Source organism: Enoplosus armatus, chromosome 6, assembly GCF_043641665.1.
Source record: "Enoplosus armatus isolate fEnoArm2 chromosome 6, fEnoArm2.hap1, whole genome shotgun sequence".
In the NCBI taxonomy this organism is placed as follows: Eukaryota; Metazoa; Chordata; class Actinopteri; order Centrarchiformes; family Enoplosidae; genus Enoplosus; species Enoplosus armatus.
This window is the reverse complement of record NC_092185.1, coordinates 9414524-9475932: the sequence shown is the minus strand read 5'-3', so window position 1 is coordinate 9475932 and position 61409 is coordinate 9414524. Positions and strand designations below refer to the sequence as shown.

Here is a 61409-nt window from a genome sequence, read left to right as displayed (position 1 = left end):
GAAACAGTTGCTCACAGTACAGCAGGTTGAACAGCCTGTTTACTGCCTGCCTCTCAGTCTGTTGATTGTTGATTTGAATATTTGACTATTTATTTTCATTTGTGAGGCTATTTGTCTGTTTTAAGACTTGCATGCGTTACATTTGCTCTAATTTGCATTCTCTTATAGGTCCAAGTATTTGAAAAAAAAAAAGCTTAATGCCATAATCTAGCCTAATTCTGCAATACAACTGTCCTTCTTATCTGTTCAAAACAGCCCCAAAATACTGCTGATGGATTCCACAACATGACTGAGGCATATGAAATGTTGGCTATCTGTTCGTCTTATCTCATCCCTGATCTTCAGCGTGGATCTGGCACTGGCTGCCTTGTCATACCAAACTCCATTTCTTTCACGCAGCCCCATATTTGTTTACAGTGGAACATGGTTTAGCCTGAGCTCGTCAAAAGTAAGCATTTGTGTTTGCAAAGTATAAACTATAGCTTTCTGTCTATACATAGAAGCCAATGCAACAGACCCACTGGTGTTCACTCTCTCTCTCCTTGTCTGTGCCTATCAGTGGAGACTATATGACAACAGATGTGTTTGAGAATGGACTGAGTCTTGTTCAATATTTGCTGATGTCTTAAGGAGATCAGGCCCACATGAAAGAACCCCAACTTGGCTCACAGTTGAAAGACAGGGCTGGGGATCTGAACGGGGCAAGCCCCTATGGCAGGTGGCCTGTCACCCTTCTTCTCACACAACTCAAACAGCCCAAAACCCTGCTTGGTTACTCTACACATGCACACTGGACCTGTTCCAGCCTGCAGCACAGCTGGTCTGATGGACAGGAAGCCAAGAACATGCACTTGGGGAGAAATATACTGAGTGATGCACACGCGAGCCTTCACACTGAAAACAACCATGAAAGATTGAGGTTGTCAGCAACACAGCTGACCTGAAACCCCTGTTTGTCTCGCAGTGTTTTGTTTTGCAATTCAATTTGATTTAGTTAAATGTTTCATTTATACTTAAGAGTAGCAATACCGTGTTACTGTACTTTTGTACAGTAACACTGCTTCAACTACTTTTTCTAACTTTTAACTTTTCTGTTGGGGAGTTTCCAGTATAGCAATGCATCATATTTTATGAGCATGTACGCTAATATTTTGGACGTAAAATCCCACTGGATAGAAACTAACTACTGCTACTACTACTACTACTACTACTACTACTAAATGGAGAGAAAAGTAACGTTAAAATTATTAAAACGCAGTGGAGTTTAAGAGTCTTCCCAAACGGAAATACTACGTGCAAGTCACGTCACACGGTTGACAACATTATGCTTAACATTAGCTAACGATATTTCATACTTTGGATTTTAAGGCACATTTAATCACACTTATATTATACTACCAATTGTGAAATGTTTGTTTTTAAAGTGATGAAAACCTCCCTATTCACATTACAAACACACTTGAGCCCCCATGGATATTTAATCACATATTTAAAAAGACCGACTAAAAGGTTCAACACAGTGGTTAGCTAGGCTCGAGCTAGGTTAACGTAAGCTTCCTGTTGTTTTAGCTTATGTTCCTATTTTAGCAGTTGTTGTGAACTGTTAGCTTCAGTGGTTAACCAACTTACCTTTACCTCAGCTAACGAGATGTATAAACAGGCCTGCACCCTACAGTGCTGTGTAATGTAGGGTATTACAGTGCCTCCTGCTGGTCATACTGTGGAAATACATGAGGTCGTTTCTAAAAGAAATATCACTAGATGTCACCTGTGAAGCACTTTGGTCTCAGCTGTATGTTGCATGCAATTGATCTTTATAAGCCTTCATATTATATGCAGTCCAAAAAACAAGCTTAAACCACAAATACTGATGAAACAGTCTTCAGGTTATTACCACAATCAGCTGCAGGTTAACTTTAAAGAACACTTCTAGCTTTACAAATGCTGCTGTCACCAGTGGTGAAAAGTATAGAACATTTACTCAAACACTGTAGTTAAGTACACTTTTGAAGTACTTTATCTAGATATTTCCATTTTATAATACTTTATATTTTCAGTACACCACATTTTAGAGGGAAATATTGTGTTATCAGCGACTAATTGATTTGCAGATTCTGATTTTTCACTCAAAACATCTGATCAGTTCATAATAATATGATGCTTTGTTATAGATTAAACTAACCAACTATATATGAATAAAATGCCAAAGTACAGTAATCCAAAAATATAAACGATTTAATAATATTACTTATATACATTTTTATAATACTTGTTTACTTTTACTCAAGTAAGATTTTGAATGCAGGACTTTTGCTTGTAATGAAATGTTTAACTACTTTAGTATTTCTCCCACCACTGGCTGCCACACTGCATGGAGCCATTAATCCAGCATGTATGAAATCCTTATAGTAAATTGAGCAGCACTTGTTTTTTGAATTAATATTCTGAATCCGGTGATTTAATTGAAAGATTATGTCTGACAATTTTCTTACATAAAGTCAGTGAGGTAAAGATTTCAACAGCATCTGTTCAGTTTGTTTCACTGTGTGGTAGACAATGGCAGTGGCCACTGTGTATACTAGCCGATGCATGCAGTCAATAAAATGCAATTTCATGGCAAACTTCAAAGATGAATAGACATTGAGTTCAGATTGAGCATACACTGAGGTGTTTAATAAAGTTGACAGTTTCTACTGTTTGGGACTTCACAGGAGAACAAATTCTATGTAAGAGTTGTTTACTTCATTTTATACAGAATAAGAGAGATAACCTAAATTACACATTAAAAGCCAATATTTGTACTTTTGTGAAGAATACAAATTTTGTACAACAATATCTAGCATAGTATCTTAATTGTTTAATAAAAAGTTCACTTGAATATTTATTGTATGATGAAAATAAAATAACACATTCAAGGGAAATAAAATGTAGATTAACTTAAAATCTCTTTCGATTTTGAAACAAATAATTTCATTATTGGCAACAAAGTCCAGCTTGTGCCGCCAAACGGTCTGAGCATTCAAACCGAAAACAGCTTCTTTAGTTAAGTGAACTATCAACTACAAACACTTACCAAACACGTAGTTCTGTTTATAAAAGCCATGAAGCAAAGCAGTGTACTGTTACACAGCAAAGTGAAGAAAGTCCTCTACAAAGGTTCATTGATTACCCTTCCTTTCACATTCATTAGTTGTGCACAATTTGGACATAGACCAAAAGAGCAAAGTGTATCACAGTGCATTCACCGTGCATCGTCTTGTGTGAGTCTTTTCTGAGAAGAGGCAGGTCTGGTCAAGTTTGAGTGACATCTGCATTGTCTTTTTAACCAAGAGAAAATAAAATAAAATAAAAAATGGTTGAATTTTTCTTTGGGATAAGGCATTTCCTAACTGTGCATATACTGTAGATAGAGAAACTACAAAATTCCCTGATACGTTATCAAGTGCTAAAGTATGTGCTCAACTACGAGGCGGCGCTGCCACAACAGGCAGACAATTTGTGTTGTAGTCATTTATTATTGCTATTTTCACCAGCCGTGTTAAACTGGATTACATTATGGATTACTATATGCTATGTAAAGTATGTCTACCAATGTATATGAACATGAAGAGATTGCCCCGGGGTATCCAAATCAATCATTCAATAATGTACTATATGTAGTCCAGCAACCTCCAGCTGTGGCACTTCAGGATAAGAGGCTAACAGTCGACCCTCAGATGCTCTTCTTCCGAATGCTTTGTGGAGTAAATATGTATGTAATGACATCGTAATCTGTATATGTCCTGTGAATTTGGGGCTAAAACTGCATAGATCTTCACGGGTGTGTCTCTGAGAACTACAAATGGAGCTTGATGACGTGGGGGGAGAGAACTGAAACCTCAGGAACACACACAAGATATGTCACAGCGAATGCAGAGCGATGCCCTCTCTCGTACAGCAAACCTCTCATACAAATGTGTGCAATCCAGCAGTGAGATTGAAGTAAATGACATTGCGTTGTTGTTGTTATTATGAATTAGCTGTTGAATTATTTGCTTCTGTGATGATGGAGAAGAAAACAAGTCACAGCCCCCCTGTTCTACCCCCCTTCTGTCTGTGCACGGTGTGTGATGACACAAGCAGTGTGTCGCAACACCTTCCGCGTTCATGACTTCAACGCCTTCATATTCTCACTTTTCTGGCTCCTAAGGTTCCTAGGCCTAGAGTACTCTTACTAGTAACAGGGCATTGATATAAGATACAATTTCTGGGGCCAATTATGAAACACATGAGTATTTTTTGTACATAATTATGACTGACATGTCCAGTAGACGGCGATATTTACAACCACATATGGGCACAGGCATGATCAGTTTTGTGTGAAGGTCAGCAGCTCCTTCTACCACGTTTCTGTCTTCTGCTTAAATCCTATGAACCAATAACAGGATAGTGAAGAGATGGCATGTCTTTCAGTTGAGCTACATGCAATAACAATAGATTATTCTTCGATGTGGGGCTGGGACCTTGGGTTTGAATGTTGGCAGTGTATTCAGCAGCTGCTGGTATACAACTAACACGAGCGAACACAATAGGAGGGAAGAAACCCTATTTCCCATAGCCATGTGATCATCCTTCACAAATATGAAAATAGTGGAACTTCACCCTCACAGCATTGTTATTACAATGTCTTTAGGACAAACAGTCACCACTAATAAAGAGAGAGAAAAAAACAAATTGACCATCTGGAACTAAAATACACATGGGAAGTTCTGTTGATCATTCAATTTAGAAGAGATTACAGTAAAATTAACAAAAAACGCAAATATTGACCAGTGAATGATCTACTTTTTAAGGGTCTACTCTTGTAAACTTGGCTGTAATCCACAAAAATATACTTTTCTTGAAAACGGTGATCGCACAGTACATTCAGTATGTACTCACACCCCGGTGGTATATATTAAAGTCGTTATTTACACAACAAAAGAAGATGTTTGGCTCAAATTTTCAATTATACAAACAGAACAGCAAATGTTCATGGCTTTAGAATATCGATTCAAGATCTGGTTTACATGACTTTACGCTGTTTGCAATAAAGCACAATAAAAAATAAAACTATGACAAAAGAAATGGTGCATTTGAGTGAGGTGTTAGGAAACTGTAGCAACTGTACAAAACAACACAAAAGAACAGCTTTGGCTTATATTACTGATGAACTGTTACACAAATGTGAACATGTTGATTTTCTCACCAGTTCAACTGGACAGGTTCGCATTATCTTAATTGCACATTTATATATCCTACTCTTTTAAATTATAAAATGAATAGTATGTCATTATTGCAATAAATTCTGTTGCTATTTTGTTTTTACCTCCAACCGTATTGTTTCATTTGTTCACTAAAGTAGTCTCAACAGTTGCGATTATTTACCGTGTGTTCGAAATTCCTCTATAGTATTAATTAACTCCATGTTGTCTGTGTCTCCTGATCGACTGGATTAATAAATTAGAAGAGGCCACTTGAGATAAAGGTCTTGTCTGGTTACAGCATGATTTTGAAAGATAGTTCTTGCAGTGAACATCATATGTGAGTGTCCTCAGCCTGAAAGCAACACAACTTTCTCTGATTGTTTGCGACTTGCAAGCACAGCAATACAGCAACTACATGTAAGTGTCTGACTAGACCAGTGACTACAATAACCTACCGCCTATTGTTAAACAATTTCTTTGAACATCTTTCCTCTGCAAACGTCGTCTGAATTGCACCAAGTACCTGATACCACCTGCTTGTGCATATAATTCAGTCCAGCTAACTGAGATTTTTTTTAATCTTACTGTATCAGCTTGAGAATTTACTTTAGATATGTCCTGACACGTCTTATAACATTTGCCACCCAGTCTTACAAATTGAAATGGAGTTGAATAATAGTATCGTAACGACAGCTCTAAGGACCCTTGCTCTTTCTTTTGTCTCCATGTCTAACCCCTCCCTCTCTCTGACTGGCTGGTGACTGGAGGCTTGATCGGGGCTCTTTATGTCACCCATGTGTCCATGCGCAAGCGCTTGACCGAGGGGCTCTCCCTGTCCTCAGAGCCGGCAGGGGGTCTGCCCAGCCCCAGCGGGGAGTGGAAGTCTGGCCGGTGGTCCTCGCGATCGCTGCCGTCATAAGAGCTACAGGAGGAGCTGAGGCTGTCGGCAGGTGAACGTCCCAGAACTTCCTGTCGACTGGACCCTTGATGCGGCTGCTGAGGGGGGAAGCCAGAGGGGGTGACGCGCTCCCTTGGCGGTGAAATAGGCTCGGACTTGATGTTTATGCTCTGGCTGGTGTTGATGGAGAGGTTGGAGCCCTGAGGTAGGTGACCTCCACCACTGCAGAGGAGATAAGCATGGCATTTTGTGTTCAGTCTAAAAATGAGACAACAAATGTGAGGTGCAACAACGCGAAACGCCAGGAAAAATGTAGATGTGTGATTCAGCATGATATCACAGAGCATAGTGGGTGTTGCTTTTATGTGAGGGCGTCTGGAGAGTGTGCCTTTGTTTGGGAAGTGCGTTACTCACACCAAAGAATTAAGAGCTGCCTGGCCCAGTTGATGCTGTTGCCATGCCGACATGGAGCCCAGTGAGAGCCCAGGAGAGCTGAAGCCCTGGAGGGAAGAGATCTCTGCACTGCTCAGGGAGAACTCTGTAAAAACAAAAGCAGCCACACACAGTGAGAACCCACTCGCATTTCAGCTACAACGCCGTGTGCCACTGAGAAAAGAGCAGGAGCCAACAGCGTGTAGTGCAAACAGTCACAGCTGAGGCGGTTGTTTTCAGTCTGAGGGGAGAGCAAGACCAGACTCACCAGCAGGGTTGTAGGAGGTGGGCATGCCTGAGTAGACCAGGCCCTGTGGGGGTAAGCTGGGGGTGGTGACAGACACTACTGGAGTGGCCAGCGGCTGGGTGGACTGGGAGCTGCTTATCCTCTGGGTGTTCTGCAAAAATGGAAAAAACAACATAGAAAATGCATGAGCCCAAAATACAGCACTCTAAAACTTAACAATGTGCACTTTTTCTTATCTTAAGACGTTTCATTTAGAGCTTACAAGTTTTAAGTTGGTGTTTACTACACATGTTGTGGTAATCAGGAATTTGAATGTAATAATAAACGCTGCCACTAGGTGGTGGTGTAGCTTCATGGCAGTCAATATTCTATCTTTCTGATTCATTGCTGACTATATGTTTTCACAAATATGTCAAAAAAGAGGATAAAAAAATAGGAAGAAATATCCAATAAGTGATTGTTTGATACATTTGGGACATTTATCCTGATATAGTTCACTAAATATATGTGTATGTATACAACAAACTGCAGACATGCTTGTGAATTTATCCCACATTAAAAATAATTAGGTGGATTTCAGTAATCACAACAAATAATTCATTTCATCCATCAGTTTTAAGTGGACAACTGACAGATGTAGTCAGTGCAGAAGTCACAACAACTGACATGCAACTGCAGGCACAACAAATTATTAATCAGACTTACTGCAATCTGCTTAATGAGTTTTACTTTGTTAGACATGAAAAAGAACAATGTTACAGGGATAGTGCAGGTGAGGAACAGCCCCCTTCAACAGCATCTATTGCCCACACATTCGGAGAGCGGGAAATCAAAGTGAGTCAAGTGATCCATTTCATAATCAAATAAACAACTCTTAACTGAGAGGGTGCAAAGGGATAATATAAATGACACATTTCAGTTACCAGAGTGACGCACAGTAAAGCCCCAGTGATTTTTAGTGCAGTGACTGGCATGCAGTCCACACAAAACACACCTACACAGCATGGTGTGGTCATGCAACAAACTACGCTGTGAGCTACAAATGCACACGCCCAAACTACACTAATCAAATGCAGACATAGGTTAGAAACAATACTACAACAAGTCCTCGGAGTATAATGCAACAAACATATGTGCAGCTGCCAGCGGTTACGTTTGAAGCAGCGTTGCATCATGATCCAGTTGATGGCTTCCTTGCATTGTTCCAACACTCTCCAGCCAGATGACTTCACCAAACCCAAGTGTCTCACAGAATGATATCATTTAAAATGATGTAATCTTCTCTTCTTTAGAAAAAAATGTCGATTTATATTTTTATTCAACACTTTTTGTAATTCTAAAACTTTTCAGATTGTGACTTCAACATGATAGTTAAAAGATTTCACTCCCCCCCCCCTCTCTGTCTCTCTGTCTCTCTGTCTCTCTCTCTCACACACTCCTGGCTGTATATGACTAACATTGACGTGTTGGGAATGGAGGAGCCAATTTAACAGGCTGAGGCAATTTTCACAGGCCAAACCCAAAAAAACATGCAGTGACAAAACATTTTTTTTTATGTATTATTGCTGGCAGTTCTGAGAGCCAATCTCCGGTTTGAGCACTGCATTTTAGTCTATCATGTGTGATTACCGGAAGCATGTTCACATTTCAACCATTTGCCCAGGCATTTGTCAAAACTCACCAAATCCATTTCCTCCTCCTCCGACTGCCCTCAACAGAAGAAGAGAAGACAGGCAGAATTACAGAAAAGAAGAGGAGCGACTGGAAATCGCTCTGGAAAACAGTGCCAGCTATCTAGATTTCACAGCAAGGAATATAAAGTGTAGATGACTTCTGCAGTCATTGTAAAATCACACTAATTTTATGTCTATAGTCTGTTTTAACCAAAGCATAGGCACCCGATTAACTCTTTACTTAACATTCAAGTATGTGGCCACAATCTTCCAACAATGTGCGGATGTGACTTTCTGAAGTTTGTTGGGCTATAAAGCTGTTCTCTTGTAAATGATGAAGAAGAAGTAGTCAAATCCTGAACAAAAGTCAGTGAAGTTAAGAACAGAGAGTACAGTAAGGACGCAGAATTGTTCTGGAAATTGACTCATCTGATTTTGACACTGCAATCATCTCGTAATCATCAGAAATTACATATGAAGTTTCTTCACGGGAACCGACAATGACCGCATAGTACTGTGTATTTCAAATCCTCCCTGTACTGAAACCAGAAGCCCGTCGTCCATCTTTTCTATGCTGTGGGACATACTGCGACCAGGCCAGGGCTGTCTTAATATCCACACTCAATCAATAGCGGCAGGAAGACACGACAAGGGCGACAAGATATTATCTGGCTCACACCCTGGGCCCCTGATTAAGTCTTCATCTACACTCTGTCACACTGAGATGTGATTAATTTAATACCATTATGGCCTAATGACAGGCTGTCTGCAGACCTGCCACAGCCAGCGCCCTCCACAGCCTTTACCATTCTGAGAAGCTTCGTTGGCTCAGACACCGCTGCCTAACCTGTTTCAGACCTCTTACAACACAACCTGTCCTGCTCTACCGATTCCACATACCGACATGGCAACACACAGTTGTTTCAACACTGCTGCTGGCTAGTGGAGCCTCAGAATAGGAGGAGCACCCACAGTAACAGTAAGGTTTATTTACCAAACACAATCATTTTCCTGGAGTGGCTCCTGTTGCTGACAACACCAGCAACACACACAGTTGGAAATAGTATATTTGCCGGCCGGTGTCTGAAATCCCCCACTTACAGTTTTTTTAGATGTTGATCTATGACCAAGAGAGGGTAGTTCAGCCTCAGGCATTCACTGTGGTCAAAGAGCGCTGCACCTTCATTATTATATTAGAGAAAGCCTCTCATTTGAATGTGAATAATTGAGGTAGAGTTATGACACCTGGGCTGCCGATTCTTGGCTCGGTCCACATTTTAATGGAGGTGATCTAAGAAGAACGCAGCACAAGAGGAACGCTGCTCAGATGTGGCCTGCACACTGTGAGTCCCACTTGGCAGATAAACACAGTAGTGAGGTGACAACCTCACTTGCACAACGTGCTACATTGATATGATAACATCAAAAATGTTTGTGGCAAAATCCTGCAAAATCCTCTGCTATTAAAGTCTAGATGAAGACACCAAACAAAGCTCTGGTCTGCCCTGCAGCAGAGATACTTAAAGCTCCTTTAGCTGGAGATACTTGTGTGCAGTGGTGTGCTCGGTACTCACCAGTGGGGGCATCATCCCTTTGCTAGACGGAGGGATAACAACCCTTAGGTCTGGCTTGCGGCTTCCCATTCCCATGTTCCCTCCAGGGGGTGGTGGAGACTTGGTGGGCATGACTTTACCCAGGCCATTGCCGCTGGGTGTGCTGAGGACGCCCGGGGAGCCCCTGGGGTTAACAAAACCGTTCCCTGCAGAGGTACGCAGCGACAGAAACACATCATCAAACCATGGACTGTGACTGACAACACTCCCAGTCATCAAGCAAACCTCTCGCACAGCAATGTTTTCCTGCCGCAGCACGCAGCGTTAAGTGTTTCCAACCCTCTGGGAAGTTTTAATAGACTTGGATAATTATCCTGCACATTTACAAAAATAAAACGTTCATTTCAAAATTGATGAGCCTTTTATTTTTATTGTGAATGATTACATCAAAGTCAATTCTTTGCATCTTGGGATGAGGAGCAGTTCACTGACAAATGTACTGTGACTGCTTAACAGGAATAGCTGAAGCCATTACAGTTGAATAAAAAACAATAGAAGAGCTCGAGATAATGTTTTTTTACACTGTGCACACAAACCATAGTAAAGGGCTACACTCTCCCTTCAATTCGCACCTTGATGTGCATGGTCATTAGTCATTTCCTTTTTCAGTATGAGTCCCCACCAACGTATTTCAGGAGCTCCAACCCTCCTCACTCCCACTCGCTGGACAACTATCCCACACAAAGGGTGAATATTATCAGCGGGTGTGGACAGATTACTTGAATCCAATAAGAAATTCTCTTTCTACGTTTCAGTGTCACGTATACAGACATATAAGTGTTACAGACTTAAAGGAACAGTCTGTAACACCTATATGTCTGTGTAGATTCATAGTACAGTTTTCATATACTCGACCTTGTTGTATAACATACTGTGATATGGTATGTATCCTAAAAAATACACGATTTATCTCAGAAATAGCTGCACCAAGAAAAGGTGCTTCTATGTGTTAACATAATTAACAAAATAATTAATAAAATAAACCTATAAAATAATTAATTCTTAGAGCACTGTTAACTGTCCTCACCTTGTATTCTACTAACTGCTGCATTTAAAAAAAAAAAAATACAGGTTTCAGAAAAACATTAATTCTTCCTGGTTTTGTCTACCTTTTTTTTTCCAACTGTAAGATACAGAATGACTCATCTGAACAAGGTCTGCAGTGGGATTCTGCAGATTCCACACAAATCCGCTCTATTAAAAATGGAGCAGTGAATTGTTATGAAGAAAAATAACCAAATAAAAGACATATTTCAAGTGCACTTGAATTATAAATGGAATTTACTTTATATAAGTTCAAGTAAAAACTATACCTATACAATATATATGTGTTGAAATCCTAAAAACAAGGGGAAGAAAGAATGAATGGTATCTAGCACTGCATCAACAGATCAGTAACACTTCAACAAGTTGCTGACTTCTCCATTGTGTTCAGTGTATCCCAGTGAAACACAAAGTGTGCGCACAATGAGTAGGCTCCTGCGTAGGAACATAATGGAACAATAGCCCCTCTGACTACAGATAAGGACAGCAACAATTCACGGTCAAATAAACAGTTAAGAAGCCGACAATAGTATCACACAGCTGAATCAACAGTATATACAAGCAGCAATCGCCATCAGCTCTGGCTTTGATCATAGAAGACTTGGCTGCTGCAAGAAAACAATGTTTACAGAATTAGCAGAGCAAATGTCCAAGACCCTAAAAATAGCAAACCTGATTAAAAGCAGTGAAGATGTCATTGAGTGGGAATGAGATGTTAGTGCAAATAGAATTGCATGTAAAGGAATGGGTTGCAGCGTGGCAATATGGCAAGAAAATAAGAGCTTTCTGATAAAAATCAGTGAGCTGTGATATTTTACTAGAACCGAGAGAGTTTGTTCGTTTTTATGTCTGTGCCAAGACAAACATTAGGCCCATCACACATGGGATTACAGGAAACCACTGTATATCAAACATCAAAAATATAACAAGACAAGACACCTTCCGGTAACACATATACAAAAACATAAAACATGAATGATAACATTATATGTATATACACCTTCAAATAACTTATATTTTAATGCAAAATTGTAATAAATTGTGCACCAAAGACAGAAATATTATGGGCCTGAAGTTTATCCTGATTCATTGATGTAGTCAATCAAATACACCAGTGTCTATAGCCTACCTGCATTGTTCACTGTCCTTTATTCTGTTGTCTGGTAAAAACCTTTTAAACTACAACAGAGCCAAGAGTACATGTCGACATCTTACGCGGCATTAATCGAACAAATTTCATTGTGCATACAGCTGCCGCTGTAATGTTATAAAATAAATGGCGCTCATTTCGCATTACACAACATGACTGAAACAGGACCGTATCTATCAACATTTTAGTCATTTTCTTTGTCCCCTTCTATTCCAACACATGCCGGGCTGATTACAGTGTGACACACTGGACACATTGCCAGTGCAGCACAGGTCAAAGACAGACAGACAGACAGACAGACAGACACTCTGTGCTGTATTCACTGGCAAATTTAGACTTGGATTAACCCACCTGACTTGCATATCTATCTGGAATGTGCCTCTGATTATGACTTCAGATGTCTGATGATGATGAGTAAATCCCACATTTCTTTCAAATAATTGCCAAGAAGGGAACACATGTCTGAACAAATACTTAAACCACAGCATTCATTCTGAGCCAAGATAACAGCCACAAGTTAGGACCCAGCCTTTCAGCAGGGACATTTCAGTGGGCTTTTCTGATGTCTGCCCTCATTCCACATTCAGACTTCTCTAACGGACTGGTTGTGCCAATAAATCCTCTGGCTGAAACCTGTGCACGTTGAAAGCTGTTTGGTTTCAGTTCATTGTCCTGAATTATTAACACGGTCTGGGAAGGGGCATTACATAAGCCCTTGTGTTTACAACTTAAACATTCAGTCTTCATTTTAAGTTCAGGGAAAGAAAATGTGGTGGCTTATTGTGCATCCCACGTGCGTCAGGTTCAGGCAAAGCAGAAAATGTCTTGATGAATAAGAAGAAATAATAGATGTGAATCAAGGCCTCCAAAAAAACAGTTTTCTAATAATAGATGCCATACACAGTCCTATTGTTGTGTCTCAGACAGGATGTGCAGAGGGAGATTTGTTAAGACTAAAGGCAGATGGCAACCAGGTAAATAAGTGTTCTTGCCCCCCTGTCTTTTTGTAAAAACTGTAAATTATAACAAAACTGACAGATGGTTCTTGTTATTGTATTTTTCTATACGGCATGGGTATGAGGTCATCCTCCAACTTTGAATACATGTTTCACTTTCAGCTAACCCTGGCACGAAGAGGCTAAAAAGCTCAAATAAATGAAAATAACTCTGAAAGTAAAATTTGCACCAACACAATCTTGGTGCACCTACAGTACTATTCGTTCCATTACCTGATGTGATCTGCTGAACATACAAACATGCTTTGTAGTTGTGTTTCAAGAACTTGTAATGCTCCAATATTAATGAAGGGATGTGTACAGCTTGCAGACATATTGCATAAGAGAGAGCACGCTCTTAAATCTTCCCTGTGTTCACCACAACTTTCATTCTTAACGCTCACCAGTCAAGGAGCAGAGCTTGAAATTAGGTGTAATTGTAAGAGTTGTTGAGAGCTGCCCACGGGAGTAACAGTATATTTGAAGATAGCTGTAGAGCCATTATCTTAACTAAAGACTAGACAAGAACAACAACAGATGGCTTAGAAAAAACAACTGAAAATTATACGCTGGAAAAATCTCGCCAATAATGTTTACTGTGATATCAACATATGTGTGCTTGCAAGTCAGGCAGTTTTCACAATCAGCTAAAAAGTGAATAATAACTCCTCCAAGATCCTGCAGTTAAAACAGCTGCCCATCACCAACAAGGACCCAGAGGTTGTGCGGAAAACAACTTACTTATTCTATTTTTTTATGTAAAAAAAAAAAAAACATGCACGCAATCTTGTCTCTGTGGTGGCACCATCGAACAGGGAGAGAGAAGACATCACACGGCACATCTTCCATCTGGCCACTTTGAAAGGCTTCTGCTGTGGTCATAGCTGCTACTTGTGAAAAATCAGAGCTATGTCAGGAATGGTCATCTGACAGCAGGGCTGGAGAGGTTTCTCCTCCCTGTAGTCTCTGCTGTTCTACACACTTGGTACAAACAACAGCTGCAGCATGCGCACACTGTGCCAAACGCTGACACCCCCTGGCAGAGGATCCTAACTCTACCCGACCCGGTACCACACCCCAAACTTAAGACTTACCCAGCACTCTAAAATGCTGACTGTAAGCCAATCTGAGGTGGTCCTCATACTTTCTAATCAATACCTAACCAAATATCTCATTGTAAGCCTAAATCCTTATGGTCTGCCACAAGCTAGGAACATTAAATACCGTACCATCTACAGTACCGTAACACCATACTGCATTGAGTCGGAAATACTATATGGAGTACAGCAAGCTAAGTGTCAAGGAAAGAGTTAAACTCCACCTGCCTCCGCCTCTCACACAGCACATTGCAGCCATGACAGGCTGTCCGGTCATTGTGTACTGAGGACTTAGTGGGATGTCATGGCCCGAATACCTACAGGGTTATGCTGGTCTAGGCATCTTACAGACCCTCTCCAGCCTTATAAGGGCTGCCAGAGTAGCGGGGGAAAACAGATGCACCTGTCAATAGAGGGAAGGAAACAGGAGGAGGGAGGGCCACATAGAGGTGACAAGTTTAAAGGAAACGCTGCGTTTATTTACCTGCCAAAGTCAGTTGAACAGCTAATTACCTCGCCTGGTTATCCAGGTTGGTTTCAAGCACAAACACCACACTGCTGCTGGGCCATTTCATCTCTCAAACATGCATTTAACAAGGATATCATACATTTCCTCTGTGGAGAGGAGCAACACATGTATTCCCTTTGCATGCAGTGAAAATATGGTCAGGCAAAAGGACTATCAGTCAGTGATAGTGACAACTGCCTTGAACCAATCACAGATGGATACGCAACTATCCAGCTTGCGTGCTAAGCAGGAGGCCTATTGGGCAGAGCTACAGAGAGCTAATGAATCTCTCCGGGAGGACTTACCCGCTGGGCTGAAGCCCACACCACTTGGCACTGAAAGGTCTGTGGTATCCAGCATGCCACCTAATGAGATGCACAGAGTGATATGATTAACCATCTGCATCCTTCTGCAAGCTAGCAGAGCATGTGATGGAGACGCCAGACCAGACATGAAAATGTCATGTAGATCTATCTCAAAAAAGAGAGGCATGTGCTCCCGCCAGCTTCGTCATGGTGGGGAAATTTCCAATTTATGATTAAAGAGAGCAACATCAAGCTGTGTTCAGGGTGGTGTTTGCTATGTTTATAAAGTTGGTGAATGCAGAATTCCACTATGAGGACGCACCTGCAACAAGCAATTATTAATTTGTGGGGGAAATTAGGCATCTATTGGAGCCTCTCTGAACCGTTGTAGCACTCTGCCAAGCAGACGCTTTCAAGAGATACACTTAAATCAAAGCACACAATGCTTGCATGCCACATGAGCTTGGACATTCGTTTAGACTTTGCAGTATGCAGATCCAATATGAATCATAAAAAAGACATAAAAAACAAAACAATAGAGACCTTGCAGCAAATAATCAGGAAAGGGGAGTTATTGTGAAAAACAACCATTAAGTAAACCCCCTGCGAATGGGTAGGTGTCAGCCAATTCTGATATGTGGTTAAATTTGAATGAGGCATTTCACACCTTGTTGCATGTACTTCTATCGTATGCAATGAAGCTGAATCTTGCAAAAGCCATCTGGACTAACTGAGTCAGACCAGTGCTAGAGTAGATTGACATCATTTTCCACAATGCTGATACAGTAAAAGGTGTGATGATGAGCATTTCAGAGGGTGTGAAAAAAATATATCACACAATTGCCAGCTAAAGGGTGTTAGTGTGACATGACTGTTTGACCTTAAGCCCTTTACATCCAATGCCAACTTGACAAAAACCAAAAAGTGCAAACTCTATATGTATTAGAGACATCCCAAAAAACCTAAAGTTACCTTAAAGGAATAGTTTAACAGTAAATAAGTGTAAGTGTATTACTTACACTTATTTACTTTCTTGCAGAGTTAGATGAGAAGATAAGTCATGTATATAAGCTAAGTATGAAGCTACTAAGTATGAAGTCACGAGGTGATTAGCCTTGCTTGGCATAAAGAGCGGAAGCAAGGGGAAACAGCTAGCCTAGCTCCATCTAAAGTTCAAAAATCTGCCAAGCAACACCTCTACATTGTTGTGGTTTTATGGGGGGGGGGCAGTTACGTGAACCAGCGTAGACTAGAGATTAGTCAAACAAGATCAAATGTATTTATTAATGAGGAGTTAGCAGTTGTTTCTTTAGCATTGGAGAGAACCAGGCTAGCTGTTTCCCCTTGCTTCTAGTTTTTATGCTAAGCTAAGCTAATGACCTCCTGGTTGACAACCATCAGTTTTCACTAAAATTGTCTACAAACAAAATATTTATATTATTTGAATAATTTGGAAGATGCTATAATCACATACAAATTATACACAATAAGGTTTTAATCAACTAAATAAAACCTGAGGGTGGTCTGGATTAGTTGACCGGGGTTGTTGTCCACTAACCTGCACTGCCTGCACTGGTGGGCCTCTGGGGGCCTCCACTTGAGCCCACATTCCTGTGCAGAGAGGCCTGTGGAGGGGACAGCATCCCACTGTCACTCAGGGAGGCTGTGGCTGCTGCCAGAGCTTGGCTGCCCAGGGTCCCTCCTGGCTGGTACATGGCATTAGGATTGGACACGGGCACTGCCACATGCATGGAGAAGTTCTGCTGAGGCAATGCTGTGGGCTACAAGAGAGAGACAAACACACAGATATTTATACACAAACACACTCAAAATCCAAGGTCTGATGATGAGTCTGACGGGTCAGTGGTTGTCATGGCATCATTAACAGAGACTGTGCATTTTAAACTCAGCAGCTGCTTTATAACAGAATATTTAAAGAAACATTTCTGCCCGACATCTGAGGGCTATTGAGTGACACCATATAGCCATCAAAAAAGTTTATTCTCATTAGCATCATACAGAATACAAACAAATCTTCAGTGCTACCGCAACACACAGAAAACACAGAAAACCAAAATCTAAAAAACATGCATTCAGGTGATCACTTTGGCATTGCAACAGTCAGCACTACAGACGTACTTCTGCCTTTTGAAACACACCACCGTGTAATGTGTGTAATGTGTTTCTCAGCACGGCAGAGAGGGGTAGCTGGGATTCACAACTACAAGAATCGTGACTCACTTGCATTTACCTACAAAGTGCTGACTGTGCAAAGCGTCAGTGAGAATGACAGGTGGCAGTGAGAACGTTTCATCATAGCATTATCCGGTGAGCCAGTCGGGTATTATCATTAGTTTGTTAATGGCAAAGTGATGCTCTTCATGTCAGGAACATAGAGGAAATGACTGCTTAGTAAGCACTATGTTCTTGCACCATTCTAATATTGTCACGCATGATAAGATCACAAAAGATTTGTGATATTTTCGAGGGTGAGCCAGTGTGGTACTTGATGAAGGAGAGGGAAGATGCTAAATGATAGTGCAGTGTTAGTGTGCTCTGGGAACACTTTACTGCTGGAACTGTTCAGGAGTAAGAGATATTTTATGCTCGAATGCATTGAGAGAGAGGTAATAGAAAGATTTGAAAGGAGAACTTGTAAACATTACATTATCAAGGGACTGTGAAAAGAAATCTTTTTTGTTTGCTTGTTTTTTTGTTACATTATGAGATGAAAATCAGGTTAGAGATAGAAAAAACCCAACCTTAAATCACAGAACCAGCTGATTTTTATGATAAACACTCACAATATGTGAGTGATACATCCCTGATGTGTTTAAACTTCGCAACCGCTGTTTGATTTCTGATAACATGACCATGATAGTAGGGTGTAATCTTTCCAGCAGAAGCATGCAACATTTCACCTGTTCACAAGAAATGTGATCTTATCAGGGTGTGCCATAATATCAGTTGCAGAACAAATCAACATAAATGCACGCCCAGTGAATGGGGCATTAATCTGAAGCTAGAGTAGTTCTGAAAGAAGTTGACAGAGGTTCTGGAGGGAGGGGGGGTAACAAAAAGAGGAAAAAGTTAAATGAAAAAAGAGTGAAAATCCTTTGTGCCACAAAGCCAAGCAAAGACGTTGCATTTACAGTACTTACGATTTTATGATTTCTCATCATATTATCAAACTCCTCATTAATTTTTTTATACTTTTCTTCTGTGTGAGGAGTGAGGACATATGAGGCATCAGGGTCCGGGCTATCACAACCTCTGTGTTCTTTCTTGTTTAGCGCCTGTAGTGAACATCAACATAAAGACAGGAATCAACACAAAACAGCAGGGGACAAAGGAAGTACTTACACCACAGCGCTTGTACATTAAATCACTCTCTTCGCTTAGTTTGCCGAAATGGTCGTCCATGAGGGGGCTGTGCCCAAAACAGTCTTCAGGATCAGGACTAGCACAGTCATTATGGCCTTTGTTTCTCAATTTCTGAAATGAAATTGCACAGTTGAAAAGAAATACAGAATGAACAGAATACAAGATGTGGCTCTGTGTTTTTGCTGCTTATACACATTTCTACCAGAAACATATAAGAAATATAAATGTACAAAAATCAATATCTACGGTATGTTTGTCCTTCAATTGTTTCTCTTGTTGCAGTACAACATGAACAGCTGCACCAATGCTAGGCTAAAGTGTAGTTCAATACAGGGCTCAGTACCAAGGGGAAACTGAAATGTCACTCTATATCCTTTCACCCTTCAGAAGTGTTCAGAGAAACAAAATATTGTCCTCCTCCCTTTCCTCTCCTTCTCGACCCCTCCCTGCCTCCATCCTTCTCTGGTCTTCTTTCTCTTGCCGCAAGTGTGTGTTTGCATTTTTCATTATATTTCAGCTATCATAAGCCACCCAGCCGGAAGAAGCCCCTGCATAAGAAGATCCTACAGCAGAGCACTTTTAGACTGTCCCAGTCTGTAATTCAGTATGGTTGTCACTCGTGGGATCTTATCAAAGTTAATGCATGTGGGGAATAAAATGGATTATCAAATGTGGTCAAAGATGATTATTTGAGCATGAAATTGAGCAATTATTGTAAAAGCAAAAAGCTCATAAGTACATAGGATGGTGTGTTGTGGTGTTATAAAGAGCCTATTCTAACTGCGGGGGGGGGGGGGGGGGGACATGTCATACAACTACACAAATAAATGCATTGCTTGGCTCTTTTGCTCACTTTCATACAGGCTGTTCTCTGCTCCTCATTACAGCTCTGAATAGCGGTGTTAACAAGACTTGCTGACAGCGTGTGACAGCTTGTGATATCAAGGCAGTGTACATCAAAACATGATTTATGTGTGGCTCTCAAGGTTCCTCTATCGGGCCGCTGCAGGTCCACAACAGCGCCCTGCCCTGTCTGTGGGCTGCCTCGGAGGCCTCGTGTCTACAGGAAGGTCATTGACTCCTGCGGATGCAGGGGTCAGAGTGTGAGGCAGAGGAGAGGAACCTACACACACTAATGAGACCTTACTCTCTGTCTCTGGTCTTCATCACCCAACAAAGTGGAAAATGTGTGTGTGTGTGAGAGAGAGAGAGAGAGAGAGAGAGAGAGAGAAACAGAAACTATATGAGTAGGAGTGTGTGGTATATGTGCAATGTCTGCAATGTATATGTGCGTTGTGTTGGGTGTGAGAGTGCATGACTTGTGTGTGTGTGTGTGTGTGTGTGTGTGTGTGTGTGTGTGTGTGTGTGTGTTTGTGTGTGTGCGGGTGGGGGTTCTACAGCTGCTACATCCTCTGACAGTGATGTGACAGTGCGTTTAGGTCTGTGCAGACAATGTGGCTAACCCAGCGCTGCTCACCACAACCTCAGTGTAAGTTACATTTCCTAAAACCTGTGCCATGGCTTTATGAGACTCCTGCAGAATATCATTACTCGTTGAAACCAGATGATGCTAAATCCCACACTGCTCACTCCATGTCCATGCATTCACATGCATACAGTTTCTGAGGGATGTACATTTTTGGGGCACAATAACAACTATAATCTACATTGTACAGACAGAAATGTGACGCTGTGCGCAGCTGAGACAAAAATAAGGAAGTTCTGAAAAGCACCCACATCTCTTCAAACACAAGTGTCCGCAATGCCCAGAGGAGAGGGAGAGAGAGAGAGAAGTCCTCTGGATAATGAATGGCCAGCACTGTACCACAGATGCTTTACTGTTTGGTGTGGTACAGAGCAGTGGCATTCTTCTCATTCTAAGAAAACGCCTTGCTGGTTCATTTCCTGTTTACTGAACGAACCCTCTTTAGTTAGGGTCCTGAAAGGCCTGTGTTTACTGGGGTTAAACTATGCACTTTCTCCACCAGCAAGCCAAAGATCTGATCTCAACCTGCAAATTTAAGTTCCAACCTGCTCATTATGGGAATATCTTGGTCGGACTGGTCGGGCCCGGCTGTGCGAGATGGGCAGGGCTGCTCTACTTTCACAACAAGCCTGGCCAGCCTTCAGTACACCGCACCCACTGGCCCAAGCCATTTAGGGAGGGGTTGCAGCAGCACAGTGGGTGTGCGGGAACCAGATAGCAGCAGACAAGGGCAGGCAGTACTCAGATCTGTTCCATGACACATGACATGAATCACTAAAATGCATATTATCTTTGAAAAAAGATGCATCGAAGGACACTTTGTGTGCAAGAGTTAATGGTCTCTGCGGCGTTTTAATGCATATAACATTGAAGGCCTGGGAAAGCATGGCTTTAATTCTTTGTTAAATGACTTGGCATGTTTCGGGTGTCCCACAGACGCTGCCCACAGCTCCCAGTAAATGGATCACTAAATCAGCACATGGCCAAACAGGTGTCCCTCTTCCAAACACCTGTCAAGACCTGGCTCCCCATGCTGGCCAATCAGAAGCAGCCGCGCAGAGACATGGCCGTAGAAGGGACCACATGGAGCCCTGAAGGCCACCCGACCCCAGATCAACTTTGCTCTTAAATGTCGCAGACTGCTCCAGACACTACAGTGTTCTGACCTAGAAAAGGGAAACTTAACTAGACGATCAGGACGCAAAAGAGAAAAGATCTTTTTGCATTATGAATAGTTTAATAAAAGCGGTTTCAAAAGGCCTCTCAAACGTTGACTCAAGCTGTGGGGTTTGTACTTTAGAAAGTAAAGTTGGCTGGATGTGAATACAGCTGAGGTTGGGGTTTTCAGTAGCATTTCTGATGAAAGATATGGGCTGTTTGTTGCGGGATTGGGGGGCTGCAGAGAGTATAGACAAGGGAACTTGTGTAATCTATTCACGAGGCCCTGAGAGGCTCACAAAGATGAGTGGGAACAAGGCCAGCTGCTATTTTCTCACAGCAGTCCAAACCTGTATTGATAGAAATGTGGCTCTTCAAATAAAAATGAGACTCCGAGTGGCTGACGTCAAACCAACTGGGCACTATTGTCTGTGTGTGTCCGTCAGTTTGCTTGTGTGATCCTTCAACGTCTCTTAAAAAAACCCAACATTTTCCATTGCAGGAGGCCTTGAGGCTTCCTTATCCTGGAGAAAACATCTATCCGTCATCTCCACCTGAGCCCTGACTATTAACCTAGCGGTAACCATGGGGTACATTCAGCACAGTAATTGCCTCTCCAGATTTGCAGTATATGTTCCGTACAGAAGGCTATAGCACAATGAAAGGCAGCCTTGCACACCACTTTGATTTGATATTAGATTCTGTATTTAATGTAATTCTGCCCAATGATACCTTAAGAACTGCTACTAAAATCTATAAACATTTTGAGACAGTTCACGTCATGTCAACATGCTCAATGCTTGGACCTTAGAGTTACTTTTATACATTATATTCACATTTTTTATTGCAAAATTGAAGCAAACACTATTCCACAGATTAAAAATAAAACCCAAACCATTGCATAAGCCACCTACATCACCTGTTTCTTGAGAAGTACTTCCAGTGAAATGGGCCCAAGCAATTTACTCTGCTGCTGCTGTGAGTCTTGGAAAACAATTTCACTATGATGTTCTCCCTCTCTTGTGTCAAGAGAGCTTTCTGCATTTAACTTATTCATGTACTGCACAGTACTGTACGTGAATAGAAGGCAGGGTGAAAGGAGAAAGATAGTGGTTCGCATAAAAGCTGAACTTCAAAATTGTGGGGGAGATGGCTGAAAGGAAGGCATGAAGAGGCTGTTTCTATGGTTCTCTTCCATTGTGCCTGAATCACAGTAGCTTTCACTTACAGTAGCTTTCCCTATTGGTAGAGCACCACCTGACCTACAGTATGACTGGTGCACCGCAGCTCTGATTACAGGCCCCCTCAACAAGCAAGACAGTTTGTAGTGTAATGGCAGGAAATTATACAAAATGTTCCAAAAGTGAAGTACAATATGAATGTTTAAAGCATGTTGTGTTTATTTAACCGGTTGTTGTCCCTCTACCTCATTTCAGCCGGGTCTCCCAGCCTCTTGCCCTGCAGTGCTGTGAATTAGCCCTTGTGCCTGCCGCTACACTAAGCAAGGTAGCGTGCTAATCCTCATGACATCACCATTGAGTCCAGGCCGTTCCATCTAATGTGCTTATCAAAGGGCTTCTTTGAGTGTGAACGCACTAGGAAATCAGCATGGGGAGGCGGCTGATAGGGAGGCTTTTATCTGAATATTTCTGCTCTTATATAACATCTTAAGAGACTTTCACTACCATCATGTTCCCTTTCCCCTGTGGTGCTGTAGTCTTCACTTGAGGGGAATAAAAGCCTCTTTTGGTTGCTCTTTAGGCACTGTATACCATGGCCCAGCGACTAGGTTACTGTAATGTAGAAAGCCTTCTTTTCTCTCTACTTCCCACCACATGTTGTGAGTTGGGAGTGAGGGGCTATTAGATAAGGAGACCTCTGTAATTCCCGGACATATCTTGTTTAATCTCATGACCATTACACATTACTGACTGGACTGATATCAGGATATGAGGCTGGATTCATGTCCTTCCTTTGGCTGTCTCCATTGTCTAGTTCCTCAGTGGACAGGAAGAGCAGTGGGAGGGGGCAATCGCTCGACTCGACTGTCTGCATTTTACTTTGATATTGTTGTCTTGTGGCTGTTAGAAAAACAATAGTGAGATTCAATCCCACCTGTCACTACATTGACAATGGTCAGGACCACAATGAACTGTGAGCTCAAAGCCAGACTAGTAGTGACCTATTAATCCAACGTGAGTCATGCTCACTAAATCTCAAAAGATATCTTTGAGAACAAACTAATCAAATTCTTTATTGTGTACTGCATATGATTACCTGCATTTGACTGACTAGATTGCCAAATGAATATAGCCCATCCATTTTACTGAACAAGAGGCAGTTCCTGTGCAGTGAGCAGTCCCTTCAGAGCTTTCTGCTCTGAGACTGTGGTGAATGACTGATGTGACAAAGCTATTAGCCGCCACAGTCAGAGAGAACAGTCTCAATCAGCGGACTGCATATTTTCAGTATAGACAAGAGGGAATTAAACTACAAATTGAGGATAAAGGCAAACCAATGTCATCATTATCTACAGATTAAAAAGAATGAGAGCGCACACTCTGTTCCCACTTCACATAAAGAAAAGGTGGCACACGTTCAAAAAACTGATCAGAAGAAATTACAATCCAGACAGAAACATTAACATACAGATTATTGAAAATCTTTCTAACCACCATTTTTACTCCCTGTCTCTCCGTCTCCCGCTCTCTCTCTCTCTCTCTCTCTCTCTCTCTCTCTGGTCATTGAGTGGATCATTAGCTGTCAGGGCCCTTGAAACCATACCCCCAACCCTGAACTCCCATTCCTGCTCGCCTCTAAAATATTCATAAGGACAATTAGGAGTTCCGATAAGGCGAGTACGGAGGGCTGGGGGGCGTGCGGCAGAGAGGGCAGGATGTGCCAGCAGGACGTCTGTTCTGCAACACTCTATACCCAGACCACAGACCTGTCCTCATCAATCTGAGACACAGCAGCCTCACTCTTTGCCCCCAGTCAGGCCAGGCAGCCAGGGGAAGGTGGCACCGTGCCAGCTAACCCCACACCCCTCCCTCCACACCCCCCTACCCCCTATCCCAGCAGGCTTTGCTCTGTCCTCGCCCCTGGGCAGGAGGGGTTGGCCGCACAGCACGCACAGTGGGACGGAGGGGGCACAAGGGCAAGCTTATTGTTGCACGAGCTAACTCACAGAAGCCACTGTGCACGAAAGCAAGGTCTCATTTCACCCATTCAGCCCACAAGGTCATTGAAGAACGCAGAGGGTGGACTAACGGCTTGTGGTTCTAATGATCTTTAACATAACTAGTATCAGTGTTGCTCTGTAACTAGATCAAACCAAATTAGGTCAGCACCATGTCTGACCTATTTCATGTGGTTCATACCACAGTTTATGACAGGTATGTGGTTCAAGCTCAGTATGAGAAGCTATAGATAATTTATTGTTAGATGCCATCCAACTCATTGTTACTGCAGAAAAGTAACAAATCACGGTACTATTACTTGTTTTAATAGCTATGAGTTAATTTGCTTAATATTTCCCCATGAAAAGTATTTAGTTACAGTACATTAGTCTTGTGTTATACGCTGCAATTCTGCTGCATTGATCGCTGCAACAGGAATTTTAAGACATCATAAAAGATGATGCATTAACTTTTGAAGTTGTATTCACCATTGTTGCCTCGTTTGTTTGCACTCTACTGGTAATTGTGTATTACTAGTGTATTACCGACACGAGGGAACATTGATTAGTATTATGCTTATGAAGAAGTTAAAGAAGAAATGAATGTAATGAATGTAACAACCTGTTACATTCCATTATATCAACACTGATCAGCAACAGTCACCACATATAAAAAGTACACTAGATAGTGTTTAATTAGGTTGCACAACCTTAAAATATCAAAAGAAAAAAATTAAATAATTTTTTATTGGACAACACAGAAAATAATCACGTTTAATTTATGTAAAAGTAAATTGTTGGAAAGTTAGTTGGCAAAATATTAACAAAATATTGAGCAGATACTTCACAGCTTTAATCTGTTTTATCTGTTAGTATGAACAACGGCAGACAAACAACATGCCAGACATCTTCAGTTCTGTGGAAGCTGATGCATGAAGAAGAAAAAGTTCACTTTGTCTCCACTCAGAACTAAAAACTTTGAGAGTCACTCTGCTCCACTTGATGTGGAGGCTCAGTTTTGCTCCAAGCTGTGTGTAAAAAAACGATGTGTGTAAGTTGTATACAGTTCGGTCACGCCTGTCTGCAGTCATTTTTTTCATTTTAGAATGACTGGACGTATTTACAGAAAAGTTAAGACATGCTAACTTGCTTTCACGCTAGGTACAAGGAAAGCTATGTCCACATGAACATCAGTTCAAATGCAGCGTCTCTTTAAACTATCTGTGTTGGCAGTTTGTCAAACTTAACAACTGTCGACTAAGCTCTGGTTCCAAGAAACTCTCTGCAGAAGTTTGATATTTCACAAACATCTTCAAATAAGAAAACAGCAACATTGTGAATTGGAATTGCAGAAAAAAAAGATTTCTAATTCAGCTTGAAAAAATAACTCATACATCTTTTTCTCTTTAGTGAATAAACTGTAGTGTTGTTAAGTTCCAGACTGTGAGATAGAGCATGTCTAATTTTAGACCTTAGAGTATTAACTCATTAGTGTCAGAGGAAACTAATGTTTAGAAGAAGGCACCATGGCTTGTGGTCCTTTGTTGATGTGTCTCCTTTCATTATATGCTCTCTAAGACACCCTCGATTTGAAATGAGACATATGCAAGTTGAGAGGGTGGAAAGAAGCTCTGACGTCAATCGAAGTACGACATGTGCTAAAAGCAAAAATCTCTTAGCAGTAACCTGGTAACAAGCACCACACACCGGAGAGCAGAGACATAATAAAATAATAAGATGTAATACGTGATGGGTTTAAAATGCACAGAAAACCTGCATTTGATAATGGAGTTAAGCCATTCCGCAATTCAAAGGAAAACTGTTGTGTAGCTCTACAGGACAAAATCCCATATAAAGAGCAGGGATACTGCTGATTCCGGCAACTTTGATACCAATAATCAAACTACATTTTCACAGTTTGAAAATCAATGGCCGTTCCTCTGCCATCAGGTAAGGACACATTTTATAGAACAGTATGTGATATACTCGCATGAACATTACCACAACTGTTTCATTACACTCAGAAAACTACTAAAGAGGACTGGTGACCCTTTTTCACTAAAAGCCCAGAGGAAAAGGAGTCCTTGTCCTATAAAAAGGGGCACTTTGAAACCCAGCATGTTGCTCACTACAGAACCATTAATACTGCTTCACTCACTGTGGCAAGAGAAGACTTTTCAGACAACTCTCACCAGACCACTCCATAAGCGATATTAATGTTAAGATGCAATGCCGTATGCCAAGAGGAGAGCAATAACAAATCAAATGAACGGGACGATTTACACTAACACGTTCCTAACTTCATAAAAGAGGCTGTAATAAAGTATTACCACATCATATACCGAAAATCAGAGGGAACTGAGAATAGTTTCCAATTAATTTATACATGCAAGCAGTTACATGCATTATTATTATTATGTAAGTAAGTAATGTTTTAAGTTTTATCTTGTTTTAAGATAAATATCTCTCTACTCTGCAAATATGACTCATTTTCACTACACTCACATTTGTGAGTTATTTATTTTTAACTTGTCCTACTGCACTAGTCTGAAAATAGATGCTGGTGCTGTACAGTATGAGCAGCCAGTGTGTTTGTTTTCACTAGCAACACAACTTAACTTTGGAGCTGACCTGGCCTGAATCACAGGCCCGAAGGTTAAAACTGCCCGTTTTCAGGTACACGTAACAGGAAGTAGCTCATCTTCACAACATTTCAGAAACACAAATAAATGGCTCCCCTTGCTGTTACTGTACAATCCTCTCCAGAGACAACAGATGGACTGACACTTATATTTATGTGGCAACATACAGAAGAAACCTTGTCCTAATCACACAGCAGTATCACAGAGAATATATATGCATACATCCATTAATTTAAAAAAAGGTTCTATAACAGTAATCATTCTTAAGGCAATACCATCATACTTAAAATAATCTACAATAATAATCTACAATACTGTGTGACCTACAGTAAAATAAAAATGTAGAAAATCATTTTAATATCACTCCAATAAATCACAGGAGACCAAAAGTGCACTTTTTTTCTGTAATATTAAAAATGGGCTGGCAGAAAATTTCACATATATTGAAAACCCCTGAAAAATCAACATCAACCCAATAAGTCTACGTCAATAGCACTGACATTTGATTTAGCTTAAAAGGGATTTCTCATCACTGCAGCTGTGAGCTCTATGGTGAAATACCAAAAGGAGGAGAGTAATATCATGATGGCATAGCGGGGAGAAAGACTGAAGTAGAAAGATATATTATTATATAATATGATATTAAGTGCAATCAAGACTTGACAATGAAGTCACTAAACCTATAAATTTAATTCATGAAAACTTTTGAATAAACTATATTTGTCCGAAACAGCCTACACCATGAGGCAGACATCATCCACACTGGAGAACAGACCAGCTTTTTGTTTGTTTTGCCACTTTTCACCTCCATTTAAAGTCCAAATGTAATAAAAATCTAACATTTTCAATTTGATATTTGATTGAAATGTAAGAACAATCTGCTCTGAATTCAGATTTTATTGTTACATTTCGACTGCTGCTCGCTCTCTCTGAGCCACTGTAAATAGACCAGCAAATAATAGATAATGATGTGGATAATTATACACAAAGAATGAGCAATTTGACCAGTCAGACAATAAGAAATCATGGATATTTAAAACTAGAACAATGATTTGTCACAAGTGTAATCTACGGCAGATACCAAATGTTAAATTAACTTGCTATTCTACATTTCTAGAAATGGCAGCTCACTAGTTGTTAGAAAAAAGAAGAAATAAAACACTGAGAACACGAGCATGTTTCTCTGAAGACCTGACACCAACCAAAGACTGAGTTAGTTGGCCATTGGCACCAGATTTACAGCCACAGGTCAGAAGTCAAGGGAAGAAGGAAAACTAAACTCAGATGACGTACTTCTCTAAACCTGACAAAAAGACCTTTAAACTGTTATTCTCTAGACAAATACACGGAGCGACAGCTTTGTTTAGACGTTGCCCATGAACATCAACACAAAGTAAGTTGGAAGGAAGTTATGCCGTTGATGTTTCTGTCGACAGTGACGTCAGGTCCTTCAGAATAAACAGACGTCAAAAATAGCGTTAAAAGCACACAACAACCACAGAGACAAAAAAATACTGTCTCTGTGCACATGGAACCAAGACAAAAAGTCCTTAGAAATACATGAAACCAACTTTCACTGGTCTCATATATAATTAGTACAACAACCACAACACGAGTGAATTCCTATACTTATCCAGCCAATACTGTGGACATCCACTCATTTGATATAATACATCTTCTGTAATGGTTAGCACAAACATAATACTGTATCAACCCTATTTCCTTTTTTTAAAACCATAAGTTAAAATTTACACTTTCTACAACACTTACTACTGTATTCTGTGAGGCAGAAAATATATATTTATTTTTGTATATATATATATATTTTTTTTTTTTAAATATTAGTTTGACATAAATGAGTATATAAGTTACAGAATACATTTAACATTTAACATGTGGTGCACAGATGCGTTAAGGCAGAGAAGTTTTTTTTGTGAATGTTGGCGTGTGTTCTTCTGTCTAATTTTGGAGTCATTGGCAGGCTTGCTGGCATGAAACTGGAGATTTAACTTGTATTTAGTTTGTTGTTTGGAGTTGACTGAATAATTTATTACCTTGTTGTTGAAGAGCTAGGTAAGAAATATATATATAAATTAAACCCACAGTGACAGTAGTTTAGTGTGGTGGATTATATTATCATCTGAGAAAAATATCAAACTCACAGTTGAGTAGCTACAAAAGAGCATATGTTATTACATGATATAATATATTAAGATAATGTTGGTAAGCCATGAGGTGTAAACAAGCAAAATCATAATAGTTTAAAGTGATATTAGAAACTACATGCTAAAATGTGGTAGTAGTACTGTATGTTCAGCTCATTGTAGGTTACTTAACTGTACCACATATGTTCTAAGTCCAGACGGAGATATGGTAGGGATATTATAATAGTAATATTATACAGGTCTTAAAATGATAAACTGTGAACTAGTATTGATTCAGTAGGCATATTTTGGCCATTTCTATACTGTGTTTATGAATAATACTACTGATTATATTCCTCAGAGGACAAACAAAACAAAGCTCCACCCCTCGACAATAACGTAATGGGAAATAGGAAATGGGCTTATACATGCAAAAGCACTGCAACCAACCAGTTCAACCCATCAGCCATCTCAAATGTCACATGTTTTAGCAGATAATACAATTGTAACTCTGGTCAACTTATAATCAAATCACCAAGTTAAACATTTTCTCATTAATCCTTCATGTTTACAGTTTGTATTTGAATTAGTCTTTCATGGGATAGTCCATCTGACAACAGTAGATTGTTCTAAACTGCATAATATCAGCTTCATGTGTCTTTGTTCAAAAATGTAGTGAATGTAGTGAGTTTTTACTGGTTAATTCAACACCTGAATCAGTTTTGATAAATATCTCTTGCACTACTTACATACTATAATTATTCTACAAAAGACTTGTCCATTTTTCTATCAATTTATGTGTTTGTATTCATTTGTGTTTCTCCTTATTATTATTATATGAACAATTGTTAGAGATGAAAAGTTTTACACTAAATATGCAAATACTCTATTGCCTTCATAGCTACACTAGTTATAATATAGCTACTGTAATATTCTCCATTGCATAATAGACCACAGCAGTAGTGACAGTTTCCCTGTGTGCCAGCCAGAGCCTCATTTGACCGCCCTGTTATGTTTTTGTTTCACAATTATAAATACACACTCGGGACAATCTGCCTCTGCTACTCAGAGCAGTCTCAGCAGTGTGCTTTGATATTCAAGGATTTGTGCTTACTGTTAAAACAAACACAAACAAGCTGCGCGCCACAATATACTCGACAGACTTCAGACTTGAAAGAGTTCTGATCTACTAAATATTTGCATGGCTGAAGCTCATTTCTCACAAGAATATTTGATCAGGAAATCTTCTGATGGAGAATCAGACGCAGATTTAAAATGCAAATCGTGTTTTTGTTCCTGTAAAAGTTGATCACAATGGGAATGCCAACACAAAAAACAAGTAAAAAAAAAAGTCATGATTACACATTCAGAACCACATAACCTGTTAAAAACACAACTGTGTTAACCAGTTAGTTGCAGTAATTTATATATATTTCTCTGTTTAATCTGAGGAACATCACCTGCTGACCCCTAACCTGCCCTTTCAGGTGCCAACATGGAAATACTCAAAAAAAGTTAAGAACTGTTCAAAGTTAAAATGACCACTTTTCCAATTATACTTATCACTGTCTATTTTTAAGAAATGTGTGTTAAAGTGAGAGCCCTCTTTTGAGTAAAATAAAATTCCATTATTCTTTTAGTCTAATCAAATAAAGAATCTGATTTATTGAGTGAAGGTTTTGGACATTTCTCTGTTCATTATTTTTTTCTCATGCTCTTTCATCTCTCTTCCCACCCCCCTTCCCTCACCACCCGTTCCCCAGCCTCCATTTCCAGTGAGCCACCAGCAGGAGGATAATTGATCAATCATGCTAATTGAAGAGTCTGGACAGCTAGCCCACCATAGCAGATGTGCCAATTTGCATTCATTAAGATCGAAATGAGTCTTAATCACTGCTCAGCCTTTGATTGACAACATAAACACCCCCTGTCTGAAACTCCTGGTGCCCATTCAGCCCAAAGCACTGTAAGGGATTCATTCCATAACTGGTAATAAAATGTATTCTTCTTTGAGCTGTAAGTCGCTAAAAATGCACTTATGAAGCACAGCAGCTTAATGCATTGATTGTCTCCATCTGTAAAAAATAATAAAATACAGAATAAGGGACATGATGACAAACTGAACACTTAGTAGTGATGATTGTGTACACAGCTTTTGTTACTGTAAAATCTGCAAAGGGCAGTTGCGAAATTCACAAACAAAAGAGGAAAAAAACAGACCTGATTCAGATGAAAACACTGGGCTTGACATTCAGTAATGGTCAAAATTTACATATCTTATTGAATGATTAATACAGCTCCGCTTATACCAACAGCTGATAGGGATCAGGAAATAAAACCTAATGGAAATTACCCGATAATTTTATGCTCATTTCCTCTCACTGTAGTGGTCTTGTGAAAGGGGGCGTTCCTTCATAAATATAGAAGGAATTGTCTGTTTCTCCCCGACTCGCATTAACAATGGCAACCCCTCTTTATTATGAGGAAGATAAGATGAATTTCCCTATGAATGATCGTGGGTTGTTTACTCTCACAAATCATCAGGGTAAAAGCAGCAGTGAAAAGTCAAGGCTTTGCATATTGTGCAGTCCAGTTATTTACAATTACAAGGCATTGGTATTTGACTAAATCTGCATTCTCAAATTGAGTTAAAGCCGATTCACAACCCTGACTTTATAAGATTATAAGTGTTGACTTAATGGCGATTCCGCATGCCTGCAAATCTGATTAATCCTAATCGACCCCCTATACATTAACTGTATTGAATTGCGAGGACAGATAAATGCCAAATGACGCCTGTGAAGTTACTATCTGATTTCAAGGTTTCTCCTGGAGACACAGTGATCTTTCTGTGTGCCGGAGAACGGTGTGAGGTTATAGAGGAGCATGAGCAAAATCTCATTAGCTCCACTAGCGGAGAGGGGAGGAAGAGTAAATATTATTAGATTAATCTAATGACTAACGGCAGCATTTTCATTTGTGGTATAAACAGAATTCAATGTGAAACACAATGGAAACAACACCATAAAACCTTCAGCCATGAATACTCTGCTCGGTTCACAATAACACAACAATATTAAATGTCACATGTATTATGCGTGTTCTGCTTTGCAAAAGAATAAAGAGCAAATGTGAACCTCAAAAGACAAAAGTTTTTGTGGGAACCATTTTACCTTCCGTTGTTATTACAGATTTAGCTTTTTTGTGGTTCTTTACAATACGATTTTGAGAAAACAGTAATTATGAATATCTAAAAAACAGTCCACCTAAATACTGTTTAGAAACATTTAAAAATGAAGGAGGGTTTGTGTGACACACACAGGTAAGGGGAAAAAAAAGAGAGATTTCATACAACAGTTCACCTGTCGCCTGGAGTGTTGGTAAGGTTAGGACCATCAACACATGCTGACGAGCACAAACACACACACCAACACACACATAGAGGAAAAATCTGAGCCTACTGCTCTGCTTTGGACTGCGAGCCAAGTTTGAGACAAAGTCCATAGCCCTCCACTGGGTTATCAAACTGTGGCCCAGGCATGCATCCATCTGTGGAAAACATGGAGACTGTTCTCCCACACTGCACAGCTCAGCCTTTATCTACAGATGGTACTACTGAGCAGGAATGTGACCTTTGATTTAGTTTTTCACACGGAACGAGCTTCCCAATGAAAAGTGGGAGAGGGTTTTTTTCTTGGCCTCCCAAACCGGACAAATGAGCACATGATTGTTTGCGTGGCAAAGATTGGTTTAACACAATTTAAAAACGTAGATAAGTGTCCAATGTAAGTGTCCTCATGTGAGGCCCATTTCGCTAGATAAATGGGGGAAGTGTGGATTCCTCCCATCAATACAAATGCATCAGCCTCCTCCATGTACACGTACAAGGATTTGTACTGAAAAAAGGCTTCACCGAAAGAGGTAGTCGGGAAAACAGCTCAGATTAGGACTCGTCTTAAAAACATGGCCAAATCATTTCTTTCGTAGGTTATCAACCACCTCAGATGCCGGCTCTCTGGCTAAGGGAATAGTGGGGTTGTGTGGTGATGCTGTGAAGTGGACTGGGTGGGTTACTTCTGCTCTGCTTCTTCATTTCTGAACCTTGTACCATGTAGCCAGCAGGCAGAGCGGGATTTGTGCATATCTGCAAAGATGCTGGCCGAGTGAGCGGGGACAACAGTGGCTTGTTCTCTCGCCTTTTGTGCAGTGGGGGCAGCTTCCTTGAGAGCAGCCAGAAGGGCTAAGTGGGAAAACAGCATGGGAGCACTGGCGCTACATTATGCACAATGTACATTCCAATTACACCATGCTGTCAACATAAACATGCATAGGTAGACCACAGACATGTGATATACTGTATGTGATATAACAGCCTGAGGGGAATGACCCCGTAATGATGCTGGGTGTAGGATGTTGTTGCGTTTGCTTGTTTAAAATTAAGACAGCTTCCAGAGTCACAGAAAAAAACAAATTTGTGGTCACCGTTATGTAAGTAAGGAATGCATCCATGTATTTTTTATGCAGGTGAGCCCCTGCTCTGCTCTGAGGGCCCCTGATGGAGGAGTGACTGCATGGGTCTGCTGGATGCCAGAGCACTCTTCTGCAGCTCTGCCAAGCAGGTAATTCACAAGCAGCAGCAGCATGAATAAAAGATAATGGGCCACAGCTGACTCCTTTATGCTGCATGTAATTTCACTAATTCCTCCAAGTGAAAGTCTTTTCCAAAGCTAGGATTCTTGAAATGTTCCAATCTCACCCATCTTAAACCCTTAATGTCTCTTAATTGGGCAGCAGTAAAAAAAAAAAAATGCTGTATGTTTTGGTGAGCAGGTGGTAGCAAAAACACAGTATTGTGATGTAGCACTCAGCATTGTCTAGCAAAAAATATCTTGGTGCAGAAGAAGGTCGTCTAAGTGTATTTCAAATAATAGCTATAAAAATGAACTGGCAACTTTATACCAGTAGTGTCATGAGTTTATCAAAAGGCATTAACATACATTGTATGTGCTTTCATTTAGTCGGAATGAAGATACCAGCCTCTTAAAGCAGATCTTGAATGAGCTGAGAAACCACACGTGTGCCAGTGAAAGATGTTTGGAACAGGATGTATCCCTAATCATTCTCATTTACTTTGGCTTTTACACTTTTGGCTGACAGTTCTGTATGCTGGCATAACAAGTGGCTTACTCTTCCGCTAGTTGCCGGGCATGCAGGAGCTGCCAGGAAGCCCAAGTGCTTGTTGAGTTTTATAGAGCAGTATGGAACATACTAAACGCTGTATTTTCACTGCAACAATAGCCAAGCTGATGGTCTGTGATGAGGAGCAGCCAGAGAACTTGAGCCCTACAGGTACAATATCTATGGGAAACAGTGTCGGCAGTGGTGGTCATCAGCTACTGTGTGCATGTGTGTGCAAAGATAGGTTTTCCACATCAGTTGATGGCCACAAGAGAAACTGAACTTATCAGAGAGTGCAGACCTCCTGCGCCCTATCTGAATAGTGACTAGAAGGAAACTGTTACTTGTTCCTCACGCTTGTGTGTCTAAAACAAAACGTATTTACACAGCTTTTAAGCCTACAGTTGTCACAAAGTAAATATATTTAATAGGTTGAATCCAGTACTAAAATAATTAATTTAGCCAAAATCTGATAAATCTGAATATAAGTTTTGTATAACAAATCATACAGAAGAGAAAATACTTGATCACAGTGAGGGGAAAAAGCATGCTGTGAAGGAAGTTTTCCCTCACAAAGTAAGAACTCAGGCGACACTCACTCACCTCTACAATGTCAGAGTTGGTTCTGCTCTCGTGGGGCTCGTTGTACTCTGTGTATTTCAGCAACACTTTGTCCATGTCCGTGCTGGCATACTGGAACAGTTTGTTAGAGCTGTTGAAAATGATGAGGGCTATCTCGCAGTCACATAGTACGCTCAGCTCATAGGCCTTTTTCATCAGGCCGAACTTCCTCTTTGTGAAGGTAACCTGAGGAGCACACAGAAAACAAAACCATCCATTACAGAGGGAAACGGTTCCTCTAAATTAAAAAGATCAAAGTCAAGAGAACAAAATAGAAATTGGTACATCTACATGCAATTTGCACAAGTGTAAATGTTTATTTAGCAATTTAGCAGGAGTTTATTTATCCAACTGCATGTTTATTGTACGATTCTCAGTGGTGGAACAAGAATTCACATCTTTTTACTTTACTTAAGTAAAAGTGGCAAGTACTATCAGCAAAAATTATAAATGTATCACAAGTAAAAATACTCATTAAGCAACATGTTATTATTTATTATATCATTGGATTTTATTGTCGTGTTTATGTGTAAGCAGCATTTAAAAGTTGTAGTTGGTCGAGGCGGAGCTAATTCGAACTATTTTACATACTGTCAGCTATAGCTTGTAACTGATTATATGTTTTGTGCGTAAAATATTGATCTCCAATGTAACTATAATACCTGTCAGATAAATATAGTGACACTTGACTCTGAAATCTAGCGTAGATGTAAGTAAAAAGTAGCATAAAATGGAGTACAGGTACCTAAAGTTCAGTAATGGAGTAAATGTACTTCCACTTCTGACAATTGTGGTTGCAACTTACTCTAAATAACACTGAAGAGCTGCTTTACACATTTGTATAAAATCTCACAGTAAAAGAATTTTAACAGCTATGCAACTGAAAAACAAATACTCTCAACTGGAGTTTACACTGTAGGCTGAGCCATGAAAATAACAGCATTAATAGTCTCATTACATCACAACAATGTTACTGTAACCAAGGTGACAGAAACAAGATCATTGCTCCTTTAGGAATGATTGCAATGACATAGTGCATGTCTGAAATGTCTAGTTATCAGGACAGAGGTCAGGGTTAGAGGTACGAGTCAGCGAGCTGAGTCAGAGCTTTGGCAACAACAGGGGTCCATACATTACTGTAGCCCCTGACTCCATATACGGAAAGCTATCTCTGTAGTGCAGCATAAGCCTTGTAACATGAGCCCTCAGGTGGGACTTCGGGTCATACATCACTCCAATGGTAACGCAACCCTCTCTGCAAAGTGACTTTATGTCCTGTATCTCTGCAGCTCTGTCTCTGTGGTTGCCTCAGACCCATACACACATGTCATTATGTTGCACCACCTCTTTACAGTATGCTACAGTCATTTCTCAAGCTCAAAACATCACTCACAAGGAGGGAGGACAGAAATGCAGCTGTTTTCTCCTTTTGGCTTTGTAATGGTTGTTTGTAGAAAATAGTTTTAAAATGCGTATATTTTAAATCATGGCTCCGGATTTGTGTTTTTCTTTAGTGCGTGAGTCTTGTCAAGTGTGTATTACACAACGTGTGCTAGTAAAAGCTGTGCTTAGAGCCACAGAGGAGTGCATGTGTCTGTATTCACCATCAGTTTCACTGACCTACTAAGAGAGGAGTTGAGCAGATGAGCTGGCTTTGTTCAACTTTAATTGGTCACAGCTTGCGGCTATACCCTCATTTTAACTGGTATAATGCAGTATAATCCTATGTGTTGCATAGTGTCTATGTAACCGTTGAGGCAGTGGGGTCACTCTCAACTGTGATAAATGAATTTCAAATCTTCCACACTGCAGGTAATTACACAGGACCATTATTCCCGCTCTCGACATGGAGGAGCCTGCCCTCGTGTCATTTTCTATTCAATGCACTGATGTTAGTCGAGCTCTTATGACAAACCAAATTTCAAAATGACATTTCTTGAAATGACAAGGTTTAAACACAGGTGAAGCTAAATCAAATGACATGTTTCATATCGCAGACACATAAATCCTTTGACTGGTGGAGCCGAAAAAGCATTGTGTGTTATTCTGATGATTTTTTCAAGGTGGATCACTGTATGGAGGCAGACAAGGGGACCAGTCTCAGGTCAGTTAGAGTTACCCACTTAGAGCACCTGCAGTTCTAACCAGCAGATACTAGTCCCCTTTGGCTAAACACCAGGGCTGCCCACTTGCTCATTTGCCTGCTTGCATATTTGTTTGTTTGCCTAACCAACTGGAAAGCAGGGGCTGTCGTGTGGGAAAATGATTAACAAATTGTATGCTCTTTAGCAGATGAATGTTGCTGTTAAGCCATGGAGATGTCACCTTTCAGCAGGAAGCCCAGGATGAGACGCTGAGCGAGGACTTTGTTCCACCTGGATGCATGGCAGAGTGCTGAGTGCAGGGCTGCTGACCCAGGCACCACTTCATTTCAACCTCAGCAGCAGCACTGAGACTTGGTCCTTGCCCCAGCCCGGGACACAGTACTTTTTACAAAAGCCAGCTGCTGCTCACACTACCATTAAAGGTGACGACCACATTACTCTTCTGTACTTACGCAGTTACCTTTAATAAGTAAAAAAAGGGGCTGTTTTGTTTTTTGCCCTGTTTTTCTGTTTTTGTTTGAGTATATAAGAAGTCCCGCTTAATTTGATAAGTCATGACACAAAACAGCTTGGAGCATAAAGACCAACATATACAAACGTAACCTCCATCCGCCCCCATTTTCTCTGGGGTGACTGGTGAGACAGTGGAAAACCACAGACATCCTTGAGGTCAAGTGGGAGGTTCACTGGCGGAGCTTTCCTATGGTTCACCAAGTCAAAGACACCCACAAAGACAGTCAATGTGGTTTAAAAAACTTGTGTCGCGCCTATTGTAAGATGTGGTACACATGTAGTTTAGCTCCCTGACTAATTCATGTAATTCACAATGACAGGATTAGCCTCAGTATTGCAAAGCGGTGTTGTACCACTGCACCAGTGCATCTTACAGCTGTTCTGAGAAATCAGAACATGTCAGAGCAAAATGGGAAGGGAGGCCACATTTAAACTTCCAATAAACTGGAGTGATTCCAACTTTCTCTGCTTTTGATAAGGTCATTATAACAGCTCACACAATACCAGACAGATCAGTGACTACACAAGCATTTCATTTAGACTGGGCCAGGCTGAAAACCCTGACCTTTTAAGAAGCTCTCACAATGTCAAGACAAGGTGGTAATTCTGCTCTCAATTCACACTTTTTCCAAATTTCCAACTTCTTCCCGAGTGCACAGCCACCATTAACTGTTTTTACTGAGCTGTAATTGAGCTTGGTAATTCAGTTCCTATATTTATATTCTCTTTACTTTCCGCATGAGTTTTACATGTTTTACGTGCAAGCTAACAAGGCTCTAAAAAAGTATTTTAAGCTGCACTATGCAAGATGTTTCTGTAAAAATCCACCAATGATATCAGTCAAAATCACAGTGTGTGCTGCAGCAGAGAAAAGTGTGCCATCTTCCCCAAAGAGATAGAAGAGGTAGATTCACCCTATTTGCCTAAATACAATTCTGGAGTGGTTATTGATGTGAATCTTCATTCACAGGAACTGACTAAATGAATCTCGAGGGGAAATTACAATTCTGATAATCAGCAAAAGGCAAATTTGCCATTTCAAGAAACTGGGCTCACTAGTGGCTTTTTTTTAAATGAAATAATCATAAACTTTCTTTTACATGATAACAGGGTGTACCAAATACAACTTCTATGTGTCAAAGGGTGTGTTCTGAGACAAATGCATATAAATTGTGCTTTTACTCCCATATTCCCAGACCCTGGCACAGAAAACTGCATAGTATATAATAACATATGCTACAACAAACCCAGACACACACATCCACACAAGAGTTGATGTGTCAATCATAAGGTCTATCAATGTCTGTCCTTAGGCAGAGGTGCCAAGATGACAAACAAGACATCTGGGACTCAGAGTGCAGCTGTGACTGGGGCATGGCAGGAGATGCCTGAGTCACTAACACCTTCGGAGGGGTGAGGAGCTAGGGGCCTTATTAGAACCTCATGTCACCTCTGACGGCCCCCATGGCAGACATGAGAGCGGGCTTGAGAGTCAGAGAGGTCTGGCACCAGCTGGCAGAGTGACCCAGGCCCTGTGGCTGCTGCCCTGGCTACGCAGTGCAAGAGTGTGCGGGCCTGGGAGACAGGCCAGGGCCACCGCGACTGTCTGCCTGGATCAGCTCTCGCTGGGAGAGAGGACAGCCCCAGGATCCCCATGTGGACAACTGAGGGCGCAAAGGCCTCGTCCACTGGGTGGGATTGACCTTGAAACCTACAGTAGCCGTGACTGATCCTGTTTAGTGGAGGGATGACATGCTAGCTAACAAAACGTAAGTAGGTTTCCTAGAAATATCTCTAATCAATAATGACAATAATCTAGTTTAAGGACAATTGGCTTGTTCAATTTATTGAAAACTGTAATTGTCATAAGAGACAGTGTGCTATGTTGATAAGATTGTAAATAATTCTGCATCATCGAAAAGTGAGCATTTTAGTGATGCATTACAAGGTACACCCTTTCTGTAACACTTTGCTGCTTCAGTGCACTTTTGTGGAAACTACATATCATCTTTGACAATGATAATATATGCACTGGCTGTCACATTTAACAGTGTTCCTCTGTTCGGTCCATGACCTATCAACAACTCTGTACCTGTCAAAAAAGTAATGACGACCGCTCAGAACTTCAGGAATGGGTGAAAAATGGGAGGTGTGTGCTGTGTATGCTCCCTGGAGAGAAAGTGAGAGAGAGGGAGAGAGCTGCTCTGTGCCTACAGGCATCTGATGTGCCAAAGCAAAATCCAAAATGAGCCACAGCAAGGGCAGGCAACCCTCCACCCAGCAGCAAAATCATCAAACTTTTAATGACTTGGGCAATTACCCCCAGTGAGCCAGCTTAATGGCATTCAGAGGACGTCACTAGACACTGCTCACTAGGCTACACCAACCTGCTCCCTACACTAACTTACAAGACTAATGTGTACCCTCCTCCACCGTCAATCTCCCTGTAGGTCCACCATGACAGCTGCTCTGAGAAGTAGGTGAAAGACCCTAAAATGCTCATTGAGTACCACTGGCTCTGCTGTTGTTATTTTGTGAGGTTCATGAGCTCCAAACCTGTCACGTCAAACAGATACTCCTCTCTTTTTTGAAGGCCACATTTCACTGCTCCATATGATTCCACAGTAAGGCACTGTATGTGTGGGTAGAGAGAATGTTAGATGATAGTGTATAATAAATGTGTGTGTATCTGTCTGTGACTCAAAAGGTAATAATTGCTGTGAATACTGAAAATGAGAAGAATCAGCCAAGGCGGTGCTGTTGTCTGGTTGTTATCTTGCATTCATTTGCAATCAGCATGTCAGTCTGGCTGATGACTGTGCCGCTGTGTTGTAGGACAATCACTTATGCAGGGCATGGCTCAGGAACTGGCTGTTCACATTCCTACAGTATGCATGACAGGACCTCTGCTGCCTTCATGTCTCATTCTGTACACCTCTGCAGAGAAAGCTGCACAAAACGGTCTGTACAATATTTTAATTGTTATCTCATCTCACTGGTCATTTTGGCACAATACACTTCATTACTCTGAATTATGAAGATGTGCTGTCATTATACACTGTAGGTAATGACTTGAAGAAAAAAAAAATGTCAATGAAAAAGTTCACAGCCTGTCTCAACTCTGCACTCACAATCCCTGATAGATGGTGCAATTACAGACCTTCTCAGCCTTTGCCACACTCTGTGTTATAAATCCAGAAAGGTTAACAGCCCTCCTAAAGCTCTTGCAGTGATAATGCAAGAGAGCCCCCGTTGTCCCCACACAACATCCTGTATAGCAATACTATCTAATTAGCCCACTTAAGGACTTGTTTCATTTTAATGCTGTGAGTATGGATAGCTAGCAGCAGAGGGGCGTAGATAAAGATTCAAATTGTCTCCCGACAATGGGGACCATATGCTAATGGCTATTCCCCCTTGGTTAGGAGCACGCCCCAGGGAGATGGCACTGTGCGCTTCGCGGCCCACAGGAAAAAAAAGAGAGAAAGACACACACGCATACATCACTTTATACCAAAGCTTTATTTTAGCGCGCCAGCCTATTGTCACAGCAGATTCTCTGCTGAGCCAGCTAAAACCAACTAAATGCAAGCTGAAAAGCCTGCGTTCTGCTGATAAACTTTCTCACAAATTATACAGTGAGACATTTCAAATCTGATGCGAACACTTGACGTTGGGAGACACATCAACAATAAGAAACTTCTCGCAGCAAAATGTCTTCCCTCACTCCCTTCACATATGTGGTATAAAGAATGGATCATCTGAAGGGTTACTTGCTCACCTAGCGAACAGTTGACAACCTGTTTTCATGTAATTTCCTCTCTTTCTTTTTTTCCTTGATGTCACAGGTCATTGCATACAGTGTAGATAGGAGCAACAAGCCAGGGGTGATTCCTCCCCTGGCCTCCTGTTTGGATACCACCCAGAGCCAGGTGTTATACTGATAATTGGCCCACAGCGCGGATTTTTGTTTCGCACTTGGCTGAACTGCTAGCCTCACACTAACAGACAGAGACACGGTCAGAGTACCAATTGGCTAGTACCGTATCATGTTAATACCCTCAGGAGAGGAAGCACTACTGTGCCTCCATTATATTTCTCTGTGCACAGCAAAAAGTTGTTCCACCTGTGAAGGAATGCAAATTATATATTTGAGGGGGTGTTAACAAGATGCGGCCTATTTGGCTATGGGAGACCTACGCATCTTCATTAATTGGTATAATTCGTCAAAAAACTGTGCTCACGCTTCCTCAACTTAGCTCTTAAATCAAAGAGAGCGTAGCTAAAAAAGAAATAGACCCAACCTTCCTGCTATAGATATCCAAGCCTGTTATTCTTGTTTCAAACAGACCAAGGCTGTTTTGTACAGTGTTTTGCTGTTTAGGAGTTTATATTTAACGTGAGCAGACAGAGTGAATTCCAGCTCTCTCCCTCTCTGCGGCTAGCTGGGACCAGTGTAGCCAAGGCAGAGAAGGGTGCTGTGTGTCCTGCTGACCCACCCTGCAAATGAGAGGGTGCTGTGGTGCAGTGGCTGCTCCTAATTACTACCAAACAGCTGCAAACACATAGGGCTAAAACGAAGGGGCCCAGCCATACTGCCAGGCCAGGGGACAAGCCCTACAGTGTGGGGAGGCCACAGGCAGCCCGCTGTGCTCCTGGCTACCCTCAGTTCACTCCCACGCCATGAGGCCCCCGCTGCAGCCCAGCGCTCCTGCTGCCTCATCAACTTCTCTGGCTGAAATTGCAGGGTGGCAGGGGAATCATGTCTGTAAATACGACCGCACTGACAAAGAAATGTCATGGTCCCTGTTCAGCTGGCTGGGACTTTGGGGAGGGAGGTATGTCTGTTTAGATTCATGCACACCATGACAGCTGCTGAACTCTGGTCCAAGGCAGGAAGGAAAATAGAGGAAGACTGTAACCTTCAGAGAGGTACAGAGCAGAATTCTTTCTCAGAAACAAAAGAACGATATAGTAGTATCTTGTAAAATAAGCTAATATGATAATACTATTTTACTTAAACTGATGGATAGAAAATTGTGACACTCACCTGCCTGTTCCTCTCATCCATGATCCTGGTGATCTGTATCTTCTTCCGCCCCATGGCTGCGTCCTTTCTGGTCTCTCTGACACCTCAACAATATCAGAAAAACAACACGATTTCTTCCCTCACTCTCCTAGCACATCGTGCAACAGCCTCTCTTCTTGTATACGCTCTTTCTTCTCTCTTCGCAATGCACTCTTCGACAGACCACACCGACAATCTGCAAGAGGACAAAAAAACAAAGACAGAGAAAGAGGGGGAGAAAGGAAAACAGAAAGTTAACTTGACACTCAACAATGTCTCCTTCGGCACTTCAAAGCACCGGAGGGCTCTGTTTTCTGTTCTCAAGCACATTCAGAAAGTATGAGACCCACATGGCGTACCCTTATCTCCTCTGCTGTTGAACCACAGCTGAAGTCAATGAAAGACGGCTTCACACGTACAGGGCAGCAGCTACAGTATACAAGACTCACTGACTACACGATTAAATGCATACACTCAAACAATGGCAAAAAGAGCCAGTGACACACATTGATCACAATACTTTGACCACTGGTTGGAGCCATTAATTCTGAGTATTTGAATAATTTTAATTGCTAGACAGAAGTTAGAAGCTAATATTTTAAAGCAATAGTTTGACATTTTGCGAAATATGCTTCTGCTTATGATACTGTCCAACAGTAACAAAATACACCTACTAGCACCTCTAAAGATCACTAACTAACACATTACATCTTGTATGTTTAATTTGTAAAAATAGTTAACTGTAAAAAGTTGGACCTAGATTTATTGAATCTCTATTTGTTTTGGTGTTTAACAAATCTACGTTCACCTTAATAGAAAAAGTTTGTCTACCTTCCCCTGCCTGCAGTGACAGAACAGCAACATTTCCTTACTCTTCCTGAGCTGACCCACCCTGATGTCAGCTTTGCTCTTAAAATGATTAAGAGAGCACCCAGTTTGGGGCTGACAGTAGTTGAAATCTCCTGGGCTGGAGGAGAAGCTATGGGGGGTGAGGAGAGTTGGGGTATATTCCCACATGAGCTTGTAACCTGGCCAGTGGTTCAGACCGCACTGTTCCCCAGGGAACATCTAACTCTGTCCTGTCTCTGCTTCTCTGCAAGAAGAGATATAGCCCCCTCCCTGGAGGCGCATCCATCACTTACACCCAGCAAATAGAAAATGTCTAAACAACTACATTTCCCCTATGAGTACAAATGCAGAAAGGTTAACAACTCAGGCCATTAGATGCAGTCAGCAGTTGTGAGGCGAGGAAGCCAGGGGCCGAATTGGCAGTGAAAACGAAAATGACCAGTTCCAGTGGCACACAGTCATTATGGGTTACAGATGGACTGGCATTATGGTGTCTGGCTGTCTGAATCGGGGCTCCACTGTAGTCAAACTTGACTGAGATCACCTTGCTAACTACCCACGCACGTCTGTCTGAGCCAGGAAAGTAACTGCCTAAACCCCCACAAAGAATTTCCCCAAACCACATCACAACAGGCCAGGGAGAATGACGATGTTCTTGTTCATTCACCATTTCACACACACTGACAGAGCAGTGTTTGAATTAGAGGAAGGTCAGGGGGGTTCAGCTCCCCCAAAGACATAGGAGAGAACCGGTAAGAAAGTAACACAGGGCGAAATTAACACAGCGATTTTGTCCGAGCCCATAAAAGTCTGATATGCCGAACTGTGTCAGCATGTACAGCGCGCAACTCTTTTCAGAACCGCAGATGATCGCGTGGTTACGCCATGTTTCACAGAGTTATCCCCGCTGTTAAAAGCTGTTTTGGATCACGGTAAATAAATTCAACCAAGCTGTAATTTTGTTTCATGTGTCATAGTCATAACCATCTGACAGATTATTTACTACTTTAACATGTCAGAGTTTTTCAGTAAGCAAGTCAGGTTTAACTGTCAGGAGTCATTGGCGGGACGATAGTAACAGATGTTTCTTTCGTCCCTCTACAGTAACAACGTGAAAATGACATTAAATATTTTTTTATTAACATAAAGGACATAGTATTTTTGCAAGTACATACTAACAAGGACATTGTCAGATATTTTTTATAAAAACAAGAATAATATAAATAAGTTTATACCGTTGTGTGTTACTTTTGACTCACATCCCAACTGACGGGGTCGAAAGTAACAATGTGCAACTTCCATTCAAAGTCAAATTACACAGAAGAACGTTTGTGCAAAATAGCACCTGGTATTGACAGAACACACGTGTCACCACAAAAATTAGTTCCTGTCTGTAACGTTATCTTTTAAAATTAAAATTATCTGAAAAGTGTTACTTTCATGCCGGTTCTCCCCAGTTGAAACCTTAAATTAATTTATTGGAATTGGTGGTATGGAAGGAATTAATTAATTAATATAAAGACAGAAATTTGTTTGAAGTTTTCTTTCATTTTGAGTGCATGTCAAAACAGAGCTTTGGTTATACAAACAAGTTCAATGCTTTTTTGCTGAACAGGCAAATGATGAATTTGACAGACAACTGATCACTGTGGTGTATTTTATCTGCATAGATGTTTGTACAGTACGTGTGATCTGTATTGCTTGAGGAGGTTTATAGCTACTGTTTGTTATTTATCGGTGATCGTAAATAAAGTTTTATTTGTTGCCTTTGAATTTCGACGCATTACTTTACAGTCTACAGTTTTATCCGTGCATTTATGTGTGAATTTGGTGTTTGTTGGTTTAGAGGAATTTATCTGAGGTGGAGTAATCTGTAATCATCTGTTGAGGCTGGTCTGGTCTGAGGCTGGTCACAACAAGTTCTGTTCTTTGCAAATGTGAATGTGACATGAGTGTAAGCAGTGTAGCAGTGTGCCCCATCTAAAATAACAATCTGCTCCTAAAAAATGCTGCAGTTTTGCTCATTTTAGAAAAGTCCAGTGAAATTGTACGTCAGAAAGAATCGAGACACTTTCACACATACACGCACATCCCTTCCTCTCCTCATACAGAGGAGCTGTCATAGCAGGACAGTTCAAGTCTAGAGGCATAATAGACTGTGTCATGACATTTCTCTTACACAGATACGAAATGACAAGCTGAGAGGGCCTTCAGACTGCAGGTGTGCCGTGCTCCCAACTTAGTGTCCAAATTCATCCAAAGTTAGTCGAAAGCGAAAAAACATCTCGCTGACAAAACCTCATTTTCAGGATTTGAATGATCACTCTAATCGAATGCTGCGGGTTGATCATACCACAACATACTTCGCTGTAGATCAAATAATGCAATTTCAATCTCCAGAACTAAGTGGGAAATGTTCAGCTCGCACCACTAGACATGTCAGAAGATGGTCAGATTACAAAGGAGAACAATGTCTGTACTGTAGCAGAGTACATGTTTGTGCGTGACACTCTGACTCCTCTTGAGTGTTAAAGCAGGACAGAGTGCCTGTTTATGGCCCGCATCATGTGCTCTTTGTGTGTGTGTTCAAGTGAGTGTGTAAGAAACAGAGACGAAGAGATAAACATAAAAAGAGAAAAGGAAAAGGGGCAAACTGAGCCTGGAAGCAGGAGCAGGACAACACGAGGCTATGAGTCCACCTCAATAATTACTTGTGTACTCAATGTAAACAGGATGAAAACCCCACTGCAAAAGTCACACTTCAATAAGTCATTCATATAATTCTGCAAATAATGACAGGCCGAATAATAGTTTTGGTCATTAACCTTATTTGCTCTCAGGATGCATCAATCCAATTTGTGGGATTGGTACTGGCGCCAAAACTGACCTTGTTAAGCGGATCAAATCACGCATCAAATAGTTTTCTGTTCTGCTCCATTCATTTACAGCCATGCGCTAACGTGCTTAAAGCTACCACTGATACTTCGCTACTTTCTGCATGTGCTGCACAATAAATGCATTTTAATGTAGAGGAAGAGGTCGGCCTTTTCTGTGAAACCAGAAGCGTCTCGCGTGGTTAGCTAACGTTAACACGTTTTACTCCGCGTAGTTTTTCCAACGGTAGATTTGAAAAACAGGGACTTTTGGTTGAGAAAACAGACAGAGCACCGTGTAACTATACAGGGAAGGCCTTTTCCATGTGGACGCACAGAGGACAGTGAGTGCAGCATCAGATCTGAGCATCTCCGCTCACAGTACCTCGGAACTATTCTGTCTGTACAACACCAGTAATCCTACAGCACAAACTGTGTGTTGCATCTATTAAACAAAACATCATGGTCTGTCTGTTGTAATGAGGTTGATGCATTGTAATGTTGTAACTAAATAAAACCTTCGAAACAATATAATTTGGTGTATAAACGTCTTCACTTGTAGTTAAGAAACGGTTTGTAGTTACAGCTTCATGTATTTCTAAATAAATTCTACACAGATGGTATCAAATCAGAATCAGGTGTTGGGGGAAAAGTGGGTGCATCCCCAGTTTGTACATACAAAGCAGCACATTGTACAACAGCATCTCATCACATACTCAACTAAAAGACCTTGCTATGATACACCTGCTCCATCTTGATATAAACCAGTCCAGCACCTCTGAAAGTTGCTTACCAAACATTTGTAACACATAAATCAATGTGCAGAGAATATGTCGCCATAGGAACGACCACATCAGCCTGGCAGAAAGTCAATATGACTAACAGAAGGAGTCCATGCCTTACTGTAAAATACACATACACGTTTTGGAATACGCAGTATCTATAAAAGTATCTAAGCATTACAATCGTTTCTGACCAGAGCCGCTTTGGTCCTCCGTGACGAGGTGTGAGACTGGTCAAGTGACAGGAGGGCCAGTCTGCCTCCTCCTCCTCCCTCAAGACAGACCATAGAGAAACTGGGAGGCTTGGTGACAGGCCTGGCCCTTTCACAATCAATAAAACATGCTCAATTCCCAGTGTAATTACTGGATCCAGCAAGTCCCCCCCCCTGTGTTCACTCCACACAAAGTTGAGGCATTACTCCCTCAACTGTTGTCCTATATAAAAGGTAACGTAAACTTATATAGTAGATTTATGTTGCAGGGTTTAGCTAATGAACAAAAAATGAGGTCAGCGTTATTCTGTGCTTTTGTAATATGATAAAATTGTATCAACTAAATCTACACCACTATACTTTTTCCAGGCCACATGTCAAATACCCAAGTAAAATCTAATATCAAAGGTTAATCGAACATTCATAGTATCCTGTGTTAAAGAAGCGCCCACTATGTGCGGCAAGCATGCCTGCACTTCTTTGAAGGTGATGGACGGCAGCCAAAGTCTTGAGCGTAGCCGTGACAGTTGCACTTCCTGTGCAAGGCAGCGTCAGCCTCAGTATCCTACCACAGACCCGTGGGCAGACAAGACTCAACTTCCTGCCCCTCCACTTCCTGTTATTCAGGACCCTTCTACATGCCCCTCTGCGGGGGGAGTCAGAGGGAGCCGGGCGAGAGATGAAGAGGAGGAAGAAAGGGAGGGACCACCTTGGGGACACCCTTCCCCTCTGATCCTTCCCCTTATTACCGTCCTGACTGAAAGTCCGAGACTAAACAACAACAGAGGCTCATCTCTTGTGGCTTCGCTCCGTGTGCTTATTATGTTTACTGGAAGGATCATTACACAGGCTGGACGACGTGCACCCGCTGCTCGCAGCCACTCACTTTACAATTAGTAGGCAGAGACCTTTCCTTGTTATTCAAACACTCCACCGGTTACATAAGAATGAATCATGGCTCTCGCAATACGAGTTAATGTACATTGAAACAACATGATCATGACAGAACTACAGTTCTGATAGGACACAACAGCCTCACGCATGTAATCTGATGTGCATTGATACGGGGATTCTGTGAAATAATCCGTGACAACGTTCGAAAGTGTATCGAACTCAAAGTGGCAACACTGTGGCTCGGGTTGTGATTAGCTTCTGTCAGACTGAAGACGTAAAGCGGAGCAGACTAAATCCACAGTTTTACCGATTTTGTTTCAATGGAGCCTTGACACCAGCGCAGTAGGAAATGAACATCCACCTCTTTGTTCTTGCTTTCATCAGGAGGTGTTGTACCTGTAAATGGGGCTGTTGGCCTGAGGGGAGTGGAGGCAAGCCAGCCCTCTCACACTCTCTCCCTCTTCCCTTTTGTGCGAGTGCGCTTATCTCCCTCTCCAGCAGTGAAAGGCAGGATTGTGGCCCCAGCAGCATCACTAGAGTTAATGTCTCCTGATGCTAATCTGACACACGGCTGATCCCTCAACAACCACTTTCTCCATCCCCTCTTTTCAACCCTCCCCCTTCCTTCCTTCTTTCTTTCTCTTTCTCATGATTTCTTTCTTTCTCTTTCTTTCTCTGGTTCTTTGAACTCACGTTATACATCCCCTCACCTCAGTTTCCAAGGCAACTAATGAGATATAATTAATAAGAGCTATCGCAAGGGCATGCGAACAAAAAAAGTGAAAAGGGAGGCTTTGAGAAATGCAGCGAGAGGTGGGGCAGTCTGCAAAACATGGACTTTCTGCAGCACTTCCCCTTCCTCTGTAAAGCATTGCTTGGGGTGACATTTCTCATGCCGGAGAATGATTTAAATCACATTTAAAGGAGGGGGTAAACTGATTACGATATGACTACCTTGAAGGTGGTGAAAGAAAATCAAACACATACGCGTACAAAAGAAAACCCTGCAGGCCAAAATCTTGAGATTTTAAAATGAACACTGGTAAATGTTTCATGAATTGCCTACAGATTTAAAGCCACATAAGAAGGTCATCAAGCATCTTTCTTGTCTTATTTCCTCAAGCAAATATGTTTCCTCTACATATTAAATCAGACTGAACCAAACTCAATCGAGTAAGATATAAAAATGTGACCTGCACAGTAGGGACAGTCACAAAGCCAGCAGTGAGAGCCCGCACTGAAATGGCAGCCAAGCAGACAGCGAGTGGTTAATCTGCCCTGATGACTGGTAGCTCAGTCCAACTCTCCAATGACCCAGCTGTAATCCCACATTGGATCAATGCAAGTTCAAACAACCCTCCATGCTGCTAGCACCTTGCTTGGGCTGGGGGATGGTGCTGTAAAACAGGGACCAAGAGACAGAAAGCTACTTATCACCTCCAAAATGACATCAAAAGGAAAGAAAACCCCACAGGATGAACCTGCTCACGCTGAGAAAACGCTTCAGTGCAGGCCACGTTTTAGACAGCCGACTGAATGGAAAGGATGACGCTCTTCAGATAAATACCGGGTATGTATCCAATCTACAAAATCTGAATGACGACGAGTGGATATAACAACCAAAAACCAAAGGACGCCACACGCTGACAGTATTACCAGACAGACATCCTCCATCTCACTCTCACAGTACTGTCGGGGGATGAGAGGACTATGCAAGGTGACTTTGACTAAGTGCCTTGGGGTTTCATGAGAAAACGCCATTGACATTACATTAATTTCATGTCTCTTTTTTAACTGACTTAGTGCCACAGAGCCCTGGATAGCAGGGAAAAAAATGAAACAGACATTTTTGCTTTAGCTTCAAGGCACAGGCAGTGGAGATCTAGAGGCCAGGAAGACAACAGTGACAAATAGGTGACATGATCAGCTACCAACTTTTTCCTCACTTTTAAGAGTCATTCAACAGAGGGACGAGACACTCGCTCAATGGAGCAGGATAAATGTTAGTCAGAAAACTTTCCACTGGCACTTGACGAGTGGTTGGGTTTGATAGCAGGTGTGTGTATGAAAACCCGAAAGAAAACAAGAGAGAGAGAGAGAGAGCGTCAAACGGAGAGAGTGGGAGAGAGAAGACAGTATGACTGTGTTAACTATGTGGAAAGATGTAAGGGAAACAAGACTAAAAGAAGCACCCCGCGCCCATCCCATCCCACCTCTGTGGTAGTGTGCGGCAGCGGCGTTGTAACATAATTACTGCTGGGACACTTCTATTCCCAATGATCCATTTGCGTCAGTCAGGTTTTCGAGCCCAGCCAATGAATGGATTCTCAGTTTCTCAAGGATAAAGAGATGACCCTCTCCTAACAGTTATATCCATTTCATGTAGAAAAGCTACTCTCCTCCTCAAGGTAAATCCCTTGATGCACAATTGAGCGAAACTTTTATGAACAAAGAAAATGATGATAACTTCCTTGATGCAAGGCTAGGGTGATGAATTATGTCTCATTAAAAATGAATGCGCTTGCCAACTGAGAAATCATAGATGTACGATACATTTGCTATAGTGTCCTACTAGCCCCAGTTTGTGCCTCTGAAGTATCACCGTTACATTTGAGTCACAGAGCTACGCATCCGAGTTTCCGTTAAATAATAATCAAGTGAAAAATCCTGAAGGTCGTTTAACAACACTTATTTATATATATGTATTTCCACAAGTCTTAAAGACTCTTCTAACCATCTGGATGAAAAAATATCTCATTCACCCAACAATTTTTTTTTCTTAAGTAGTTTATGTTTCTGCGCTTTTATTCTAATCCAAACAAATGTGGCAGTTGGAATTGACATTTCTCCAGGCCCACATTTGTTTTTATCATATATACTGACGTTTCTTTTTCTATTTCCATACAAAATATCGGGTTAATATTTTGATTGTACTTTACAAAAAGAGCAAAAGCAATTGTAATTTCTGGCTCCCCAGATTAGTACATACAGATGCAACTTGAGAAGCGGGTTAAAAATCTCTTCTTATTGTGCAGCAGACTGAATTTTTTTTCCATCCAGATGGTTCAGTCTCTGAGGATACTGGAAATACCTTCAGAACAACTATAAGTGTTGTATGAAGAGCTAGATTTTTCAGAGATCGCTGGATATTTATTTTTTGGAAACTTGGATGCTTAGCTCTGTGACTCAATTGTAATGGTGATACATGAGAGCTGCTAGAGCTTCAAACTATTAAAGCTACAGTATTTCTCATAGTAGCACAGAGTAAAGCATCATGAGAAACTTCTCTTATTAGGTTAACCTTTTGACCCTTAGAAATAATTTTTAATCAGCCAATCTACAGTATGTCTGGCTATATCTGTAAAATATAATTGACAGACTAATGGCTAACTACTCACTTCATATTAACGCCGGTGGTTTAACAAACTATGTCTCTGAGCAAAATCCCTCCATCACTGACATCCCTTATGACAGTATGTCAGTTTAACAAATCAGTGTCTTGACATGGCACTACATCAGTATCCAGCACTCTTTATGGATGAACACTTCCTGTGTCACACTGCTGATAAAGTTCACTATTTCATATTTTTATTTATTTTTGTGAGGTAACTTGCTGTAAACTGGTGGAGAAAATATTCAAATGAAGCTCTTTCTGTTTTTCTAACACTTGCACACAAACACACAGGCACGAATACAGTAAAACTAATGCATGCATGGTCCTAGAGGTTTAAAAATTTGCATAGCATTACAGTGTGGTGCTGTGGTCTGATATGGTACGATGGCATGTGTCCATTTGCAGGGTTGTCTATCATCAGATGGACTTCTCACCAGGGAACAATAATAATGCCAACACCATAGGGAGCAACAGTCCCCCACCTTCCCAGGAACCCTGCGAGCTGTGTTAAGTGCCATGGCAGCCTTTTGATGTTGTGCAGACCGCAACTCAGAGATGGTAAACAGCAAAGATGAACCAAGATGTTCCTCCAGGGGGAATCCACAGTGTAAGGATATTAGGGACGTCATGCATAATGTGTCTCAGCAGCAGCACATTTACCCGATCTCAACACGTCTTTGGAAACACTGTGGATCCAGATTAGACACTGAGATTCCAGATATTCAATTCTCCCCCGGTGTTTGATGATCAGCAGGCAGATTTAACTAAATGAGGAGTGAGCGCTGCAGAAAGACAACAGTTTTTGGTACATACAGACATGCAGTCCATATTGTTTAGGATTATAGTTGCTGTCAGCCTTCAGAGAATGTCTGCTTTTAATGGGAAAAAGAAAAATTTAAAAGCTCAGAATAAATATTTGATTTTCTCTTCCCATTTTTATCTTCCACTCGATGCCTCTTTCCCACAGTGTTCCATTACATAAAAGGTTTATGCAATCTGAGCAGTGAGGATGGCCATGAGTCATAACAACAGTGAAAGGGGCTGGCTAAAGTAGCATTGATTTTTTTTTTCTGACAATTTTATGTTATAGAATTAGTCTGTTAATGATCTCACACGGGCCTGTTATTCACACGTTTCATTTTAAAGCAAAAACATTTCAAATAAAGCAACTGCTCACCCATTTCTGGAAAGACAGTGTGACACATACAGCCTGGAAGTGGCCGGAAAATGTTTAAAATCTGGGTTTGTGAATGTTTGTCATGGGTTTTTATGTTATGAGGTGTCTATAGCGTCAGACTAAGAGACAGTTTTCATTTTGAATAATCAGAGTCTGCTTTTGTGAATGATGTGTTTTAACAGTAAACAGCAGTTTCCACAGCAGACTATCCCTGAAAGCCCTATTTCCACAGGGCGGATGGGGCAAAAAAAAGTGCATTTCTTTATCACAGAAACAAGCTGGAAAACTGGCTTCAATCCGAAAGATGTTTTCTCTTGTCTTTCACAATTTTACAAAAATCTATTGACATGAATGAGCGGCTTTCACTGGGGAAAAAATCTAAGAGGTATTTCTGCAGCTACAGCCCACAGTTTCTCCCAAATCAGATGATGTGTGCTAGCTGTCACATGAACACTGTGTGCAAACAGTGTGATAGAGAGAGAGGGAGACAGACAGAGAAAGGGAAAGAGAGAGAGAGACCCCCACAGGCCCTGCTGCCGCTCGCCTCTCCAGGAATCTTTTCAGTCAAACTGTTTGCTGGTAGCCTCTGGTCTTGAGTCCCAGGGCCAGCGGCTGATGATGGATAACCCCCCATCAACCTCCATATACGTTCTGAACACCCCTGGCAGTTGGACCAGCGACAGAGGTTGAGGGGAGGAGGGAAACAAAATCAAGAACAACATAGTCTGACAAGAATACAGGCTGGCAACGGCTCACTGGTGGAAACACTGCACCATTTTCAACTAGATTTGTGGCCCACAGCACACAGATGGAAAGTGGACTGGGAGAAAGGGAGAGGACAGACGGGCAGACGCACAAACAGCGGGCAGACTCAACACCTCACTCACAATCACAGTCACACTGTAGAGAGCTGGGATCTAGAGACTGGAGATGCAACGACAATACTTTCTTAATGCCCTTGGTTTTAAAAGACCAGTTTTAACTGAATTACATTTTTAAAAATGGGAACTATGGCCTGCCAGAGCGCAAATATTTTGAAATTGTGTCCACTTGCAGAGTAAAGAGAAGTAATATTTACCCTTTTAGGATGCCGTCTTACAAGGCTTACAAGGCTTACACTTCCCCTAAAGTGTGCAAGGTCAAAAAACAGATTCATCCTGAAACTGCACGTGCAACATAAACACAAGTGTAAAAGAACATGCATAAGGCGTTGCAATGTTCATGCTGCTAGAGCTCAGCCCTAACAGCAGAGAGGAAGGCAACTTTGAACTACAAGTCAGAGCCCTGCGGTGGACGGGAGCAGCTTCCAGAGAGCAGAGAGGGCTGGGTCACTTCCCTTCCCTGTTCATATGGCTGATGTGTGCTGCAGAATAATGGGAGGAATCACATCCCCCCCAGCTGTCCTGGTTCACAGGGCTTCTCAGACAAACAGAAAAACAAGGATATCACAGGCCAGACCTCCTTCCTGCAGCTGGGGAGGCCACAGGGCCAGCCCAGCTGCAGGAGATCCAACTCTTCCTTCCAGCAGCTACTGGACTTTTAGTCAATGCGCTCGCTGTAGGAGCTGTGACACCCACGTCTCACAGCTGTATTTACTACACCAGCCATTGATAAACACTCTTCATGGACTTCTTGATATCTTGTGTAACATAATATGAGGCTACAGTAAATGGTGATAAAGGCAGTAACTGATGTTTCAAATCTCCTATTTTTGCACTCTGTAACAACGTAGTAAACAGCTTCATCACACGGAGCTTACCAGACTTTGAAGAAAGTTTACTTTTCACACAGTTCAATTGTTTGTCTATTTGTGATGCTTCTACTTAATCGACTCTATACAAAGCCAGAGAAGTCAAATCTCCAGTGAGAGATGCTTTTTAAGATCTACAGTAGAACATCAGGAATTCAATACAGTGGGGTATATTAGCAATCATGGGAGATCTTTTGATCTAGTAAATTAGATTATAATATATTCCTTTGATTTATGTTTTTTTCAAAGTCTCATTAAAATTCAGTTAAAATGCAACTCAGCAAAGAGATGTCTTTCTTAACTTCCTTTTCAACTACCATTTCTTCTCTATACAAAATTCAACTTAATAATATCACCACAGTATTGCATAGCAATGTAGGCAACTCGCTAATATTACATGTTACATATTACATATGTCTGTTTCATGTAAACAACAATAAAAAAAACAAGCTAAAAGACAATGACTAACCAAACCACAGGACACACGAGTTTGGGTTATATGTCCTCTAAGTGTAGCCCACTCACTTTTGAGATGATGCTCAGTGTGATACTGTGGTTTTTCTTGCACTCCAGAAAGCCAAAGCAGGAGGAGGGGGCCTCTTCGAAAGGTGCTAAATGACGTGACTTCTCAAAGTCATCACCTTTGCTGTACCGCACGCTTCCACGGTCTACCCTCCCAAACCACATTGTGTGCATGTGCTTTTCTTTCTGCTCATTAGAGAATGGGGTTTGTCAAAACTGTAGCCAGCAACTGAGGGAACAAGAAATTATGTATGGCGCTTTAAAATATAGAGGCTAAAAACACAATAATTAATTCAAGATAGAGAGTAACAGATGTTATTTTAGGATACTACTGTGGCTACAGTGGCTATATAACACCATGTGTGTGTTTGTTTGTATTCAGAGTCACAGTCAGCGACCCGTATAGATGTAGAGTGAGAGACAGACTAGGATCATAGTGGTGAAAGCAGATTAACAGCAGATTTAGAGTGCGGCTCTGCTCGAGGATCTTCCTCCTGATTCTCCTGGTTGAAGAGGTGAAGAGACCTCCAGTCAGGCCTCGTTTGGAAGAGCAGGGGAGACAGGAAAAGACGGCGCGGCCTTAAGCTGCTCTGCCCTGCTCAGCAGCACATGTGCTGAGTGAGCCAAACAGGGGTGGCTTACCACCAGAGGTCTCAGTCAAGGGCAGGACAGTTGAAAGGTCACTGCTAGCTGTCTTGCTATACAAACAGTGCCTCAGTGGGTAATACATTCACCCTCTGAGCTTACATCAGGCTATTAAAGGGCCTAAACAATACTGCAGATCTGCCATCCAATGGAATTTAGTTATTTAATGTAAGAGCTACATGTTTTGATAGCAGTCATTATGGCATTTATCAATTAGAGAAATTCAGAAAGTTTTTAAAACCACTTGTTTAGACAAGTAATAACTGCAGACGGAGTACTATCCATTGACTCAGTGATATCTGAAAACTGTATTGAACTGTATGCACTGTATTTTAATGTTTAAATGAAATCTCCTTTAACTTTGAATCAACCACTTCATGTAAAACAGTAAGCAGTATTTAGCAAGTTGATGTCATCTGACACCCAGTGCTAGTTCACAGCCATACCGATGGCTCATGATCACAGCACATGCAAACAGCACACAGAAAGAGGGCCAGGAACTGAACCCAGGACCCCCTTGCAGTGAGGTAGCTGTGCTAACCAAAGGCCCACTGTGACCTATTTAGCATTAGTCAAAGTCAGAGAGAAAGAAATTTATTTTTAAAAAGTGTCTTGACTTGAAATCAAAGCATTTAAACATCTATACATTTACAGCATTTCTGCTGTAAATGTATAGATCAGGTCTGACTATTGGTTAGCTTGGTCAGCTATTTGTTAACAGAAAGAAAGCAGCACAAGTCCCTCTATTTTGTCTACAGGGGACAGTCTACAGTTAACTGCGGTCTAAAACATTATCTGCTAGGCTCAAGATTCTGCATCCAACCTCCAGGTCTCACAGGAAAACGCTGGAATCTCCATATTGATGATAGAGCTCCAATAAACAATGAATCATGTTACCAAGACGCTTTTGTTGGTCAAAGGAGAAAGTTGAACAGTTACAATGTGACAGTAAGTATTATCACGGAGTTATCTTAAAAAGGAAAATACCAGTTCAAGCATGCCATAGTAACAAAACTAGTTAAACTAAGTGGAGATTAAATGCTCTGAGAAAAAAGGAAAGACAATTATTAATTTAAGAGAAAAAAGTATCTCCAATCACCTGAATGCATTTGTCTGTGAACTTACGCAAACTTTTCTGATGTTCCAGTACCTTATTGTAGCCAGCCAAACCAACTACGAAACTGTATTTAATGATCACACTCTTTTCCAGAAAACTCAACTGTAGGTAATGCTCAGTTTAAGATAACAAGCAGCCCTGTATAGATGCCACTTCAATGTTGCAAAAATAATATTTAGATAAAGCAAAAATATATTTAAAAAAAAATAGATTCACAATCATGTCAAAAATTTAAAAACGTATAAAACAATCGTAAAACAATGGTAATATCCACAATTGCTGTAATGCTATAGCTAAATTTGTAGTACAAAAGAACATCTTGGCTTACCAAACAATCAAAGAAACACTATCCTCTTTATTGGACCAAGAATGTTCAGCCTCTATCTCTTATTTTTCAGTCAATGCATCCTTGGCTTTCAGCTCTCTGGTGTTTTGTCCTCCTTTGGAAAAATGTCCTGGGAGGAGGAGAGTGGAGGAGAAAGACTTTCACTCAGTGATTCAGAGGCATCGTGTAAACGCCAGCATTCTCTTTCTGACAACCAGCGTTAATTGCAGATCCGACTCGCCCACACACTCCACATTTCTCCTGGAAGGAGAAGCTGAGACACTGAGATTGAAGTGGGATGAGGAGTGCAGTAAAAGATGCTGCAGCTGCCCGTTCCTCACACCGTCGCCACCTCTCATTTCTCCCTCTCCACTGAGAACTTGTGCTAAGACGCAAACACGCACTTACGCACATTTACAGAGACATGCAGGGGCACCCAAACATAATATGTAACAAGGCTAAAACATTTAATAAACAGTGGCAGCCATCGTGGAATATCCTCCATCTAGCTCGCATTACCACATCATCATATCGTTGATTGAATAATACACGGTGGAATCTAACAGATATGTTGTGTGTGTGTTTGCGTAATGGCTAAGGTTGAACATTTGGGGTCTCTGAGGTTAGAGCAACAGTTCACCGCATGCATGAGAAACACATTTATGATGGCTCTATCCGTGCCTTCACAGACATCATATTCATTCCTTTGACTAATACACGCCATAAATTGTTAAAATGATATTCATTTCAGCAGCGTTGAAAGAATCCCTCATCTACACATTAGACACAAGAGCTCACGTGACGTGGATCATGAGCAACAAGGCCCATTACTGGCGAGGCCTGGGGCAGCACAGAAGCTAATGACTGCAGATTGGAGGGTGCTTTACTGCTTTGCTTTAGAAATCACTGGCAGCCAGCTGCTATGGTAATGTACATGCTGTCAGAGCAGCGGCAACATAAAATGGACAGTGAAAAATACAAGTATGCTTTAGTACTGCTGCAACAACTCATGTCCCTGAAGAATTACTTTAACAATAAAATGTGTCATTGCTTCGACCTGATAACTGAGGGACATACTGTGAGTAATAATATATTTACAACCTCGGTTAAGGCAAAGTAATCCTTTTTAAACGCGTGTTAGTACACAGTACACCAAATACACAGCTTTTGAGGATGTTGATACACAGTTTGAATTTGCTGGTCCACAAAATATGCTGGATTTTATCCATTGAATAACACAAAATACACTTTACAAGTTGCAACATGTCACAGAACCAAAAGTTTTCCAAAGAAATTCATTCCAATAATAACTTGTAAAACAAGACGTGAACAGAGAACAATTTCAGGTTATGCTGGTGGTATTTTCTGTCACAGCTGAATAAAAACTACTCCCTCTGTACAATGTTAATGAGACATGTATGCAGGCATAGACTAGACACATTTGAGAAGGTCAGGTTACTGTTGGCCATTACCCACTCTGGCTAGGGGTCACAAGATGCCCCAGAGATTCAAAGAACCACCAGACAGCAAAGATCCTCTCTCACAAGCTCTGTTACTTTAAATAATAAAAAAGTGATCTTCTTCGGTAGTGAGAAGACAACAATTACCTCTATAAACATGTTACATCAATTAACCTGTTTGGGTACATTTTCAGCTAAGCTTATTTCAACCGTAACCAGTCATTAACATTTATCATCTCTCTTAAATAAAGTAATGTCTATGTCACACACCGTAGATCACGTTAAAGTGCAAAAAAGTGAGCTTTGGCTTGATGTCATGCAACTACCTGTGCTTGGCAAGTAGTCCCCTCTAGTTAAATTGATTGTTGTAGATATACAGACAACACGTATGGCAATAAGCAAGTGCAGTGCACGGGCTCACTAGGTACCATTTGGATTTCAATACCACTAACGTCAAGCAACTATCAAAACTGGCAACCTTTAGCAAAACTCAAAATATATTAAATAATGTATTTTAAGTAGGTTTGGAGGGTTTACGTGTTTTGTTTTTTTGTAGAAGTTGCATCATGTTCAAACATACAATCTGCTGTAAACTCAACATCAGACCTCAACTTCTATAAACGGGTTATTCACTGTGTGAACTGTAGCCTGCTGTTGTTGTGATGTATCCACCGTGTTATTATAATGCCTACACGTTGATTACTGTTTTGCCCAAAACGATGCGCCTGTTTTACAAAGTACAGTTAAACACTTCACACTTTCGACTCCACTGTTGAGTGTGAGGGACTTTTAAGAATCATAACTCACAAACTGGACCCTCTTGAAGCGCCGACAGTGACGCGTTTTACCGGCGTATCACCGTTTACGACGAATCCTGTAAAAGTTTCTCGCGTATGACTTGATATCAACAGCGCGCGCGTCTGACTGCACCCTTTAAACAGACACTTGGACATTTTACGGCATCAAAACCTCGCTGATAGTGTAACATGGCTGGTGTTAAGTGACACGACACGGCTTGGACATTCAGTATCTCTTATTCGGCATACAGCTCGGACCAGATAGATAGATAAATAGACAGATAGATTTACAGTTAATGTCTCCGTCGGACAAAATCCACTCTACGTCTCCCTCTTGCGCTTTTCTACTCTCACCAGCTACAGTGCCGCTGCCATACTCCGCAACATTGTTTCTATTTCCGTTACTCACCTTTACTCCCAAGTCAGTCGCCGTGTATAGACACTCTATATCGGTGGCTCCAGTGGATAAACGTAATTTCAGTTCATTTACACGCTGACTGCTATTTTAGGGGGAGCTGACAAACTCAGAAAAGCCAGTCTCCCTCTTGTCAGTGAGAGACTCCTCCCCTTATCTGACGAACTGCCTCCCTCTCTCTCCCTCCCTCCCTCTCTCTCTCTCTCTCTCTCTCTCTCTCTCTCTCTCACACACACACACACACACGTACACACACTCGGCCGTCAAAACATTAGAACAAATAGTAAAAGTCTCGCAAATAAAGTGACATTGGATCTGAGTGGTGTTGGGCTTTATACAGCAGACAACACATTGCCTACTTTACTGATTATTACTGCTATACATACACATTGTTTTTTAATATATTGCTGTTGTTTGTTATCATAATAACGCTGTACCAAACAGCCCTGAGGATGAGTCAGTTACAGTATAAAACAGACTAAACATGTGGAAACTGCGGCAGAACTTACAGGTAAAATCAACTAATAAAAAAAGAAAGTATAACTATGTGAAGCAAATGCAATAATTATTGAAGTACAATCTGTTTTCTTCCATACTGACTTTAGATCTGCACAATTACTTTCCAAAATTACTCGGCTCAAGCCTCATCACATTAGATACATTTGACGTCACATCTCTAAGACAACAGCAATGGAATTTGGCTTAAAGGGCACCTCCCGCAGCCAATGAGAGTCTGCAGCGTCTGTTGAGCAACCAATTAGAGAGGGAAGGCGGGACCTGGTTGACTCGCATATGAGCATGTCACGTGTATGTGCAGGATCAGAGGAGGTGTGGTGCACTGGCTCACCGGGCTGTTTTTATTGGCATGTGGAAGCAGGTGCGATAGAAACCCAGCACAATTATCATTTACTGTTTCAATTATGTGTTTAATATGAATAGGATGAACGTATGGCCAGGTTTAGACAGGGTAACTGCATGCACATGGGCACCTATTATGAAGAAATGTAGCAGATTAAACCTATTACAAATTAATAGGGCTAGCTGTTTCACATAGGGCTTGAATATACAATGTTGGAAAGTAAGTGCATTTACTCAAGTACATAGTTTATTCGAGTATTTTTGATTTTCTGCCACTTTATATTTTATCTCTGCTACACTTACTGCAGATTAAGATTTTATATACATACATACAGTTATATACACAGATACAAGTTGCACAAAAGCTTTGCATGTTAGGTTTCTCATTATCTCGTAGTAAAGGCACGTCATGTTGCTGCATGTTGGCTTCTATATCATATGATTTCATCTCTTAGGTCACAGGACTTCATAGACACATTACTGGATATTTCAAGTGTCTTTTGAAATTTTAAACTAGGAAGAGTCACCAGCCTAAGACACTTAAAGATTTAATAAACTGACATTCTCTGTTTTAGAAGTAGCAGTCAAAGCCATCGGGTATTTCTGCAAACAGAATCAGTGATTTGATGGCACCACGGCCCAGCCTGAACAGTGAAACAATGCGTCATTATTTAG

At 41.2% G+C, this 61409-nt stretch overlaps 1 protein-coding gene across 3 annotated transcripts; it reads right to left on the bottom strand.

Annotated features, from left to right (window-relative positions):
• Window positions 1-4690: 4690 nt before the first annotated feature.
• On the bottom strand, window positions 4691-59969 carry mef2aa (myocyte enhancer factor 2aa). Of its 3 annotated transcripts, XM_070906662.1 has the most exons (11): window positions 59871-59969; window positions 42647-42860; window positions 34961-35164; window positions 18551-18682; window positions 16746-16968; window positions 15188-15247; window positions 10050-10234; window positions 8484-8507; window positions 6824-6953; window positions 6538-6661; window positions 4691-6345 (listed from the first exon to the last, which is right to left on the bottom strand). In XM_070906662.1, the coding sequence occupies exons 2-11, from the start codon at window positions 42698-42700 to the stop codon at window positions 6009-6011; spliced, it is 1473 nt and encodes a 490-aa protein (XP_070762763.1). In that variant the 5' UTR covers window positions 42701-42860; window positions 59871-59969; the 3' UTR covers window positions 4691-6008. The 3 variants fall into 3 exon arrangements, with proteins under 3 accessions (XP_070762763.1, XP_070762764.1, XP_070762765.1); XM_070906663.1 differs by lacking the exon at window positions 15188-15247; XM_070906664.1 differs by lacking the exons at window positions 8484-8507; window positions 15188-15247.
• Window positions 59970-61409: the final 1440 nt, after the last annotated feature.

Coding starts and splice junctions, on each gene's coding strand:
- mef2aa (XM_070906662.1), bottom strand. CDS start 42,700: ATGGGGCGGAAGAAGATACAGATCACCAGGATCATGGATGAGAGGAAC. Junction 35,165..42,646: donor TGGATGAGAGGAACAGGCAG/GTGAGTGTCACA, acceptor TGTGCTCCTCAG/GTTACCTTCACAAAGAGGAA. Junction 8,508..10,049: donor AAGGGATGATGCCCCCACTG/GTGAGTACCGAG, acceptor TGTTGAGGGCAG/TCGGAGGAGGAGGAAATGGA.